A 72089-nucleotide genomic window follows, 5' to 3' on the forward strand; every position below is an offset into this window, starting at 1 on the left:
TTTTTAATTCATTTGCACATTTTTGAAAGAAGAAAAGAAAAAAATACAATGGAGAAAAATTAAAAATAAATAATAAAAAATAAATAAAACAACAACATAAAAGAAAATGTGCTGGAGAGGTCAGAAAGCGAGAGGGTTTATCGAGTGACCTCCCCTCTATGATGCACTTCAGACAGTAAAACAAGAAATGAAATGAAAAACACAAGATGATTAAATAATAGTTAAAATAGACATTAAAAAAATGATAACCGGAGCAGAATGTAGTATAAACCAAAACAAAGAGCATCTAGATATATAGGACTGTCTCGGAAAATTAGAATATTGTGATAAAGTTCTTTATTTTCTGTAATGCAATTAAAAAAACAAAAATGTCATACATTCTGGATTCATTACAAATCAACTGAAATATTGCAAGCCTTTTATTATTTTAATATTGCTGATTAAGTTTTATAGTTTAAGATTAAGATTCGCAGAATATTCTAATTTTTTGAGATAGGATATTTGAGTTTTTAGGTTTGGGGGTTGGCAAGGTTCTGATTGGATAGGGAGGCGGACGTCTTTACGTATTTACGTCTACCAGAAGAAAAGAAACTTACTGGATCTTATTTTTCAGCAGTGTGTAAAACGATAACTCTGATTTCTTGCTAAATCTATGAGTACAGTCGATCACACAACAGCTCTTTCCCATTTTAGATGTTTTCCAGTTGCTCAAACTGAAAGTTTACGCTGACACTCAAGTCTTTCTGACACTCAGTCTTTCTGACACTCAGTCTTTCTGACACTCAGTGAGCGTAACCTGCTGTGAAGTCGCATCTGTGACGTCATGGACATTCCCTCTATAATGCTCTTCTAGCAACAAAACATGAGAATACTATTAAACTGCATACAAACATTTCTTCAAAAACTAAACTCAACACACAAGACACAATTATAGTAGATTCAACAATGCAAGCTAAATCTCTGTAAAAAAGTATGCCTCCACCACAGAGAAACAAATACACTTATCTTTCTTGTCACCTGTCTGACGACCATGCAGTAGACTAGGAAACATGATAAATGCCTAAAAGTAAGTTTTTCCCTGTGATAATAGCCAAACATGTGGGAGCCATTACCTCATACCGACCCCTGCTTTCAGCTCACTCTACCCCACATGCTTTTCTTTCCTCTTCCATATCACCACCTTTATCTAATGCTGGGTTACTTTTCCACCAGGGCCCCCCTTTTTTTTTCACTAGATGACCACAATTTCCCCTTTACTGTCAAGCTCCTATTTAGTCTTGGAAAACAAAGATAATTCTGAGAATCTGGTGTTTTTGTGGATGCAGCGTTTGTTCCCAGACAACAGAGTTAACAAAGACCTCAACAGTAACTGGGAAAATATGTGATGGGTTTTGTAACTTGAAAAATAGTATTTTGAGGGTAAAATGGAGAAGGACAAAGAGTCAAAAAAGAAGAATGGAGTTGTGAAGGGGATGATAGCAGAGGAAAGGTTGGGACCTTGAAACCTTTGAAACGATGACCTTATTCACCCCACAGCCGCTGTGCTTGCAGGACATACAGGACTGGCTCAGAAAATTAGAATATTGTGATTTTCTGCAATTAAAAAAACAAAAATGTCATACATTCTGGATTCATTACAAATCAACTGAAATATTGCAAGCCTTTTATTGTTTTAATATTGCTGATTATGGCTTACAGTTTAAGATTAAGATTCCCAGAATATTCTATTTTTTTGAGATAGGATATTTGAGTTTTCTTAAACTGTAAACCATGATCAGCAATATTAAAATAATAAAATGCTTGCAATATTTCAGTTGATTTGTAATGAATCCAGAATGTATGACATTTTTGCATTACAGAAAATAAAGGACTTTATCACAATATTCTAATTTAGTGAGACAGTCCTGTACACAGCTCTGTCACAGGCCTGTATACTTATACTAACAACATTCATTTCCATTAAAAGTCCTCTTTTATTTTTAACCCTTTATAGGAACCTCAATAAAATACTTGATATTTCAACATTTGAAGGTTATTGGAAAGAATTATAGCACCTCTATTAACATTGTATTTTTTTTCCCTTCCTCTTTTCCTCCTTTTTTACCCTCCTTTACTCCTTTTTCTTCCTACCTCCCTTCCGTCATTCGTTCCTTTATTGCCTTCTTTGCTTTTCCTTCCTTCTTTCCTTATTTTATCCATTCCTTCCTTCTTCCCTTCCTTCTTTCTTTCCTTTTCTCCATTCCTTCCTCCCTCCCTTCTTTCCTTTTCTCCCTTCTTTCCTTTCTTTCTCCCTTCCTTCCATCTTTTCTGCCTTCCTTACTCCCTTTCCTACTTCCTTCCTTCTTTTCTCCTTTCTTCCTTACTTCCTTCTTTCCTTCATTCCTTGTTTTCTCCCTTCACCCTCCCTTGACCCAAAAACAGCACAAGGGTTAAGTAGGTTCTACACCGATGCCATGGCAACCACGCCCTTCAGTGTACACTTTCTGATATTCCTGTGAGACATCAGTAATTTATTAAGAACTGCCTCAGAAACATTCCACCAATCCTTCCGGGGGGCAAAGCACAACCAAAACTTTAATCTGCTTTCTTCCCTTCACTACATGGTGGCGCTATGAGCATGAGTAGCTGCAGTATGAGCAGATACATGTAGATCTGTGCAGAGTGGAGCAGATACAGGTAGATATGTGCAGTATGAGCAGATACAGGTAGATCTGTGCAGAGAGGAGCAGATACAGGTAGATCTGTGCAGAGAGGAGCAGATACAGGTAGATCTGTGCAGCAGGTACAGGTAGATCTGTGCAGAGAGGAGCAGATACAGGTAGATCTGTGCAGAGAGGAGCAGATACAGGTAGATCTGTGCAGAGAGGAGCAGATACAGGTAGATCTGTGCAGAGTGGAGCAGATACAGGTAGATCTGTGCAGAGAGGAGCAGGTACAGGTAGATCTGTGCAGTATGAGCAGATACAGGTAGATCTGTGCAGAGTGGAGCAGGTACAGGTAGATCTGTGCAGTATGAGCAGATACAGGTAGATCTGTGCAGTATGAGCAGATACAGGTAGATCTGTGCAGAGAGGAGCAGATACAGGTAGATCTGTGCAGAGAGGATCAGATACAGGTAGATCTGTGCAGAGTGGAGCAGATACAGGTAGATCTGTGCAGAGAGGAGCAGGTACAGGTAGATCTGTGCAGTATGAGCAGATACAGGTAGATCTGTGCAGTATGAGCAGATACAGGTAGATCTGTGCAGTATGAGCAGGTACAGGTAGATCTGTGCAGAGTGGAGCAGGTACAGGTAGATCTGTGCAGTATGAGCAGGTACAGGTAGATCTGTGCAGAGAGGAGCAGGTACAGGTAGATATGTGCAGTATGAGCAGATACAGGTAGATCTGTGCAGAGTGGAGCAGATACAGGTAGATCTGGGCAGAGCGGAGCAGATACAGGTAGATCTGTGCAGAGTGGAGCAGATACAGGTAGATCTGTGCAGTATGAGCAGATACAGGTAGATCTGTGCAGTATGAGCAGATACAGGTAGATCTGTGCAGAGTGGAGCAGATACAGGTAGATCTGTGCAGTATGAGCAGATACAGGTAGATCTGTGCAGAGTGGAGCAGATACAGGTAGATCTGTGCAGAGCGGAGCAGATACAGGTAGATCTGTGCAGTATGAGCAGATACAGGTAAATATGTGCAGAGTGGAGCAGATACAGGTAGATCTGTGCAGAGTGGAGCAGATACAGGTAGATCTGTGCAGAGTGGAGCAGATACAGGTAGATCTGTGCAGAGCGGAGCAGATACAGGTAGATCTGTGCAGAGCGGAGCAGATACAGGTAGATCTGTGCAGAGCGGAGCAGATACAGGTAGATCTGTGCAGAGTGGAGCAGATACAGGTAGATCTGTGCAGAGCGGAGCAGGTACAGGTAGATCTGTGCAGTATGAGCAGGTACAGGTAGATCTGTGCAGTATGAGCAGGTACAGGTAGATCTGTGCAGTATGAGCAGATACAGGTAGATCTGTGCAGAGCGGAGCAGGTACAGGTAGATCTGTGCAGTATGAGCAGGTACAGGTAGATCTGTGCAGAGCGGAGCAGATACAGGTAGATCTGTGTAGAGTGGAGCAGGTACAGGTAGATCTGTGCAGAGTGGAGCAGATACAGGTAGATCTGTGCAGAGCGGAGCAGATACAGGTAGATCTGTGCAGTATGAGCAGATACAGGTAGATCTGTGCAGAGCGGAGCAGATACAGGTAGATCTGTGCAGTATGAGCAGATACAGGTAGATCTGTGCAGAGCGGAGCAGATACAGGTAGATCTGTGCAGAGTGGAGCAGATACAGGTAGATCTGTGCAGAGAGGAGCAGATACAGGTAGATCTGTGCAGTATGAGCAGGTACAGGTAGATCTGTGCAGTATGAGCAGATACAGGTAGATCTGTGCAGAGAGGAGCAGATACAGGTAGATCTGTGCAGAGCGAAGCAGATACAGGTAGATCTGTGCAGTATGAGCAGATACAGGTAGATCTGTGCAGTATGAGCAGATACAGGTAGATCTGTGCAGAGTGAAGCAGATACAGGTAGATCTGTGCAGTATGAGCAGATACAGGTAGATCTGTGCAGAGTGGAGCAGATACAGGTAGATCTGTGCAGTATGAGCAGATACAGGTAGATCTGTGCAGTATGAGCAGATACAGGTAGATCTGTGCAGAGCGGAGCAGATACAGGTAGATCTGTTATGAGCAGATACAGGTAGATCTGTTATGAGCAGATACAGGTAGATCTGTTATGAGCAGAGTGGAGCAGATACAGGTAGATCTGTGCAGAGTGGAGCAGATACAGGTAGATCTGTTATGAGCAGAGTGGAGCAGGTACAGGTAGATCTGTGTAGAGTGGAGCAGATACAGGTAGATCTGTGTAGAGTGGAGCAGATACAGGTAGATCTGTGCAGTATGAGCAGGTACAGGTAGATCTGTGCAGAGTGGAGCAGATACAGGTAGATCTGTGCAGTATGAGCAGGTACAGGTAGATCTGTGCAGAGTGGAGCAGATACAGGTAGATCTGTGCAGTATGAGCAGGTACAGGTAGATCTGTGCAGTATGAGCAGGTACAGGTAGATCTGTGCAGTATGAGCAGGTACAGGTAGATCTGTGCAGTATGAGCAGGTACAGGTAGATCTGTGCAGAGTGGAGCAGGTACAGGTAGATCTGTTATGAGCAGAGTGGAGCAGGTACAGGTAGATCTGTGCAGAGCGGGACTCTTTTCATACACAGGAAATCTGAGCTCTCCCAGACAATGCATGCCACAGATCTGATCCTTTTTTGTTATTATTTCATTTATGTAAAGTATGTGACATTTAATAGTTGAAAACCGATCAACATAATATTCTTTTTCCATACATATGTTTATATGACACACAAAAACAAAATAGAATACAAATCAATCACCACCCCCTCCCTCCCTCCCTCCCTTCTCCCCTCGGACAAACCAAATTACATAATGCATAATTATTTTGTATAACATTTGCCTTGTGTCAATATACATACGCAGACATAGTACCTATATATTTACGCAAATATACCACATATAAATACACGTCAATACACCAAGCCGAAGAGGAGCACCTTATAAGGTCAAGTACAGTTTTAAAACATGTTTTGGAGCACCTCTGCGAATTGAGACCATGTATTAATGTTCTTCTCTCTTGCACCGTCGAGAGTTCCATATACACAATATCTAAGAAAGTGAGAGCCCATTGTTATTAAAGTATGAGGAGTTTTCCATCTCATAGCCACAATTTTCTTTGCTGCTGTTAATCCCGCAAGAAAGATGTGTTCTTGTGTGCATTTCAAATGCAACTGGGATATATCATTTAATAAAAATATGATAAAGGATATTTGAGTTTTCTTAAAGGAGCTTGAGGCTCCTTTTAAGAAATGAGACTCTCTAGCGCCACCCTTCGCCACGACGGCCGTCGGGGGTACTGCAGCCAACAGTGAAGCCGGCACAGGAGAACGGGGAGAACGCACATGCAGCGTCATGTGACGACACATCCACAGGACAGCGCGGGAAATTCGGGCCCGAATTGCAGCACATTTTGCAGCACACAGCCTGTTCAAGGCAACGGAGAGATACACTAGAGGGCTCATTCTTTTTGGTTTGGAACGCTTCATCTGACATTATTAGTAGAAAACTTAAAACGTATACGAATTTTTTTCATAAATCCTGCCTCAAGCTCCTTTAAGCTGTAAGTCATGATCAGCAATATTAAAATAATAAAAGGCTTGCAATATTTCAGTTGATTTGTAATGAATCCAGAATGTATGACATTTTTGTTTTTGTAATTGCATTACAGAAAATCACAATATTCTAATTTTCTGAGACAGTCCTGTATCTGCCCCTGCTTCTCTCCACTGCTTGTAAACAGCAAATCCTTGTATAAATGGTTTAAAATTCAACAATTCACTGAAAAAAAAAATCATGATCCATGCCAACATCGAATTCAAATCAAATCAAACATTTATATAGTGTGGCCGACACAATTACGGACCTGGACCTCGCACCCAGCAGGCTTTTCTGCTATAAGGGAGTGCTTTATGGAATTTGATTGTTAAAAAACAGGAAAAGTACAAACACAAAGAATCACATGACCACAGTTTTGTGACTTTTGTGAAAATGCAATGAAAGAAATACAAAGGCTATTAAGAAAAAAAGAAAAATGGACCAGATGTACACATTTGCCAGTAACTGGCTTTATATTGACATGTTTTATCACATTAAGTAAGCTCTCTTTTTCTCTCTCCATGTTCATAAACAGCAAGAAAAGGAGCGGCACCAGAACTGTCTGCTAGGGAATTAAAAGTTGTTATCAATAAGAAACTGTGTTTATTTAATTTAACAGAGGTTTATTGTGACCATTTTAAGTAAATGACATCACATTCACCCATCGAGTGGTGTAAACCCTGGACAGGTCATCACATTTACACGTTATTTGGACATTTAAAACACACGCTAAAAAATATAGTTTAGTTTCAAGACATAATTTACATAAAACAGCATGCAATAAAAAGAACATTATTGGCCCAATAAACATCAAACTAATCATCAACAACAGAAAGCATTGCTTATTTTCTTACATCATGACAATATCAAAATGTAAAAAGATTTGTGAGATTGTGTTGTATAGAAAAATTACCATTTGGAAAAAATCTGAATCCACACTTAGTAAAACTACTTACAAATAAATGCATTAAATAAAACTCTTTTCAGAGGGTATACAAGTTAAATGTGAAGCGTACTGATCGAGTAAGAAAGATTAATAAGATTTACATTTTTAGATTTCTCATTGGAGGACAGAACATTTATCAACTGTTCATATGGGGGTGGGGGGGCGGTAGAAATGGTGGAATAGCATTAAAAACTAAGCTGATCAGAAGCATCGTCTATTGTATCAAGCTGGTTTTACCTGAGCCAATAAACACGGCCCCTCCCGGATTATTGAACACTTGTGCCCTCCTGAGGACGTCCAGGGAACATCTGCCCTCCTGAGGAGGTCCAGGGAACATCTGCCCTCCTGAGGACGTCCAGGGAACATCTGCCCTCCTGAGGACGTCCAGGGAACATCTGCCCTCCTGAGGACGTCCAGGGAACATCCAGGGAACATCTGCCATTCATGCTTGTTATCTCCCGTCCCCCACTTCTCCAATCTCAGAGTCAACATCAGTAAATGTATAACTGGGGTGAGTCCAGTGGCCCAGACGGCTACGGGGTGGACCAGTGGCCTAGACGGCTACGGGAGGGACCAGCGCGGTAGCCGCCACGGCTGCAGCCGGAGGGGCTTCCTTGCCCTTGTAGCCCAGGGACAGGATGTGTTTCTGCAGGTGAGTGATCCACTGCTCCTGGACCGACAGCGGCCCGTGGAACACTTCCTCACAGAACCTGAGCAGAAAAACACACACGGGGGGGACAGTCTGAGAAATGGATGCAGCAACTTCTTAATTATCTCATTTGATAAAAAGGTGTTAAAACAAATAACTCCCAGCAACATCAACAACAGAAAAATCTCACACAGAACACACATATTTCCCATCATGAAAACAAACAGCCAGATTGAAGTTGCGTCGCACTGGCCGGAGAGCACGGGTCAGCCACCACTCTTGAGACGGATTGTTACCGCCTTTGGGTTTTCGTTATGAAAACATGTCAGTCAGTGCGTTTACATGGGGAGTTTAATTCCTCTTTTATTCAGAATTCAAATTAAAGGAGCCGTCTGTAAGAAATGTCCAAAACTGGTACTGCAGTCACTTTCAAAATATTGTTGAGCGGCGTGTACCCTCCCCCTCCTCCCCCGACCAGAGGTTGCCAGGTAGGCTGCAGAATGCAGCAGGAACATAGGCTGCCATGGCTGCGATAATTAGAGCCGAGCTGGCAACCCGGATGCAGAAACAATACTGACTTGGTGATTGGGAGATAAGTGGAGGGTGGAGCTTCAGAAACAATACTGACTTGGTGATTGGGAGATAGGTGGAGGGTGGAGCTTCAGAAACAATACTGACTTGGTGATTGGGAGATAAGTGGAGGGTGGAGCTTCAGAAACAATACTGACTTGGTGATTGGGAGATAGGTGGAGGGTGGAGCTTCAGAAACAATACTGACTTGGTGATTGGGAGATAGGTGGAGGGTGGAGCTTCAGGCCAAAACAAAAAATGACAACATAAACATCAGTTGAGGGCTGCAACTCCTCTTTTTAAACTGGAATATCCTGGCTTGAGTGCTGTTGTCAGTGACATAAGTATTTGAAATGAACATGATTTTTAAATGTCTGTTGACATATCGGGGTCATTTTATGATTCGTTTTATTATTGCTCTTACATACAGCTTCTTTAAATCCGATTTAAAATGAGTAAAAATGACCATGTAAACACCTAATTCTGAATGAAAATGGCCATTCTGAATTAAACTTAATTCCGAAGTAAGTGCTGGTTTATTCTGATTTTAAATCCGAATAGAATAATTCCCCAATCATGTAAACACTCTTTAAATTAATTCTGGTCTTTCTTTCTGCTCGTTCCCTCGCCCGTCTGTCTCCATGACGCTTATATTCCACGCTGGGCTGGTTTTTGAAACAAAGTTTCAAGATGCAGCACGCAGTAAACGCTGGTCAAGAGCAGAGACCATTTATTTAATAAATAGCTTGGAGGACCTGGAAATAATTAAAAGAACAGAAGGCAAGAAACATCAAAATTGTGAGCTTTTCAAAGTTGTAGCGGCTAAGTTAGTTTTTCTTCCGGTAGTTTAACTTCCGGTCCCCCCCCCTATCCAATCAGAACCTTCCCAACCCCCAGACCTGGAGAGGAATTGGAGAAAGACCATCAAACGTGTTTTCCATGTAAACCTCAATTCAGAATTACTATTTCCATGTAAACTCAAAGGAAAAAAGTTTAATTCTGGAATGATTTAATTCGGAATAATTAATTCAGAATTAAAAAACATCATGTAACCGTGGCCAATGTCCATTGATAATCCAAAACTATATTCATCCCCTTGGACCCATTTGTTTGACATTGAATCCGCTTAAAAAAAGCAAGTGCATAATCACAGACAAGATATTCCCCGTTTTCAAGGCTGGGAATGTAGCGGTCCAACATTCCTTTGGCAGAACGCCTCAACATCAGAACATGATGGTTCCCTGGTCCTTTGGAAGGATGCACACATGCTAGATATTCAGAGTTTAAATATGTGCTATTTTATAAAGCATATGAAGACCATCAAGAATTGTTGTGGCTCCACATTTAACATGTTTCATAGCTGTACACCAGTGACAAATACAGAAGGTGTGTGCACTGCAGGAAGCTTCTTTCTCCTCCAGGACTCATTGTAGAGCCTGAACGTAACCAAATTATACTGCTTTTTAAAAAAACAACCAGCTAGTTACACAGTAATTGATGGTTATATAAGTTTAGAATTATTTTATTAAGATTCTGCGCTTTCATTAAACATACAAAACAATTGTTAATACAATAACCTACATAAATGTCAGTAACAGCACATGTACATAGGTGATGGATGGATGGATGGATGGATGGATGGATGGATGGATGGGGTGTAACGATACACTAATCTCACGATACGGTACGATAAACGATACTGAGGTCACGGTAACGATACGATATTATAGCAGTATTTTTTTAACAACCTTGAATGAGGAACATATGACTGGAAAAAACTGTCTTTTATTTGAAAGACACAAAATACAAAACAATGCTGTGTGTTTGCCCTATTGTTACAGTTTGTAATGATTTATAACTGTTTAAGTTTTAAAGAGAAAGCCAGACCAACCATTTTACACAAACTGAAAAGTAAATGTCAGGTTTGCATTATGCATCTTTAGTTTCATACAAGTAAAAATATTTAGCCACAAACTGAATAGTTTCTCTCATGTATGAATTGACTTTTTTCTTTTCCAGAAATTTTACTTATAAATTAAATAAATAAAGTAAATAAATACATACAATTTTACATCATAAAACAGATTGATTCATGCTCACCTATTAAGTGTAAGAGGAGATTTATTTTTGTTAAGAAGGTTATTTTGGTAATTCAGGGTTCATTATTTTATAAATCTATTCTTTATATTGTGATGTAAATCAGGGACTATAATGACACTAGTCAGTTTATCTGTAGTGATTAGTCTGTTTTAGATTGGGCGGAGTGATACAGCACTAGGTGTTGTGTTGATGTTCTAAAATCCTACACTGTTGAGGGACATTAAAGTACACTGGAACTCAGCAGAAGTTTCCCCGTGTTTATCCTACTCACCACCCCAAAAAGGTTTAATTTAATAAGGTAAGGCTTAACTCTACACCAGCCTTACATCAGTAAAAGTTCAGAGCTCAAAACCCCCAAGAGTCCCGTGATCGGGACCAAAACGGGACTAGTTTCTTCTGAGCGGAGGAAGATTTTGGTCCGCGGGTCGAGGCGCGGTCGTTACTAGTCAACACAATATATTCATATTAATAACCCAATATCGCGATACACTTTGTCACCTCCACGACACGTATTGTGACGTTTTTGTATCGCAAAATTTCATGGCAGGATATATTGTTCCACCCCTGCAAGTGAAACTGCTACTACAAAACTGCTGCGCCAGGTGAATCCTGGCTATTCCAGGCCAGTTAGAGCAGTCCCAGCAGAGAGGCCCCACAGAGCGCTGCAGGGGCCCCAGAAGACACTCAGTACGTTTGGGAACACAGCAATTAACACACAGGAAGTCAACTCGGAGACGAGAACGGCACATTGGCTTGGAACAGAGAATCTGGTCAATTTTCAAAATAAAAGCATCCCGAGCAGCCCCATGCACATTTATGTTAACCAGTAAAGGCCGTGGGTATACTGGATCTAGAGGGTTTTAGCAGAGATATGGAACACATACAGGGAGAGGTTCAGTTCAGATTTGGAAAAAAATGCTGAAGTATTAAGACAATTGTATTTGTTGTTCAGTTTTAAATGCTTATGGTTTCTACAGAGGGAATGGGCATGACGTCACAGATGCAACTTCACAGCGGGTTACGCTCACTGAGTGACAGAAAGACTGAGTGTCAGAAAGACTGAGTGGCAGAAAGACTGAGAGTCAGCGTAAACTTTCAGTTTGAGCAACTAGAAAACATCTAAAATGGGAAAGAGCTGTTGTGCGATCGACTGTACTCATAGATTTAGCAAGAAATCTGAGTTATCGTTTTACAGACTGCTGAAAAATAAGCTTAAGAGAGACAAATGGATCGCTGCAATTCACAGAAACAACTGGATTCCAGACACCGAAACGTGGATTTGTGGTTCCCATTTTGTATCAGGTAATGTTGGATTTTTGGGTAGCTAACGTTAAACGGTCAAATCATGAAGTTCGGTGTCCTCATTACTTTAATTTCTACAACAAATCCTGCCTTGAAGTCGGACAAAGCGTCAAGACTTTTGTAAGCTTTCAAGCTTTGCTTGGTGTATTTCCCCGGCGTAGAAATTAAGTACATATAAATATCAGGAAACTGGATTGGTGGTCAAATATTAATGTCCATGGACCACTGGTTCTTGGTAACTGTACCAAATATTAATGTCCATGGACCACTGGTTCTTGGTAACTGTACCAAATATTAATGTCCATGGACCACTGGTTCTTGGGGTAACTGTACGGGTCACTGTCAAGTCCAACTGCCTTTAATTTAAGCTGATAATCAGCTGTTATTCCGTCTTCTCCACTAGTTGCAGATGTTTTTACCGCTCATACCCCTTTTACACCAAGCTGGTTCCAGGGCTGGTTCTGGGCTAGAGCCAGACTTAGCACCGACGGGCGGCGTACACCGTACCTTACGCCGTAGGCTCTGCGTCGATTTAACGCAGAACCATAAATCAGCTCCGGAGCCGGCAGTCAGCCAGAAATTCTGAAATTTTCAGAGCAAATTTCTTAACAGGCGTTATTTGGATAAACTGTATCCACACTTAACTCTTAAAGGTTACTTTACCTGAAAAAATATTAAAACTTAATAAAGTGCCATATTAACAGCGCTACAGCTGAAATTAAAACAGCTTTTGGCTCTCTGCTTCCTGATCAGGGTGGGGATGAAAACGAGGGGGAGTGGTGGTGACGTATACAGTAACGTGATGACGTGGCTCTCTGGCCAGCTGCTGGCCAGCACCAGCTTGTGTAAAAGCAAACGGTTCTTACTTAGAAGCAACCGCGAACCGGCTCTAGCACCAGCCCTGGAACCAGCTTGGTGTAAAAGGGGTACCAGTGAGAGTAAGGGGGGGTCCAGTGGGGAAGTGACATCAATGCAAACCCTGTATTGGTACCAAACAGAAACGGTGACTGTTGACGTACCTGCATTTGAGGGAATAGATTTTACCCACCAGTTTAACCAGTGGAGTTAGCGGGGGCTTCGGCAGCAGGGCGGGGATGCTGCCGGACCGTGAGGGCTGGTGGGAGACGGCGTCCCGACCTCCCTCTCCTGAAGACACTCCATGTTTGGGTGGATGAATCCCTGTAATTAGCCCCAAGATTATTACAGAAGCATATGGAAAATGTAGCCTTTTTTCTCTTCTTTTGAATGAATCTTTTATTTCGGCTTTTACACACATTTTTACAAAACAAGATGAAAAGGTAAAATAAACATTTCTTTAGCCGTAAAGGTGTAGCTGAAGCCGTAGCTTATGTGCCTACCCTTTTTATCTTATGATCAGCCTAAATATGAGACATTAGCATTACTCCGTGGAAACAAACAATGCATAAAGAAGACAAAAATAAGTAAGACAAAATATCAAATTGATACATTCTAGAATGTTTTTGATAATATACTTTATAATTATATTTTTTTATATTTATTTACAGTATTTTCTTTAAACATTTCCTTAAACTTGAAGATAGAACTACACATTTTTAGGTTGTTATCACAACTATTCCAAATTTCTCTAGCCTTAATTGATGTACATCTCTTTTTAATATTAGTTCTTGCTGTCGTCGTCTCAAACATGAGTTTCCTCAGGTCAGAGCGGGTTTCTTTTATTTGGAACAGGTCCTGAATGCAGTTTGGAAGCAGTTTCTGCTGCTTTAAAGGCTTTAAAGGCAAATAAAACAGTTTTCTGCTCTGCTATATCATGGAATTTTAGAGTATTATATTTGATAGAGATTATTTGTTGGTTTATAATAGTCGGATCTATGAATTATCCTTAACGCTCTTTTCAGTAATAGGAAAATAGGGTTTGTATTTGTTTTATAGGTGTTACCCCATATCTCCACACAATAAGTCATGTATGGGACAATGAGTGAGTTATACATCAAAAACTCTGCTCTTTGACAGAAAAAATAATTTGTTTTATAATATTATATTGCAAGGGTTTAGACATTTTTGATTTTACACTATTTATATGTGATTTCCAGCTAAGTTTATCATCAATTATTACCCCCAGGAACTTATTTTCATATAGTCTTTCTATTTCCATACCACTAATTTTAATTATTTGATTTCTTTTTTTCTAGTGCCAAAAATTATGAACTTAGAAATAGTTTTTCATAGTACATCCAGTTATGTTCCAGTCCCTGCCATCTCTCACCCCTGGCGGTTCTCACGCTGATGCTGCCGTGGTCCTTCCTGCTCACTTTCTGCTCGTGTTGCATCAGGACTGACTTGGGGTTGCTGGCGGGGACAGAGTCTGTGGACACAGATGGTGGTGCAGCACTTCTCTGAGACTGAAGGAAATTACAGAGAATTATGAAGATGTGCAAGTCAGAAAACTCATAGTCCACTTAGAGGGAAATTTAGACCATTTAGACCCCACCTTCTTGACATAAAGGTCTCCAAAACGATAACGTCTGGTTATTTCTGTCACTTTGCCCGGGTCTTTCCGGATCAGCTCACTGAGGAGCTCGATGGGGGAAGTGGCTCCGTCTGCCTTCCACTCGAAGATGCCCAGCTGCCGCAGGTGCGCCCGCGCATGACTGGCCAGCGCCTTACGGTTCTCAAAGTCGAATCCACAAACCTCACAGGTGGCGTCTGACACAAGCAATGACAGAGACGTCGTGGATTAGCACTTTAGAACATTTGTGAAGCCGTGTTTGTCTACTCTTATCATCATACTACGGTGGCCGAGGCCCGCCATTGCTGAAAATAAAAGTAACGCTGCAAACAGAAACAAACGCCGCTGCAAATTAAAGAAACGCTGCAAATAAAATAAACGCTTTGCAAATAAAATAAACGCTGCAAATAAAAAAAAAAAACACGACGCAAATAAAACAGCCACAATGGAAGTGAATTACCGGGTATGGCTGGGCGATATATCAAGATATTAATATATATCGATATATTTTCAAATGCGATATGGTACGAAACAATATCGTTTATATCGATTTTTTTTTTTTTTTATGATATAGCTTATTTTGTGACAAATTGACTTGAATGTTTTATTTGAGATTTGCACAACTGTCAACCTCAGTGGAAAAGTCTGCCTGTTACTGTCTACATTGTATTAATTGCAGTGTATTTTAATTTAATTGTTATGCAGGAAAAGGATATTTGTTTTATTTTATTCAAGAAGCATTTTTATTCTATATATGCAGGCAGTTTATTTTTATTTCATTTGTTTTATACATTTTGATATTGTGCAGACCTCTGTTAATAAAGGAACCTGTGTGACATTTGGCACGAGGCTTTGTATTAAAACTGACTGTTTTTTTAAGGGTTTGCCTCAGAAAAAAAATGAAGCTAACAGAGATGCTATGCTATAATGCTTTGGGGGAAACCCCAATTATGGCACAGAAAAAATATCGATATATATCGAGTATCGCCATTTAGCTAGAAAATATGGAGATATGACTTTTGGTCCATATCGCCCAGCCCTATTACCGGGGACTATTTTTGCTGATGCACCGGTGTTTTTTACGTGAGAGGAGAAGAAGACGACGAAGACGACGTAAGTGAAAAGGAAGAAATAAGAAGAGCGAGGAATAAGAAGAACAAAGAACGAGAAAATAAGTGAAAAGGTTAGTGTTAGTGTTACTTGTAACACTCTCACATAAAAACACCGGTGCATCGGCAAAAATAGTCCCCGGTAATTCACTTCCGTTGTGGCTTTTTTATTTGCATTGTTTTTTTATTTTATTTGCAGCGGGGTTTCTTTATATTTGCAGCGTTTCTTTTATTTGCAGCAATGGCGGGTCTCGGCCACCGTATCATAAGAAATAAAATAAATAAGAAATAAAGAAATAAAAATACCTCATGCCTCACGGTAAAAAGGAAAAAAAAAAAAAAAAAAAAAGAGAAAAAACCCCCTTTCAAAATATGTTTTTATGTCCATGTTCATAGCAGCAGTGTGGCTCTTGAGAGACCAGCATGACGTCTAGGGCTGAAACGATTCCTACAATAATTCGAGTAATTCAATTACAAAAAATGATGGAGGAATCTTCTCTGCCTCGAGGAATTGTTTAATTTTGCAGCTCAAAGCATCGTGTTTCTCCGGCTACGTTTAATGCGGCTCAACGCGCTGACGCCACACACGTAAAGGAAGGAGAAAGAGGAGGATATGTTTGGTTTTAACTAAAAGAAAAGGCAGAACATGTGAAAAGTGTGGGTCATTTCCAGCTGGACAGCAAGGCAACACTGTTGCTGTTTCACTGTGAGACAGAGCTGATACAACAGTCCGTCCTCAACGCTGCAGCTTCTCCACCAACACCCTGTTACTCCCAGAGGGAGGACCGGCACCCAGACACGGGAACACTAAGTTAATGTAGCACTAATTAATGAGATTAACGTTACGGTACCTTGATAACATAACGTTACCCTGTGGAGGGATAGGTTTCTGTTAATTATGACGACTGTCGATGCATTTAATCTGTAAAAACACAGAGCTGCAGAGTGATGAGGGTGAAAAATAAAAACATAATAAAGCTAACTGGGTCGTTGTCAGTTTTATCTATGTAGTCATTGATGGATAAAACATCCAGTAGCGCTGGAGCCTAATGTGCTCCAATACAGCAGAATCAGAATTTTATTTTGAACATCTCATCAAGACTTTAACTTAAAACTTAACTAGAACTTAAAATTTCCTCGACACAAATGAAAGTTCAATTGAAACACGTGGGAAAAACACCTTTTAAGTGATGTGTTATCAGGTGTAATGGCATTTTTAGGTTAGAAATAAGAACATTTCTTGGTAAGATCCTTAGTTTTTGAGTGAAGGCAGTGAATTTGTTCAACTGGTGTAAGTTTAGGGTTTTTAAATGCACAGCCATGAACCTACTGGATTATATCATTTAGTCTTAGTAATGTCAATTAACATCTAACATCTTATGTATATTTATAATTGCTCTTTAACCAAACAAAAATATGTTTTATCCGATTACTCGATGGAATTTTCAGTAGAATACTTGATTACTAAGATATTGGATAGCTGCAGCCCTAGTTGTGTCCAGTGTTTGTGGGTAAAAACAGGGGAAACTCAGCCATTGATTCCCCACCATAATTGTTCATACAGGAATCAGAAAGAAAAAAACACATCCCCTTTAAAACAGAGAAGTCTATACACTTTTATTATTAAATTATTATTTAATTCTTGAATGTGATGAGTTCTTTACAGATTTTGATGTTTGCTGTTATTTTCTGGGGGCACTGACTCATTGTAGAAGTTCACTGCTGTTCGTAATATAATACAGGACTGTCTCAGAAAATTAGAATATTGTGATAAAGTCCTTTATTTTCTGTAATGCAAAAATGTCATACATTCTGGATTCATTACAAATCAACTGAAATATTGCAAGCCTTTTATTATTTTAATATTGCTGATCATGATTTACAGCTTAAGAAAACTCAAATATCCTATCTCAAAAAATTAGAATATTCTGGGAATCTTAATCTTAAACTGTAAACCATGATCAGCAATATTAAAATAATAAAAGGCTTGCAATATTTCAGTTGATTTGTAATGAATCCAGAATGTATGACATTTTTGTTTTTTTTAAATTGCATTACAGAAAATAAAGAACTTTATCACAATATTCTAATTTTCTGACACAGTCCTGTATATTCCTTCACTGCAGCGTAAAAGATTTTGCAGCATTTTAAGTTTTCACTTGTGCTCTAGAAATAAAAAAATAATACAAAAGATGACTTAACATACCTACATGAGAGAGTCCAGTCTTGACAGACGGGGATTTTTCTTTCATTGAATAATCAACAGGTGAAGTGCAGGAGTTGGAAGAAGCTTCCCCGGATGGGAAGCTGTCCCGGGACCGTTTGGACCCTTGAGAGGTCCACGGGGTTTTGGCGGGTGCTGAAGATCCGCCGTGTGCCGACTCTTTCCTTTCTTCACCGTGCAGCATGACCTCTTTGAGAAGATCGATCGGAGATGTTCTGATGGACCAGGTGAGGCCGAGCTGCCGGAGATGGGCGCGGGCGTGGCAGGACAGGGCTTTACGGGTCTCAAACAGCTGGCCGCAGAAGTCACACAGAACCGTCGGGGGAGACTGGGTCTCTGTGGGGAACACGGGGAGCTGATGATGCTCACGCACCAACCAAGCAATGAATAAGCACAACATTTTATACCAAAACTTAAAGCAGCACAATGTGACTTTCAGCTTTTGTTGAGTTTGGCGGCTCCTTTGGACAAAAGCGGCAGTGCTTTACCAGAAAGAACTACATTTCCCATGAGCACCAGCGCGTGCTGTCGGAAAACTCCTGTCCCGTCACTGCATTTGTTTTGAGAGTGAGTGAACGGGACGGACTTTCAAAACTACTTTTCTGTTTTCAGCAGTCGTTTGCAGGATGGATAGTGAAGAGGTAATGTATCTATTTTTGGATAAACAATATAATATGACGATGTTGAAAATCACTAAGTTCAACTTGGTTTTATTAGTGAAGTCTCCCCCGCCCCCCCCGTCCTGTTTCAGTAGATAATGCGCCCCAAACTACAAACGTTTTTTAGAGGGACTTCGTCATAAATTAGTAGTCCAACATACTTACTGACAAAATAAAAAAATACTTTATAACCTGTGAATAACTGAATATTTTGCAGATCAGCCCTGCACAATTTTACAGTTCTCAGGAAAAATACTAGAACCCAAGACGAAACCCGTGTATGTGAAAACATTCTAACTTTGATTCTTATTGAACATAGAACTCTACATTTACATTTGTATCATAACAATTCTGTCTCTCTTGTCGGACATCCCTCCTCGTCTTTCATCTCACGCCCGCGAGTGAACGCCTGGACAATGTTTATTCTTGTCCGGGCATTTAGCTTGTTACTCTGCCGCTTTCTTTTTTTCACCTCCTCTGATAAAACTTTTATTTTCTTGGGTTTTTCCGCTGCTTCGGCCATGATACCAGCTTCTGCTGAACTCTCGCTCCACGCCCGCCCAGCTTTGGTCTGGACTACGAATGGGGAAGGAGGGGGAAGTGACGTATGCCGTAAAGCAGTCAAAGCCGTAAAAATGTGTAGTTTCTTTAGTGTGGCAGGGTTCCTACCATGCTCCTCAAAGTTACATAGTGCCAGTGAAGGCGATACAGACCCCTCAGACTAGGCCTGTGTTGAAAAAAATCAATTTTCCAATTCTAAATCGATTCTCATATTAATTCCTAAAAATCGATTCATATATCTAAAGATCTTTTTTTTTTTTTTTGTTTTTATTTATTTATTTATGTATTTTTTTTTTTCATCATTACATTGCAACTTTTGCAAAAAAAAATTTTATCCCCAAAAAAGGAATGTTTTATTGGACACGAGAATAACTGGTGCCATGTTTTTGCCTTTAAATATTTGTTTAAAGGTATGAAAACATTAAAGTGTTAGGTTGTAATTGCATAAATTGTCTATATTTCATTACTTTATATACTGTCTTGGAGTTACATTTGCAAAAAATGATAAAAACCAAATGCTCAAAAATTAAAAACCAAAATAGATCGAAAATGGAACAAATAAAAACGGAATGTGGGAAAAAATAAAACCGATTTCATCCGTCTCTGTTTCCTCCCTGGATCTGTTTGGTAATTCTGACCCACAATGTTTCTGAAAGCAGTTCTATCAGCATTCTGGGAGTTGATTGGTCCTTACAGCATCATTAGCTGCAATACTTGCTGTTGAATCTCAATATAATACTAGTAGTAATATGTTGCATACGTACACAGTCATATAATTCATGCAACAGCTCAAAAAACTGTTTTAATAACCCTAACCCAAATCAATAGCGGAATCTAATTGAATCAAATCTTGCTAATCGATTCTGAATCTTAAGAATCGGAATTGAATCGATTCTTGACATTTTAATCGATCCCCAGCCCTAATCACAATGACTCTGGAAATATTAGATTAAGGTGGAAAAGTTACATAGTGCTGCTTTAACATGACCTCCGTGTGAACGTTACCTGAGTTTTGGGGCTTTGCTGTCGTGGGTTTCTGGATGAGTGAGTTGCCGGTGGTGCTGGGAGCCTTTGGTTGAACAGATACCTCCGTTTCTACGGGCTCAGGTTTAGGTTTTCTAAGGAGTGGGTCCACTGCGAGCCGAAAGCCTTTCTTAGCCTTTGGCGGTCGGTGTGAGGGGCTCTGGGGGGACTGGGAGCCCTTCAGCTGGTTCGGGGAGAGGGATGAGGTCCAAGGCCGGCCTGGAACCGGAGATCCAGCTGGGACTGCAGAAGAGGCCGGTCCCAGAGACCGCGCCGCGGGGGAACCGGGAGCGCTGCTTGTTTTGGGGGGCTGTACGGCTTCTAACATCCCACTGCTGACCAGCTCCTGGACAGTTTCGATGGCAGAGCTTTTCCCCACCAACTCACTCATCCCAATGTGACGCAGGTGAGAGCGCGCGTGGCTGGCCAGACCTTTTCGGTTCTCAAATTCCTCCCCACACAAAACGCAAGTACAATCCTCGGGTGTTTTATTCCGCTTGTTAGCGGGAGATGCGGATGGTGAGGAGAAATCGGAGGGACGTTTGGAAGAAGAGCCCCTCGCAGAACTGTTGGCTCTGAGCTCCTCTTGTTGCTCCGAGCTAACGGGCTTGAAGTCTTCCTCTTCCATCATCTTATACAGAAATTCAATGGGGCTTCCCTTTATATCACTATCAGGGATTCCGATCTGGCGGAGATGGGCGCGGGCGTGGCTAGACAAACCTTTCCGGGTCTCGTACCAGCAGCCGCAAAGCTGGCAAACATGAACCTCATCACTGGTATCTGAAGCTGTGACATTCAAAAAAACACAGGGCAAAAGTTGGATTAGAGACCTTTAAATAATGTTTCATCAACTGTTAGATATTAGGGGTGGAACAATATATCGTGCCACCAAGTTTCGTGATACCAAAACATAGGGGTGTAACGATACACTAATCTCACGATACGGTACGATACACGATACTGAGGTCACGATAACAATACAATACGATATTATAGCAGTATTTTTTTAACAACGTTGAATGAGGAACATATGACTGGAAAAAATTGTCTTTTATTTGAAAGACACAAAATACAAAACAATACTGTGCGTTTGCCCTATTGTTACAGTTTGTAATGCTTTATAACTGTTTAAGTTTTAAAGAGAAAGCCAGGCCAAACATTTTCCACAAACTGAACTAAAAGTAAATGTCAGGTTTGCATTATGCATCTTCAGTTTCATACAAGTACAAATATTTTACCACAAACTGAATAGTTTCTCTCATGTATGATTTGACTTTTTTCTTTTCCAGAATTAAAATTAAATAAATAAAATTAAATAAATACATACAATTTTACATCATAAAAAGATTGATTCATGCTCACCTTATAAGTGTAAGGAGATTTATTTTTGTTAAGGTTATTTTGGTAATTCAGGGTTGATTATTTTATAAATATATTCTTTATATTCTGATGTAAATCAGGGACTATAATGACACTAGTCAGTTTATCTGTAGTGATTAGTCTGTTTTAGATTGGGCGGAGTGATACGCCACAGTACGGCACTAGGTGCTGTGTTGATGTTCTAAAATCCTACACTGTTGCTAAGAAAATAATTCCAATTTCAGCCATACCTAAGGTGATGGGGGCGTCTGTGTCCGACGGCGCCCACATTGGCTTGGTAACCGTTTGATTCTCTGAAAAAGACGAGCTGCTGCCTTCAGCTGGCCTGAGGGAGGAGGGAGATGACGGGACTGAACTTCCTTGATGATCCATCTTTCGTGGAGTTTTCAAGACTCTATGGTCCGTTGGGAGAGAAGCATTCGTCTCCTCTTCCATCGCGGGGGTCTTGTCTTTCTTTACAGGTGTAGACCCAGGCAGAGAGGATTGGGATTTGAGATCTTGCAGAGAGCCGTCCCTCTCCTGGATGAGCTGGTAGAGCAGCTCTATGGGAGCTCCGCTGTTCTCCGACGCCGTGACGCCGAGCTGGCGGAGGTGGAGACGGGCATGGCTGGAGAGCCCGCGGCGGGAATCAAAGTAGATCCCACACACCTCGCATATAACTGGTCCTGGCGTCGCTGTGGCAACGGTCAGAGTGGAGATTGTTATCACACTATGGTTGGGAAGGCTTCCATCAGTGTCTTATGGCAAGAAAAACAACAATTCTGGTGGTTGTTTAGCAGTGAGGAAAAAAAGATATTGATTAAAATACTGACATATCCTTCAACACTTGACGATCAATAAACAAATATACAGGCCATTTGGAATGTTCTCTCTGGGTAGAAATAATGATGTCCTATTAAACTTTAAAATGTAAAACTCATTATATACAGGACTGTCTCAGAAAATTAGAATATTGTGATAAAGTTCTTTATTTTCTGTAATGCAAGTAAAAAAACAAAAATGTCATACATTCTGGATTCATTACAAATCAACTGAAATATTGCAAGCCTTTTATTATTTTAATATTGCTGATTATGGTTTACACTTTAAGATTAAGATTCCCAGAATATTCTAATTTTTTTGAGATAGGATATTTGAGTTTTCTTAAGCTGTAAGCCATGATCAGCAATATTAAAATAATAAAAGGCTTGCAATATTTCAGTTGATTTGTAATGAATCCAGAATGTATGCCATTTTTGCATTACAGAAAATAAAAGGACTTTATCACAATATTCTAATTTTCTGAGACAGTCCTGTAGTCCTGTGAGAAATTAAGTGTATCCTGTTCACTTTGTTAGTCTCACACTCACTTTATTAAAAAAAGAAAAGAAAAAGGATCAAGTCCATCATGACTGAATGATCACTAGTGGCATTAAATACCATAGGTAGAAGGAAAATCTTACTTATAGTCTCCAAGATTATAACATTACTCTAACTATAATTACTTTAGAGATTAAAAAAAGAAAAAGTCTGGTAAGCTACCGGTATTTCAAATGTGTCTTACCTTGTGAATCCATGTGATGATGATGTTGCGTTATTTGCTCTGAGGGCAGAGATTACAAAGTTCGTGTTGACCCTGTGCACCTGAGTGAATAAAAGAAAACCAGAACCTCAGAAGAGCCAGACGTTGATTATGAGTATTTGAACCACTACCATGTCTAGTTGCAATAATCAAGGCGTCAATTTTAAAAGGAGACTGAAGCAGCTGTGGTTCAGAAGGAAGTTATGATCGGTCCTAGGTATACATTGTGATTATGTTGCAAATTGTAAGTATATTATAAATGGAATAGTAATATGGAGTGCAACCGCTGATTTGAAAGAGCTGCAACTATTAGCTATTGTTGAAAAGCTGCAGTTGAATGGATGTTGGGATGGTTCCTATGTAAAACCTTGTGGTTTTGTTGTTGCAACTATTTTTGTTCATAAGTGGATACAGATCTGGTGATAGTAGCAAATATTGTTACTTGAGATGTTGATGTTTTTGGTTGGTTATTTAATCTTTTATTTTGTTTTTGTTTTCACTTATTATTTTAGGGATTCTGGTGAATGTTTTCACCCTTTTTAATTTGTGATTATTGTAATCTTTTGTATGTCTTTGTGTGGACCCCAGGAAGAATAGTAATGGGGATCCTTATCAAATAAACAAATAAACCAGAAGCTACTCTGCCTCAGACCTCGCCCCTCAAATATCGCGAGACTGAACCACTACCAGGAGCTGCTCTGCCTCAGACCTCAAATATCGCGAGAACGAATCTCACCATTAAAAAGGAGCTTGTTGAGAAATATCTTCAGAAATGCGGGCTACCACTTGTACATGTGCTCCCCACCACGACTCATATATATTGAAAAATAATCGTAGTTTTACTTCAACGATTCTTATTAAACAAAGTATAATAGACGGCATAAGAATGCCAGACTTTCTGGGGTATCTGATAAATTCCAGCTAAGTGAAGCTGAGTCTGCAGCCTTTGTTTAGTTTGATTCTTACTTGATCGTTTTCCAGCTAAACAGCCACATGGCACAGCTTCTACTTCTGGCATGACGGCACATTTAGCACATTTATGAACGGCAGTGCGGCTTTTTCTCGTACCTTTCAGAGATGGTTTCTGCACATCACGTTAGCTCCGCTCACACGGCCGCAGCAGCAGCAGCTCCGGGGTTTCTTCTTCGGTGGTATCGGAGTGCTGCATCACCGCCCCCTGCTGGGGAGACCAGGGAACTGGATCCAATCTGGAACGTTATGCTTAAAGCAGCACTATGTAACTTTTCCACCTTAATCTAATATTTCATCATCATCATTGTGATGCTACATCAACTTCCAACAGGTTTAATGAACCTCTGTCATGGTCTGAGGGGTCTGTATCTCCTTCACTGGCGCTATGTAACTTTGAGGAGCATGGTAGGAACCCTGCCACACTAAAAAACTACACATTTTTACGGCTTTGACTGCTTTACGGCATACGTCACTTCCCCCTCCTTCCTGATTCGTAGTGGAGACCAAAGCTGGGCGGGGCGTGGAGCTCAGAGCTCAGCAGAAGCTGGTACCATGGCCGAAGCAGCGGAAAAACTCAAGAAAATAAAAGTTTTTAACGGAGGAGGCGAATAAAAGAAAGCGGGAGAGTAACAAGCTAAATGTCCGGACAAAAAAATAAAATAAATAAATAAATAGAAAAATGCCCGGACAAGAATAAACATTGGCCCGGCATTCACTTGCTGGCGTGAGCTGAAAGACGAGGAGGGATGTTAAATATAATTGAATAGAATTACAGCACTAGAGCAATGGTCTCCAATCCCCGGGCCGTGGCCCGATCCCGGGCCGTGGGTCATCTGGTACCGGGCCGCACAGAGAGAAAAAAATAATTTCTGTAGAATCCCCGACTGATGATGGATGACTCTCAAACTGATGCTTCACAATGTTTTTATTCCTTGGATGTAAATACACTGCAAACACACAGTAAGAGCTATAAAGGAATCAAATAAAATAGTTAGTCTTTCTACATTCATATAAGTTTCATTTAACTTAAATACAGACCGACGCAGCTGCTCGCTCGCTCGGCAATAAAGCTACCGCTAACCACAATACATGAGTAACCATGGCCACCAAACTCAATATGGACATAAATACGGCATAACATTTGCAAAGAAAACAAATCCTTATCAGCCAGGTGCTTTTTGTGCCAGTTAGGCACCACTTTATTCCGTTCCCGACACTCGTTTAGTCTTTCAGACAAACTTTCTACTGCTGTTAAACTTTTACCGTTAAAGTCCGAAGCGTCGGATGTTTACAATGTCTCGGTGAGACGCCTTCAAAATAAAAGCACTAAATATCACAAATAAAATAAGAGCCTGGCTTTAAATAATGTTAATGAAAAAACAAACATAAAAACACATTTATAGAAATACTCATATTAAAAGGTAATTTACAATTTCCATTTCCTTATTTTTTCGAAAATGATGTTTTATTATTATTATTATTATTATTATTATTATTATTGTTACTATAGAGAAAATACCAGTTTTTAGTGCCGATCTTGTCATTTTATTTAGTTTTTATCAGCTACACCTTTAGATTGGGCCCTGAAAATATTATAACATTAAACCGGTCCGCGGTTCAGAAACAGTTGGGGACCACTGCACTAGAGGAAAGAATGCAATGAAAAGAAAATGTATAGAACATTTCTAGTATTTTTCCTGAGAACTGTAAATTGTGCAGGGCTAATCTGCAAAATATAAGGAATGGGCATTCAGTTATTCACAGGTTATAAAGTATTTTTTTATTTTGTCAGTAAGTATGTTGGACTAGCGTATGAGTTTGTAGTTTGAGGCGCGTTATCAGGCTGAAACAGGACAGGGGGGCGGGGGAGACTTCACTAATAAAACCAAGTTGAACTTAGTGATTTTCAACATCATCATATTATATTGTTTAGCCAAAAATAGATACATTACCTCTTCACTATCCATCCTGCAAACGACCGCTGAAAACAGAAAAGTAGTTTTGAAAGTCCGTCTCGTCTTATTTCATTCACTATCAAAACAAATACAGCGACGGGGACAGGAGTTTTCCGGCAGTACGCGCTGGTGCATCATGGGAAACGTAGTGTTCTTTCTGGTAAAGCACTACCGCTTTTGTCCAAAGGAGCCGCCAAACTCAACAAAAGCTGAAAGTTACATTGTGCTGCTTTAAGGGCCAATCCCAATGTTCACCCTACTCACTACCACTAGCCCTCACCCACTACCACCAGGGTCCTTGTAATCTTCCCCAGGGATTGGGACAACACTTGCTACGTCACTGCGTGGTTTAAGTTCGAGTACGTAAGCGGTCCTGGGCATTTCACAGATTTTTGTGAGATCGGGTTGAAAACAATATTTTGAGTTAGTTTCTGCGTTTTGATTACATTTCTAGCGAGAAATATATATTTTACTTTTATAATATTCACTCAGTGAATGTACATAATCACTCGCTTTTTTCAGATCTCGCCAGAATAAAGGCTGATTTATGGTTCCGCGTCGTTGACGGTCAGTGGTTGCAGAATTGGCTACTTCAGTCAGTCACTGTGATACACAGTTTTTCTGTCTTTAGCATTGCCCGGGATGCGCCACGTGGAAGCTTCTGCTTGCATCCCCCCAGAAACGGCTCACGTCCAGAAGCAGCTTCTTGGATACCACTCCAGAACTGGGGACCACACCATCTGTCGCCAGGACCACGGAGTGGCAAAACCAGCCTGGGCAGCCAGACAACCCAATGGACAGAGAGAGGCATCATCCCAGATGAATGTCTTGCAACTGGCCATGACCAACCATGGGCTATCTGGAAAACCCTAAACCGTTTGCGGGTCGGCGAAGGAAGCTGCAAGGCATCCATGAAAAAAATGGAAATTAACATGCTCTGATGCATGCGTGTGTGGGGAACCACAAACAATGGACCACATCATGAGATGCATATCTGCCCCACAATGCACTGGAGATGACCTGGCCGAACCCAACGCTGCTGCACTCGCCTGCGCCACCCATTGGAAGGACATGATATAGAGGACGGCCAGACACGAAGAAGAAGAATGGTTCCGCGTTAAATCGACGCAGAGCCTACGGCGTAGGTTACGCGGCGACGCGCGCCGTATGGCGTGTGTCGGCAGTAGCCGACAAGCTAGGAGCCATCGGGCTGTAAGTAAAATGTATTTATAAAGCACATTTAAACAGAGATATTACTGACCAAAGTGCTATACTTATATACATCATAATATAAAAAAAAAAACATCCAGTGACAACCAATAAATCACAAATTTTACCTAAAAACACAGACACAAGAAATGACAGGATTAGGGGACCGGGAAAGCTAGTTAATAGAGGTGAGTTTTTAGTCTAGATTTAAAGGTGGAAATATTGGGGGCACATGGAATGTGTGAGGGTCACTGGTTCCACAGTTGGGGAGCAGCCACAGCAAAGGCCCTATCACCTTTCAGTTTGAGCCGTGACTGCGGCACATGTAGTTGTTGACTAGAGGACCTAACTGGAACTGGAGAAGGTCAGTGATATTAGCAGGGAACCTCTCCAGGCCAACCCAAAGCTGATTGCATCGGTCCGTCAGTGCATTTCATAAGTCATATCATCTTGAAACTAAGAGTGATTATGCTCTATTATACCACAGTCTGTGTGAATACTCCATTCTGATTGGCTGGCAGGTGGAGGTTAAAAGTGATAATCTACACCTAGAAAACAAGTTCGGTCAAATTGCCTGATAGCTTTAATATCATTGCGCTGGATCAACTGCCAGGTGGTAACCACGGCAACGGAGATTGAGAGAAGAAGAGCCGGTTACCGCAGGACGGTAAAGAGCAGAAATCCGTCAAATCTTAATACAGTATATATATATATATATATATCATATATATATATATATATATATATATATATATATATATATATATATATATATATATATATATATATATATATATATATATATATATATATATATATCATATATGTAGCTATAAAACGATTTCTGTGGACTTTGATTATTTGAAACAGATATATTTCCTGTTTGTTACTGTAGCATAGCTGAGCAGAGCTGAGTGGACTAGAATATCTCCCGTTGCTGAGTCGTATCTCAGGTCCGTCCTAGTTACTGCAGAATCAACACTGTGTCCATTAAGGAGCTTATGGGACGGTAGTGATTGTTCCAGGTATTAGTCAGACCCTCAGGTGTTACCAAGGAAACTGAGTTATGGATTGTTAAAAAACTTTGTAACTTACCAGGTTCCAACGGCTGCAGACAAGAGATTAAATAGTCTCAGCCGCTCAGCTGTGGCTTGTTATAAAACTAATGATTTACACTGAAAACACATTAAAGCATGAATAACTGATTTAATATTTATGTTTTCTGGTTTGTCGGGCATTATCCCTTACTTAGCCCTCATTCATGCCTCAGAAGTCAAGTTTTCCAAATGTGCTAAGTACCTATAGTGGGAACTAGCCATTGGATGGAGCTTACTTGCCCCCAGGCTGCAGTCTTGGCTTCCACCTTTCAGCCAAAGTCATGATTACGTCGGCAGCCTTCCCCCTCTAGGTTGATGGAGTTGGTTGCAGTGGTCTGGTAATACAGTTAACATTACAACAAGCCGTATCATCTTCCAAATAATAATCTCTTAGCTATTTATTCATAGCTCAGAAAATTATATAACCAACAAAATGCTTAGTGCGGAGAAGTTAAAGTTATGACAGTCAGTCATTAACTGCACAGGCTGAAATGCAACTGTCACTAACCAATACAGTAACATGCCCCTAGTTATTCATAAATGTATCGATTTACCTAATTTTACTTCATGACGTGTATGAAATATCCTTGTCTAAAGTTATCGTAGAAGAGAAACAATTATGGAGACCGAAACCACTTTTTGTCGCAGGTTGTTAACTCTGCTTATTTATTTATTTATTTTTTTTATGCTTATTTATACTGCAGAGTTGGACAGTTTAAAATTGGCGGTCAATGAAGATAGACTAACTGAAAAAAAAAAAACAATACAGAGAAAGAATGGGCAAATATCAGATGGGTTTACCGTGATAAGTTATTAACTAAAACAAGATGGCACTAGTTGGAGAAATATCAACTAATGGAAGATAATACAATATCTTCCTGTCTGCTTATCCCATCACGTTAACTTCACTGAGACATTCAACATATTTTCTTAAAGGAATATTCCAGAGTTAATAAATCAAAACTTGTTGGGTGGGTGGGGTCTGCCAGAGCCTATCCCAGCTCATTACAGGGTAGAGGCAGGGATACATATAGTACTGGAGTTGAGGGGGATGAGGGGGGATGGCATCCCCCCCTGAAATACAAACGGTCCAAATCAACCCCCCTGTAAAACTGCCATCCCTCCTTTCCATCCCTTATGTCATTTCATCAATGAATGTGGTTTTACTGCTATTTCAACATTTAGAGTCATCACCAGAAAAATAACTTATTTGACAATTTTCACCTGTTTCAAGTAAATTTTCACTTGAAATAAATAGAAAAATCTGCCAGTGGGACAAGATTTATCTTCTCATTACAAGCAAAAAAATCTTGTTCCACTGGCAGATTTTTCTACTTATTTCAAGTGAAAATTTACTTGAAACAGGTGAAAATTGTTGTTTTTTCCACTGATGAGTCTTGTTTTAAGTGTAATGAGATTTTTTTTTTACTAAAATGAGACATTTTAACTAGAAATTAGACAAATATTCTTGTTAAGATTTTGAGTTTTTGCAGTGATCCATTTTACTTATCCTGTGAAGGACAGAGTCATATTGATAAGTTCAGAAAACAGTTTTTATTGTTGTGTTTTGATGTATTTGATGTAAGCCCAGTGGATATTTAAAGCTTACAGAAGGCTGCATGTAACTGCTGCTATGTCATTCCTGCAGTATTTCTGCAGGTGTTTTGGTCAGTCCTATTATTTGTAAAATATTATATTATTTGTAATCAGCACAAATTATCTGTCCCCATATGATAAAATCCACCATCCCCCCTGATTATTTTTTACAACTCGAGTACTGAATACATATATATATACAGTATATACAAACAACCATGCACGCTCGCACTCACACCTACGGGCAATTTAGAATGAACAGCATGTATGCTTTTGTACTATGGGAGAAAGCCAGAGTACCCGGAGGAACCCATGAACCCATGAAACTCCATCTTGATATGAATATAAGTACTGATCCAGATCTACAGAAACAGAGGCCAGGAACTCTCCTCCTTCAGTTATACACTGTGTCCAACCTATCAACCTGGACTAAAGTCTTGGGGATCGGGTTGTAACACTGCAGTACGTCTGGGGAATTTGCTTTGCCATTGTTATGCTTAGGTTACTTAACCCTTATTCTCTTTTACGGTGTGGTGGGTAGTTGGAGTTTCAGTTTGTTCGTGTTTAACTTGTTTTTGAGTTTCATCTTTGATATGCCACTCTCATTAACACACACAAACACAAGATACTGTCAGTTGCTCTTTGTTTTCTGACAACTCTGTACATATGCTAATATAAAACACATCTTGTGATGTTGTCAAGGTCAAATGTATGTATATTTCAATTCAATTTTTAATTTATATAGTGTCTTTTACTACATATTACAACAGAAGTTATCTCTAGGATCTTTCCAGAGATCCAGAACATTATTACATAAACAATGGCAGGTAAAAACCCCCCTTTAGGAGGGAAGAAACCTGGACCAGGACCTGGATCATAAGGAGAAACCTGGACCAGGACCTGGATCATAAGGAGAAACCTGGACCAGGACCTGGATCATAAGGAGAAACCTGGACCAGGACCTGGATCATAAGGAGGTAGAAACCTGGACCAGGACCTGGATCATAAGGAGAAACCTGGACCAGGACCTGGATCATAAGGAGAAACCTGGACCAGGACCTGGATCATAAGGGGGTAGAAACCTGGACCAGGACCTGGATCATAAGGAGAAACCTGGACCAGGACCTGGATCATAAGGAGGTAGAAACCTGGACCAGGACCTGGATCATAAGGAGAAACCTGGACCAGGACCTGGATCATAAGGGGGTAGAAACCTGGACCAGGACCTGGATCATAAGGGGGGGGGGGGGGGGGGGGGGTACGCTATACATTTAATCCTTTGTCCTTGTGCAGTTGGCCCAGGTTCAACTCCTGATTTCATAGTTTCAGCAGATCCCAGCTGTCAGCATTAACACCTGTGTAAAGGCAGTTCATAACAGTTCCAGTTCATAACAGTTCCAGTTCATAACAGTTCCAGTTCATAACAGTTTACAGTTAAAAATTCATGTTTCTATTGTTATGCTGCTTTTATTTTGTTATATCCTTTCAACACGGAAGTGCTTTTATTTTGAAGAGAGGAAACTAAACTGATGAGAAAGGAATGTAAACAGTAACGGGTTAATAACGGTTCACGGTAAAACGGTAAAACAGATAAGAATACAAAGAAATAAACGGAAAAGGAAGGACAAAAGAGTTAGCTCCAGTCGAGAGGACAACAAGGTAGTTTATTTTATTTATTTGTCTGTCAGTTTGAGTCTAGTTTCTATTTACAATTTCTACAGGCAAGAATTATGCAGAAAATACAAGATAAAAAATTAAAATTGTACAAAAGAAATAAAAAAGTGAGAGGTGCAGCAGAGTGAGGCAGCATGAATATTAAAGAGGGGTGCTGGATGATTTATTTATATTTTGATGATTTATATATTGCACGTGTTTGGTTACTCGGAGACTGTTAATGTATTGTTTTCTTTTATTTTATGCAGCTCTTACGTTGGTCTTACGGTGGTTTATGGATCACAGAAACGCATAATAAACTACATGATGAGACCACCAGTCCAGACTGGTTTTGATTTCGACTGGGAAGCTACAACCTGTATATTCAAATTGCATTCAGGGTTTCTATTTATTTATTAACTTCTTCGCGATCTGACAGTACTGCATGTATGAATGAATCTGGTTATGATTAGGCTTGAAGAGTACTTTCAATAGAATCGATAGACCCAACGATGATGCAAGAAGTGGACTCTGGTATGTCAAACATGCTCGCGCTTTTACTTTGAAGGAGCTCTCCAGCTTCCGGTGGTGAGGCACTTCCCGCGCTCAGCTGTCCCTCATTTGACTCCTCTCCTCCTGCAGAAGTGCAGCTCCGCTACCGACTAAGACTCAAGTGAGTAAAACAAATACAAGTAAAACTACTTTGTTGCCGGTGATTCCTCGTGTCTGCACAATTGGACTAGTCGCAGTGGACTCTTAAACAATGTTCCTCAGATGAAGCTAAAGAGAAGCTAGCCGGGCGCCGTGCGTGCGTGCGCGCCCCCGCGCCGGTCCCGGCTCCTTTGTTCCCTGGGGTCTCCAGGCCCGGGTCTACGGGGGTGCATAAGCATCAGCATCGCACCCTCAGTTTGTGTGTCTTCATGCTCAGTTGAAAAGACGAAAAGAAAACTGACAAATGCACTTGCGTTAAGCCTGATTTATGGTCCCGCGTTAAATCTACGGCGTAGGTTACACGGCGACGCGCACCGTACGTTCGCGTCCCCGCGTATCCTACGCCGTAGGATGCGATGGTGCAACGCGGAACCATAAATCAGCCAGTGTAAGTCACTTTAATGCAATTACAAAAACACAAATGTCATACATTCTGGATTCATTACAAATCAACTGAAATATTGCAAGCCTTTTATTATTTTAGTATTGCTGATTATGGCTTACAGCTGCCTGGGCTCCCCAGTCAAAGTCTTGAGGCTGATTTATGGTTCCGCGTTACAACAACGCGCGTCGACTTAACGCAGAACCATAAATCAGGCTTTGGTTGTCTGCAGCAGTTTCTCCTTCTTTTGTCACGCATGTAAAACGTTGAACTTTAACCTGAGCTTTAACCAGGGATTCCTGCTGACCAAACCAGAGTCTTGACTAGGTTTGAAATATTTCTCACTGATAACTCGGCTGTGCATGAAACCTATGCATTGTGTCATTTGAGTGAGTAAATGAATGGATACATATCAAATAATCGGTGAGACACGACTGATTTTACAACTGAGTGATAGCTCCCATTATCAATAATACAAGTGAACGCAGGTCAAGGCAGTCAGGTTTATTTTATTTGGTAATAAATTAATAAAAATCCCAAGTCCTCTTAAGTAACATGCTGTATCCAAGCATCCCCTTATTGAGTAGTGCTGTTCAGGCTTATGTAAGCTTTCTAAAAGAGTATTGTTCCCTGCTGCTTGAACATGACTTGCATGTGACCCTCAATTAAAAAGCCTTTGAGCCTCTTTAAGTCTTAAAAAAAGCTGACTGTCACGTTAAACCTCTGAGTCCTTCTACTTTTGTTTCTTTTTTTTGTTTAAGTTTAAATTTATTTTTTCCCTCTTGTTCATGTTGCTTTAATAATTTATTGCTCCGGCTCCACCGTCTGAACCTCTGCTCTTAGTTACCGAAAAGATAGTAACCTGTAAATGTGTGTGTATATATACAGGACTGTCTCAGAAAATTAGAATATTGTGATAAAGTTCTTTATTTTCTGTAATGCAATTTAAAAAAAAAAAAAAAAAAAAAAAAAAAGTCAAACATTCTGGATTCATTACAAATCAACTGAAATATTGCAAGCCTTTTATTATTTTAATATTGCTGTAGCTGTAAGCCATGATCAGCAATATTAAAATAATAAAAGGCTGGCAATATTTCATTTGACCCCCCTCCCTTTATTTAAAATACTATAACTTTAATCGGCTCGTGGTGGGGCTGATCTCCGCAATTTGAAGCCTTGTATAATAATTGTAAAAATCTGGATTATTTTCTTGGAGGATCTCGTCATATCAGACAGTGAGGGTTCTCCACCGCGTCGGTAGTACGGCCTTTTCTCTGCTGTGCGTCCCGTCTCCATCACCAAGCGGCTTTTCCAATTCCAACTCAGCCTGGATCATTTCTCGTGTCCTCTGCTTTTCCCCACGTCCAAGTAATGATCTGACATGTTTGCTGCATTAACACCGCACGCCCCTCACTCCATCCTGTTCGCTGTTTGATTGCATCATCTAAACATGCCGTTATTAATTGTTCGGTTTTTTCCCACTTATTCCACCGAACACCGAAAGTGTGTTTTTTTTTTTTTTTTTTTTTTTTTTTTTTTTTTTTTTTTTTTTTTTTTTTTTTGCTATTTTCGGCCAAACAATTTCCGTTACCGAACATTTGGTGCATCACTAATATCTACTGTTTCTCCCTCAGTCATCCTCCACATAATCATGTCTTCTGGAAATGCTCAGATTGGGAAGCCTGCCCCAGACTTCACAGCCACGGCGGTAGTAGATGGACAATTCAAGGAGGTCAAACTGTCAGACTACAGAGGTAACAGGGTTGTTTATTTGTACCCTAGGTTTTTGTGGACTTTTTTTTTTTTTTGTTCTTTTGTTCTTTTGAGCAATGACAATTTTTCAACACCAATAAAAAAAAAAATTTGTATCTATTCAAGATTCACTTTATCTATCCTTACACAGCACCTGATGAATAATGACTAATTATTTCCTTCTGTGTTCTTCAGGGAAGTATGTTATATTCTTTTTCTATCCGTTGGACTTCACGTTTGTGTGCCCCACCGAGATCATCGCCTTCAGCGACCGGGCCGAAGAGTTCCGTCGCATTGGGTGCGAGGTGCTCGGCTGCTCCATAGACTCCCACTTCAGCCACCTGGCATGGTAGGAACGGCTACTAATAAGAGTTCGTCTATTCCAGTGACTGTCATGCTACTGAACCGTTTGAAATATACTGTAAAGTGTGTGTGTGTGTGTGTGTGTGTGTGTGTGTGTGTGTGTGTGTGTGTGTGTGTGTCAGTGTCAAAGGTTCAACGCAGCAGTGTTTGAACATGACTGTTGTTTTCCTCCGTTTCTTTGGGGTGATGTTTGAGTTCTGGTGGAATGGCCCATATCAATTCAGTTTAGTAGTGTTTAACATCTACAGGACTGTCTCAGAAAATTAGAATATTGTGATTTTCTGTAATGCAATTACAAAAATGTCATACATTCTGGATTCATTACAAATCAACTGAAATATTGCAAGCCTTTTATTATTTTAATATTGCTGATCATGGCTTACAGCTTAAGAAAACTCAAATATCCTATCTCAAAAAATTAGAATATTCTGGGAATCTTAATCTTAAACCATGATCAGCAATATTAAAATAATAAAAGGCTTGCAATATTTCAGTTGATTTGTAATTAATCCAGAATGTATGACATTTTTGTTTTTGTAATTGCATTACAGAAAATCACAATATTCTAATTTTCTGAGACATTCCTGTATATTATTAAGACCGGTGTGTGGGGAAAACGAGAAGCATTGATCTGCATAGATGAACCATCCCACTTCTGGCTCTTCATTCAGGATGCTAGAGTCAGATAATGGGGAATCACATTTCAATGGATGTGGCAGTGCTATTGCTGTAAACGCCATGCTATTTCTTAGAGGGATCTATGGCTAAACCAGTTCTAAACTGTTCATAGAACCAGCACCTGCTTGCAAAGGGGGCGGGGGGGGCTCTGTGGCCACTGACGGGACACCCATGACCGTTTATCTCCGGCCAGGGAGCTCTTCTGCACGCTGCTGATAACCACGGAAGTAACAGTCTTTGACTTAGTTTGCGCTCTCTGCAGAGAGTAAGATAATGTAGAAAGTTGATTATGTGTGAACTTAATTCAGAGTAATATTGCCTCAGGACTACATCCTGCTTTGAATGACGTCAGTCAATATGACAGTTTTAGAAGTTAAAAAAAGAAGACATTTCTGTTTTTTGATTGAGCTCTCTGTCTGCTGGTGGGAGTGTCTCACCTGTGGGCAGGAGAATGTGTTTTGGGGCGCTTACATACAGGACTGTCTCAGAAAATTAGAATATTGTGATAAAGTTCTTTATTTTCTGTAATGCAATTTAAAAAAACTAGAATGTCATACATTCTGGATTCATTACAAATCAACTGAAATATTGCAAGCCTTTTATTATTCTAATATTGCTGATCATGGTTTACAGTTTAAGATTCCCAGAATATTCTAATTTTTGAGATAGGATATTTGAGTTTTCTTAAGCTTTTAACAGGAACCCGCAAGCATGATCACATCACCCCCGTTCTGGCCTCCCTTCACTGGCTCCCTGTCTCTTTTAGAATTAATTTTAAAATACTATTGTTTGTTTTTAAGTCCCTAAATGGGTTGGCACCAAAATATATCTCAGACCTCCTACATGTTTACACTCCCTCAAGGTCTTTGAGGTTTCTATTCAGTCGCGTCTCGTTGTTCCGAGAACTAGGCAAAAAAACAGGGGCGACCGTGCTTTTTCAGCAGTAGCCCCTAAACTCTGGAACGAGCTTCCTCCCCACATCAAAATGGCCCCCACACTCGAAATTTTTAAATCTCGTCATAAAACTTATTTTTATTCTTTGGCTTTTAATCCAGTGTGAGAGTTGTGTGGTCTCTGTCCTGTCTTTTATGTTTATGAATCACTGGTTGTCTGTCTGCTGTGTTTTTATTTCGTGCTTATGTGCTCTTATCTATTTTACTCTGTTTTTATTTTTTACTATTTTATTATGTCTTGTTTTACTTATTGTGCAGCACTTTGGTAACCTTCTCGTTTTTAAAATGTGCTATATAAATAAAGTGGATTGGATTGGGTTACAGAAAATTGCAATGTTCAAATTTTCTGAGACAGTCCTGTACTGGCGTTCCGTAACATTTCCGTTAAAGTGGGCCGCCAGTTTGGCCTCTACATACGACCAGTATGTAAAGAAGAGAAAAATACTGCAACCGTGTGTCCTTCCATACGGGAAACCAGTTTCTGGAACCAAAGTGTGACTCCATGTTTGTGTGGAAGACGGAAGGGGTCAATCACGTTCATTGTGCTCATGTTGATAATAATTTTTTCAAATAACATAGCTGAGGAGAAGATGCTGTCAGCTTTCCTAATATAGTTACGGTCCTTGTAACAGTGTGTGAGCGTGCATGTGCAGTTGGCAGGCAAAGTCCTCGTCCCTCTGTGGGCACAGACACAACGGCTTACGGTTCCTCCACCACGCTGGTCCTTTGTTTTGTTTATTACATCCGTCTACAATCGACATCTGCTGGACATTGGTTTCAACATGAAGATCCACAAAAATGGCAAATTGTATCGCTCACTAGGGATGGGCGGTATGGACTAAAACATTTATCACGATAATTTCTGGCATTTATCCCGATAACTATAAAAAAAATACCAATTCAACTCCATCTTTTTAACTATAAATCTATCACCAGATTCAGTCTTTGGAGCCCCCAAAACACTGCTCTAAAATAATACTAAATACTACTAAACTACACCAATTAAATTGAATAAAAAACAATTAAATTAGTATACCCGTACTGCAAAACAAGTTTGAAATGTAAGAACAGATTCAACATTTATTCAAACTGTATGGCTTAAACAGTGGGATAACAGTGCAAACAGCAAAAGTACCATTGTCCTTCAAGTTTTCCTAGCTTATAAAATCACAAAGTAGAAAAAAATACAACCTGATAAAGAAACAGGACAAATAAATAAAAGCCACCCTTTGCACTCACTGTTTTTTTTGCAGACTCAGCATATAATAGAAGATTTTTGCTCCTCGTCACTTTTTTTAAATCCAAACCAGTTCCAGATAACGGAGCTGGAGCCTCGTTTAACAACGAGCTCCTCGCTCTCAGATCCGCCTTCCGCCATGTTTGTTACACAAAAACGTCAACGGGAATTTAACGTTTTTAAAGCGAGATGACAAATTCTTACCGTGGGGAATTTTTTTGACGGATTATCGTGAATGGTAAAATATCGCCCATTCCTATCGCTCACACCACATCCCAACTGAAATATGGAGACCACCGGGTCCGTGGAATGTTGTCTCCTCGACAGGAGGCGGAGAAGAGAGAGGAAACAAGAGGTTGCCGCTCAGGCCTGCTGATGCGATTCAGGAGACCCGCCCAAGCCTCCTCCTCCAAGCATGTTTGTCAGCAATGCAAGATCGCTGATCCACAAGATGGACGAGCTGGAACTACTCGCCAAGGGAAACCGCTCCGTACGAGACTGCTGTGTTTCTATTAGGGCTGAAACGATTCCTCGAATAATTCGATTACAAAAAATGATGGAGGAATCTCCTCTGCCTCAAGGAATCGTTTAATTTTGCAGCTCAAAGCATCGTATTTCACCCGGACTACGTTTAATGCGGCACAACGCGCTGATGCCACACACGTAAAGGAAGAAGAAAGAGGAGGATATGTTTGGTTTCTGTAACATGCCGTGCTCTGGCGTGTGTGTGTGTGTGTGTGTGTGTGTGTGTGTGTGTGTGTGTGTGTGTATATATATATATCTATGTATATATATTATATATCTATGTGCAATGGCCCAGATGGGAGACACATGTAGCTCAGTGCTTAACTTTTATTATATTAACTTTTAACTTAACTTTTATATTATTATTATTAACTTTTATTTTCAATCCACTCTATATTCTTCTGGTCTGTTCTCCTATATGTTCCCCCTCTAACCCGGTACATACATAGGTTTCTCTAATCATCTGTTCCCGCTACAGTTTTAACTAAAAGAAGAGGCAGAAAATGTCAGAAAAATAAAAAGGTAATAAAGCTAACTGGGTAGTTTTCAATTTTAGCTCTGTAGTCATTCATGGATAAAACAAGCAGCACTGGTGCCTAATGTGCTCCAATACAGCAGGGCTCATCATTTTATTTTGAACACTGCCAAAACTCAAAATCTTATACTTTAACTTAAAACTTAACTAGAACTTAAAATGTGCTTGACACAAATGAAAGTTCAATTGAAACACGTGGGAAAAACACCTAACCTTTTAAGTGATGTGTGTTATCAGGTGTAATGGCATTTTTAGGTTAGAAATAAGAAAATTTCTTGGTAAAATCCTTAGTTTTGAGTGAAGGCAGTGAATTTGTTCAACTGGTGTAAGTTCAGGGTTTTAAATGCACAGCCATGAACCTACTGGATTATATCATTTCGTTTTAGTAATATCAATTAACATCTTATGTATATTTATAATTGCTCTTTAACTAAACAAAAATATGTTTTATCCGATTAATCGATGGAATTTTCAGTAGAATACTGGATTACTAAAATATTGGATAGCTGCAGCTCTAGTTTCTATCATAACGGAGCCCTGGCTTCACCCATTGATCCCCAATGCAGCCGTACAGCTAGCAGGCTCCACCGTCCACTGCTGCGACCGCAACAAACACTCCGGTGAGAGCAAAGCTGATGGACTGTGCATTTATGTCAACAACAACTGGGCCGGCCACAAGGGCCCCGGGCCTTGATGTCAGCAAGCATCTAGCAGACATCTGCACAGACGGGTGGAAGCAGCAGCAGGATGACCAGAGATCAGCATGCAGCTCCTGAAGCTCCGGCCTGCAAACATACAATAAAGAGAAAAAAGGAGGGGGTGGGGGCAGCAGACCAGCGAAGACGGAAAAAGGCTATTTTAAAAACCTGATTAATATATGGTTCAAACGCCAAATCCTGATCAAAAACAACACCAAGGTTTCTCACAGTTGCACTGGAAGCCATCGCAACACCATCTAATCCCCAAGATGCTCTGGACCAAGAATGATAACCTCTGTTTTATCTGAATTTAGAAGCAAAATATTTCCCGACATCCAGTCCTTGATGTCCCTAAGACATGCCTGAAGTTTAACTAACGGTTCTGTTTCATCCGGCTTCATAGACAAGTAGAGCTGCGTATCATCAGCATAACAATGAAAGTGTATGCAGTGATTCTGGATTATACTTCCCAACGGCTGCATGTATAAACTGAACAAGATTGGCCCTAGCACTGAACCCTGCGGAACACCATAACAGACCCTTGACTGTTCTGAAGAAACCTCATGTACATGAACAAACTGGAACCTGTCAGATAGATCTGCAGGAGTTCTGGGGGGGCAGACGCGTAGATTTGCACAAACCTCTTTCTCTGCTTTGCAGTCTTTTTTTTTTTTTTTTTTTTCTCCCCAGCTGCTCCCCGATGCCGTCATTAGAAGTACTCTGCCAAATCCTGTCGGTGATGAAGGGATAGTCATATCAAGCCTTTCTTGATTTAGATAGATGGATATCAGGGTTTGTCCTGGCTCTAATCGAGGCAGAAGCGGCTCCATCCTGATCACACACCGTGCCTTCAACTGGCTCCAGCAAACACTTTTTACAAGCAAGATATTTTGGGAGTTCTAATATGATTAAAAATATCAATGTAGACTGTAGATTGTCCAGGAGTGAGCAGTTGTTTTATACATATTTAAAAAAAAAACTGGCACTTGTTAAAAGAAAATTGCCACAAAATGGCTTTTTTTTTTTTTCTCTCTCTTTTCTTTCTCTCTTAATGAACCTCCCCCTTCTGCTTCTAGGATCAACACACCCAGGAAGCAGGGAGGTCTGGGTAATATGAACATCCCCCTCGTTGCAGACCTCACTAAGTCCATATCCAGGGACTACGGGGTTCTGAAGGAGGACGACGGCATCGCCTACAGGTCAGGCCAGATAAAGAGTGGGGGGGGGTTTGGGTAAGAGAATCTTTTCTGCATGTTCTGTCTAACCATATCTGCTGATGTTGTGCCTGTCAGGGGTCTGTTTGTTGTTGATGACAAGGGCATACTGAGGCAGATCACCATCAACGACCTCCCTGTGGGTCGCTCTGTGGACGAGACCCTGCGCCTGGTCCAGGCCTTCCAGCACACCGACAAACACGGAGAGGGTGAGCAGTTTCCATTTTTCTGACTTGATTTCCATCTAGATACCTTTTTAATGTTTTTCTTCAGGAACTCATATTATTGAATTAAGTTTGTAGTGTCTGAGGTGCTCATCATTAAGGCTGTGGAAAATAGATGTTTTAGGACTTTGGCTGTTACTTCTGCTGTTACCAGGGGCCTCATTTATAAAAGTAAGATTCATACTAAAAGTGCACGTACACCCAAAAGCCGAAAATGGCGTGCACAAAAAAAAATCCGGATTTATAAAACCGTGTGCACGCACACTTGCACGCAATGTTCGCTTTATAAATCACAGTCCAGCTGGAAGGTTGCACAGGTGAATTTGCCTCATACCCTGCCCTCTACACGCCCACTTCATACCATAAATGGGCAAGTAAATAGTTCATGACTGTATTTGCATATAAATGAACCTGCTGATCAACAGTGTTTTATACTCAAAAATCATGGCAGGGAAGACCAGAAAGCAAAATTTTGTGGAGACTGAGATGGAGAGGTTTTCCTGGCCTCCACCTCAACAACATTATTTGGTGATCACAGTAGTGGCATCACTAACAAAAATAAAGCGAGTGAGTTGCCTGCCAGAATCTGATTTGTGGCCACGGGAGCGCGCACAGCAGCCCGTTGAGCGATAGCGCTGAAACGTCAGATTTTCAGATTATGAAGCTCAAGAATGAGATCAAATCATATTTAGGTAGAAACAACTTTTCATTAACTGTATTTGGCCTTCAATCAATTTTTGGCAGGTGAAAAGACCCATTTTCATGGGAGAAATCAGATTCTGGCAGGAAATCAGTTTTTGGCACGACTCCGGCCCGGCGTGTCCTGCACCGCGGACACGCCGGGCCGGTAGGATGATTGACAGATGAAAATACCCCGTCAGACCACGCTTCCACATAGACATCAACGTTTATCTATGTGGAAGCGTGATCTGAGGGTTTTTTTTCTTCCGCCGAAGCGTCGTACACATAGATCTATGTGAAGCACATTCTGACTTCCTGCTGTTAAATCGTCTATTTGCATGAAAAAGCCTTTGAAAAAAAAAAGAAACGGGGATGGTACGGTAGTATGTTCTGCCGAGGTAGGACATCTCGGCAGAACTCCGGCTTGGGTGTACATGGATCTATAAGTCTGATATGTGATGACATTAAAAGTATGACATGAATCTGGCTTCATTTCACCACCTCACCGCCTGCGTCACCAGTTCCCCATATCTTCAAAATGTTTGTGCGCAAGGATCAGGGTTGGCGTAGAGATACACACATTTTTCGGTTAGTTTTTTCTTTTTAATCCCAACCTTTGCGTAGAAGGTGGCGTGCGCATCTTTCAAGCCCTGTTTTGTGCGCAAGCAAGCTTTATAAATGAGGCCCCCGGTCACATAAATGTGATATTATATCAGTGGCTGGTGCTAAAGATTTTGTGGGTGTCGCGATTTGCCTTGGTGCTAAATGTCATTGATTACGTTTACATGCAATAAAAATTCAGGTTAAGGTCAGTATTCCAGTTACTGAAACATTGGGAATAATCTGTTTACATGCGTGAGCAAACAGGGTTCTCCCTGTATACAAGGTAATTAATCATTTGGGATATCTGGATCAAACCAGCGACGCACAGAGAACATCATGACGCAATTCCCGTCATTTCTGCTTCTTCTTCCGGTATCCAAATTCAAAACAAATGCTGCTTCGTGCAACTTTTCTCTCACCTTCTTGTAAATCTTCTATCCCGGTACTTTCTACCGTCTACAAATGCAGAAATGTTCATATCCTTCATTACATTTATGAAGTGATTAGTCTCCTCCTGGTCTTGGTTTCTCCGTGTTTATAAGAACTTCCTGGACTCAAAAGACCAGGATTCCTTGTGAACAGAACATGAGCAGAAAACAAATTCCTGTTCCGTTTGATGGGGATATTCCGTTAGCGTTTACATGACCCAATATTCAGGTTTTAAAAGGAGTAACCCAGGGGTCATATTCAGGTTTTAAAAAAACAGAATATGAGTAAATTCTGGTTATTCAAAGGGGTTATTGGTGTTTACATGGCCGTGCAAAACCGGGTTATTGCTAATATTTGGGTTTTAAAAGGGTTATTGATGCATGGAAACGGAGTCACTGTAGGAACATCTTAGCTGCTTTTAGGTTGGCAAGAAACGGAGAGCTTATTAACTAATTTGTTGAATTGTCATTTGAAATGTTGTAGTCAAAATTACCATTTATCTCAAAAGCAAGAGAGAACACACACACACTTATTTTTTTTTGTGCAGTTTTTAGATACTCTTTATACTCTAATTGGTTTATTCTCCTGGACATTTTCCATATGTACTTTGTCATGTGTTGAATGTTGATTAACTACCAGTGACATGTAAACCTCCTCCTCCTCCCTCAGTGTGCCCTGCTGGCTGGAAACCCGGCAGTGAGACCATCATCCCCGACGTGGAGAAGAGCAAAGCTTTCTTCTCTAAACAGTAAAGGGAAACTCCTGTCCACCGGACTTCCTGCCTGCACTTGCTTATAAACCACATAGTATCTCCTGACATTCAATCTAATCTAAAACAAAACTGTCAGCCTGTCTAGAAAGAATCTTCTGTTCCAAACGTGACATGTTCACCCTACAATCGGTGGGATAAGTCTAGTCTCAAGCACTGAAAGTACCTTTTGGTTGTTTTTTTTGTTTGTTTTTGTTTCCAAGTAAAGTATTGATATTTTCCCTTGCTGTTAATGATTTGCTACCATTGATATTAAACCAGCGGAAATGTTATGACTACTTTTCTTTTTCCTCCTCCTTTCCTCTGTGTGTGACCTGTAATCCTCGCTAGATGGCAGCAAACCTCAACGTTAGGTCCTCTTTGGATTTGAACTCCAGAAACACTTGAGCGTCAAAGCTGCTGGAATTATTTGTAATTTATCAGTGATTTTTATTTTTCTTCCAATGTGCTCTTCCTTTTGAAAGTGTCTGGGAGGCAGAAGTTCCACACAGACACTAAACTTGGCCCACTATGAAGTTCAGATCTCAAACCAGCAACCTCTTGGTTAATATTGGACTTTTGAGTTTGACTCAGACTCACTGTAATCTGCTGTTGCCAAACGGGCCTGATGTTCATGAGGAAAGACGGGGCTGCACGCCAGTGACTTGGGAAACATCTGTATCACCAGCTTTACTCTTGAATGGCCATAGTTACATGATGTTTTTTAATTTAGAATTAATTATTCCTAATTAAATAATTCCAAATTAAACTATTTTCCTTCGAGTTTACATGGAAATAGTAATTCCTAATTGAGGTTTACATGGAAAACACGTTTGATGGTCTTTCTCCAATTCCTCTCCAGGTCTGGGGGTTGGGAAGGTTCTGATTGGATAGGGGGGGGACCGGAAGTTAAACTACCGGAAGAAAAACTAACTTAGCCGCTACAACTTAGAAAAGCTCACAATTTTGATGTTTCCTGTTTCCATCTGTTCTTTTAATTATTTCCAGGTCCTCCAAGCTATTTATTAAATAAATGTCTCTGCTCTTGACCAGCGTTTACTGCGTGCTGCATCTTGAAACTTTGGCTGCGTCCAAAATCCCAAACTTCCCCCCTGAGTAGCAATAGTATGTACTATCCATACTCATTCTGGAGAAATGTATTAGTGTGGATTGATGGACACTAGCTAAACAGAAACTTCCCACAATGCAATGCAGAGGTGTTGGTTGCTAAGTGCAGTGCAGATACGTATGTCAAGTATAATATTATATAATATTCGTTATATAAAGTCATCTTGTTTGGGCCAGGATAAACGAGAAAGCGGTGCTGCTACTGCTGCTGTGACAGAGTTGTTACCATGGTAACAGCTCCCCGTGGCTCTGAGTAGTACGTCCGGATTAATGCAGACTACTGATATTTACTCAAAATTGTGCCAAACTAAAGTATACTTTTTGAGTATATACTGTTTAGTATGGCATTTCGGACGCACCGTTTGTTTCAAAAACCAGCCCAGCGTGGAATATAAGCATCGTGGCGACAGACGGGTGAGGAAACGAGCAGCGCAGAAAGACCGGAATAATTTCAAGAGGAATGAGTGTATACATGATCACGGAATTATTATATTCGGATTTAAAAATCAGAATAAACCAGCCACTTACTTCAGAATTCAGATTAATCCGGAATGGCCATTTTCATTCGGAATGAGGCGTTTACATGGTAATTTTTACTCATTTTAAATCGGATTTAATTTTTATTAATTAATTTTTTTAATTTTTAATTCTAATTAAAGAGGAATTAAACTTCCTATGTAAACGCACTCACTATCCTTAAATGTAGTGACTCGTGACTTCTTTTTAATCTTCCAGAGATGACCAGGGACGGTGGTTCAGACTGCACGGGCCTGCTTGTTCACACTTAAATGTGCTCAACTGAATACTGGAAATATTGCTCTCCCCCTTGTTCTGTTTATGAAAAGAGTCTATACACTGGTTCTTGTAAACCAAGTCTATTCACTGTGTTTATATGGAACGTTTCTTTCTTTCAACTATCTTTCCTGGCTTGTTTTGGGAAACTGAAAGCAGAATGGGGAAACTCCCTTCCCTCGCAGAAACCGCTCATTGACAAAGTTGTTGGTGCGGGGAGACGCAGCCCTGCTGCCGGGCAGCGTGGGAGGGAGTTCCCGGAACCCTGGGCCTGTGACGTCAGCGCCCCGCACCCAGCACCATATAAGGAGTGGCGCGTGTACGTCAGTCCGCCGGTGTTCTGCCGAAAAATGCTCCCTAATGGGTTTCTACCTCTAGAGCTACATTTTTACTGTTTTACTCCCTCAACCACTTCCTTTCCCCCCCCAAGTGATCCTTGTCGCTTGCCAGTCCGTCATTTTAAATAAGAATGTTCTTAATGACCTGTCTGGTTAAATAAAGGCGAATGACTGAATGAATATAAAATAAAGCGATATAATTGTTTTTTTTCCCTCTTTATCGTATAATGTTCATAAAGTGTACTGCAATTCATGTCACGGGTCGTGTATTTTGAAGGCTCAAATACTCAACATCCCATATTATCGATTTAGCGTGGCAAACGAACTATGAAAATCGACTGCGCATGCGCAGAATCACAAAGTAACATTTCTCGGCAGGGAGCAGAAATTGGCAGAACACCGGTGACGTTTCCAGCGTGAAGCAACAGGGACGGAGACGAACAAAAATGCTCCCTAATGGTTTTCTACCTCTGTAGAGCTACATTTTTACTCTGTTTTACTCCCTAAACCACTTCCTTTCCCCCCAAGTGGTCCTTCTCTCTTGCCAGTCCGTCATTGTAAATAAGAATGTGATCTTAATGACCTGCCTGGTTAAATAAAGGCGAATGACTGAATGAATATCAAATAAACCGATATAATTGTTTTTTACCGTATAATGTTCATAAAGTGTACTGCAATTCATGTCATGGGTAGTGTATTTTGAAGGATCAAATACTCAACATCCCATATTATCGATTTAGCGTGGCAATCAAACTTTGAACATCGACTGTGCGCATGCGCAGAACCACAAAAGTATCATTTCTCGGCAGGGAGCAGAAATGGTCAGAACACCGGTGACGTTTCCAGCGTGAAGCAACAGGGACGGAGACGAACACGAACACGCTCCTCGAGTTCAGAAGTTCATTTACTTAAATATATATACTGTACAAGTAAATAAAGACAAAGCTGATCAGGTCGAACCTGAACAACACACACAACTTTTTTTAAAAAAAAAAGGATCACATGGCAAAGAAAATGTAAACAGGCTGAAAAGACGACACTTTTTAAAAATGCCCTAAGTGTTTTAGTCTTGTGTGGTTTCCTGACTGTCAAGTTCCTGTAGCCAAAAGAAACCCGTCAGGTTCAGGACTGGTCCTGTCTCTCTCCAGTGCAGTTCTGCTCCAGTGTTTTTATTGTAAAAGTGCATATATATTATATTTCCGTCAGTAGGACTTGACTTTGGGCGCCAGCAGCAGCTGGCAGCCGCTGTTGACGTGCGTGAGCACCTTGCTCTTGAGCGTCGCCACCTGGCCCCGCAGCGCGTCCGCGGTGCCGGCCAGCCCCGCGTTGTCCGCCTTCAGCAGCTTCACCTTGTCCTCCAGCCGCGCGATGCGCTCCAGCTTGCGCCGCCGGCACTTGGACGCGGCCAGCCGGTTCCGCAGCCGCTTGCGCTCCGCCTTGACGCGCTCCTGGCTCTCCATGTCGATGGGGGACATGGGCGGGGAGCCGCCGTCGCTGCTCTGCATGTCGGGGACCGTCTGCGGCTCCTCCTTCAGCCCGGCGTAGCGGTGCGCCCCGGGGAGGGGGAGCTGCTGCTGCTGCTGGAAGTGGTGCGGGCCGTGGTGGGGGCCGTGGGGGCCCTGGGGCTGGTACTGGTGGTGGTGGGGGGGCAGGTAGCTGATGGTGCCGGACGGGTATCCGGGGTTATTGGAGCAGTTGCTCAGAGTGGCGTACTCCAGCTCCGGCTGGAACACGGAGGCCCCGCCGGGGCCCCCCCCGGGGCCGTGCAGGGCCACGTTCGGGGGCCCCATCTGGTTCATCTTGTGCAGGTCGTCCAGCGCCTTCACGAATCCGTCCGCGAAGCCCTCCTGCTCCTCCGTGATGCCGCGGCTGTAGAGGAAGGTGCCGGGGCCGGGGGTGGGGGTCACCAGCCCGCTGCTGCTGTGGATGATCAGCCGCTCCAGCTCCGGGGAGGCGAGCCTGAGGGAGCCCGGGGGGTCGGGGCCCTGCTGGGGGCCCTGGGGGCCGGGGGGGAACAGCTCTCTGGGAGGGGGCTTCACTGACGAGCTCCGATAGCAGTCGGAGAAGTTCAAGTTCATATTCTGCTTGAGCAGCTTGTAGTCCGGTATGGCTGCGCCTGGATGGCCATAAGCAGAGAGAAACGAGTCGTCATAAAAAGGTTGTTCCATTATTGTGGACATATTTCAAATCAAGACAGTCAAATCAGACAAGAGAGCGCACCGAGGCTTCAGTGTCCCGAATGAGTCAATCCCGGTTTACAGAGTCCCGGTGGATTATTATATGAAGAGCAAAGACAAAAACAGCCAAACTTCCCAAAACAGAGGAACTGTACTCTAGCAAGTCGTCAGTTTGTACCTTTAGTGTGAATCAGTGCGGGGTCCAGAGGTAAAGTCAGATGTTTTCATTCCCCGGGTGAGTAGTAGTTTCTTCTCTCCAGTTTCCTTATTACTGACAGGCGGCGGCGGCTCCGCGTCTTTATGCGGCTGCGCGGCCGCGGAGCTGATTGGCTGCGGCTCCGCTGGCCCCGCCCCCCGCAGCCTCGCTGGCCCCGCCCCCTTCTGTTGCCAGGACCACGGACTGTAAACAAGACCTGGGTCTGGGTCTGAGTCTGGGTCCGGGTCTGGACCTGGGTCTGGACCCGGACCCGGACCCGGACCCGGGTCTACTCAGGCGAGGAGGAGCCTACACACATCTGGCCCATTAACAGATTGAATGAATGAATGAATGAATGAATGAATGAATTTTTATTTCGAACATGTATATAAAATGAAAGTAAAAAAAAAAAAAAAAGATAAACATTTACATCTTCATATTCACATATGTTCGAAAAAAAGGAGTAGGAAGAAGTTTACATTTTTCCTAGTTCCTACCACTTTATAACTCTATGGATTTACATTATTGCTATTATTATATCTACACAGTATCCATATAAATATAATCTATATAAATACTCCGTAAACATGCCTATTATTACATAATTATCTCTATAAGTATATAGACAATATAAATATTACATAAATATTATATCAATATCTAGAAAATACAACTATTATATACATCTATATAAACTACATAAATATCCCTATAAATATATATATATGCTACATACCCAATAAATATATAACATATATTACATAATTTTAACTATCCCTCTCAACAGATAATATACATAAATATCTAAACATATCTTAAGCAAGTATAATATACCATTTTTCCCTATTTTATTTATTTATCACACTCTTCGTTTACCCATTTCCTCTTCCATATACCTGTTTATAAATAATTGTTTGTATCTCTTTTTAAACAGATTTATGTTATTACTTTGTTTCATTTCCTGCTCCAAACTGTTCCACAGAGTCTCCACAGTTCCATATGCACATGCTGCACATTGCTGTTCCTACTTTATGTTTTCTAAAATTTAGTTCTCCCCTTAGATTAGAGCCCCTTTCTCTCTCTGTGAACATTCCTCTGATATTTTTTGGTAGTAGATTATTCCTTGCTTTGAACATTCCTTTGAACATTCCTTAAATGGGACCTATTATGGAATTTAATGTATATTTTAAACAGGCCTTGAATGTTTTAAAAACAATCTAAAGCTGTTTTTTTCTACATAAATCAGAAATTCAGCCTGTGGGCCATGTCTCTAGTTTTACCGCTTCTAACCTCTTTTCTGTGAGTGATTCTGAGGGGGCGGGGCTATGATAATGAGGCTCTGCGCTGATTGGCTCCCTGAGTGACGTGTAGCAGGGGAGGGAACAAAGCCTCTCCAGCCAGAGCAGCGGCTCCGTACACAAAGCGTGTCCCATGCTAGGGAGCTACGGCGACAAAATAAATTCCATTGCTTTATTTTTTTTTGTATTGGACTGTCCTAACTGGCCGCGAGTTTAACGGTTTCAGTGTGGACAGAGAGCGTTTAACGGTTTCAGTGTGGACAGAGAGCGTTTAACGGTTTCAGTGTGGACAGAGAGAGTTTAACAGTTTCAGTGTGGACAGAGAGAGTTTAATGGGTTCAGTGTGGACAGAGAGAGTTTAACAGTTTCAGTGTGGACAGAGAGAGTTTAACAGTTTCAGTGTGGACAGAAAGAGTTTAACAGTTTCAGTGTGGACAGAGAGAGTTTAACAGTTTCAGTGTGGACAGAGAGAGTTTAACGGGTTCAGTGTGGACAGAGAGAGTTTAACAGTTTCAGTGTGGACAGAGAGAGTTTAACAGTTTCAGTGTGGACAGAGAGAGTTTAACAGTTTCAGTGTGGACAGAGAGAGTTTAACAGTTTCAGTGTGGACAGAGAGAGTTTAACAGTTTCAGTGTGGACAGAGAGAGTTTAACAGTTTCAGTGTGGACAGAGAGAGTTTAACAGTTTCAGTGTGGACAGAGAGAGTTTAACAGTTTCAGTGTGGACAGAGAGAGTTTAACAGTTTCAGTGTGGACAGAGAGAGTTTAACAGTTTCAGTGTGGACAGAGAGAGTTTAACGGGTTCAGTGTGGACAGAGAGAGTTTAACGGTTTCAGTGTGGACAGAGAGAGTTTAACAGTTTCAGTGTGGACAGAGAGAGTTTAACGGTGGTGACGTCACCATAGGCGCAGATTCTGAACGGCTCGTAGAAGTCACATGACACTGGGGGATTCAGCGGGCGGGGGGTACAGACCTTGCAGAAATTCATGTTATTTCATCTTTCCTGTGTTGGCAGGGTGAGGGGAGACCACTTTATAGATGTTAAAACAAGAAAAAACGTGTTTATCAAGTTCATAAAGATTAAATGAAATGGGGAAAATAGAAGATTAATTAAAAAACCGAAAGAGACAAAGACCCTATAAAGACAGTAAAGACCCCTTAGCCATCTTTCCTTGGGCAACTTCTGCTTTTCATCCATAACAAAGTCCCAGCAGAGTAAAGATATGTGCTGGACTGCTGAGTCATGAGACTGACAGACTGCTGAGTCATGTGTTACACACTGATAGGCTGCTCCATATTTGGGCGTCCTGGAGAAGCGGTTCCTGTGACAGGACCAGGAAGAGCCTTCCCCCCTTATGATCCAGGTCCTGGTCCAGGTTTCTCCTTATGATCCAGGTCCTGGTCCAGGTTTCTACCCCCTTATGATCCAGGTCCTGGTCCAGGTTTCTACCCCCTTATGATCCAGGTCCTGGTCCAGGTTTCTCCTTATGATCCAGGTCCTGGTCCAGGTTTCTACCCCCTTATGATCCAGGTCCTGGTCCAGGTTTCTACCCCCTTATGATCCAGGTCCTGGTCCAGGTTTCTCCTTATGATCCAGGTCCTGGTCCAGGTTTCTACCCCCTTATGATCCAGGTCCTGGTCCAGGTTTCTCCTTATGATCCAGGTCCTGGTCCAGGTTTCTACCCCCTTATGATCCAGGTCCTGGTCCAGGTTTCTACCCCCTTATGATCCAGGTCCTGGTCCAGGTTTCTCCTTATGATCCAGGTCCTGGTCCAGGTTTCTCCTTATGATCCAGGTCCTGGTCCAGGTTTCTCCTTATGATCCAGGTCCTGGTCCAGGTTTCTCCTTATGATCCAGGTCCTGGTCCAGGTTTCTACTCCCTTATGATCCAGGTCCTGGTCCAGGTTTCTCCTTATGATCCAGGTCCTGGTCCTGGTTTCTCCTTATGATCCAGGTCCTGGTCCAGGTTTCCCCTTATGATCCAGGTCCTGGTCCAGGTTTCTCCTTATGATCCAGGTCCTGGTCCAGGGTTTGTTTTTCTTGCCACTGTTTGGATTAAGGTTTTTTTCACACTAGGGAGTTTTTACCTTCCACACTGGCCACGGTTACATGATGTTTTTTAATTCTGAATTAATTATTCCAAAATAAATCATTCAGAATTAAACTATTTTCCTTTGAGTTTACATGGAAATAGTAATTCTGAATTGAGGTTTACATGGAAAACACGTTTGATGGTCTTTCTCCAATTCCTCTCCAGGTCTGGGGGTTGGGAAGGTTCTGATTGGATAGGGGGGGGACCGGAAGTTAAACTACTGGAAGAAAAACTAACTTAGCCGCTACAACTTTGAAAAGCTCACAATTTTGATGTTTCCTGTTTCCGACTGTTCTTTAATTATTTCCAGGTCCTCCAAGCTATTTATTAAATAAATGGTCTCTGCTCTTGACCAGCGTTTACTGCGTGCTGCCATCTTGAAACTTTAGCTGGGTCCCAAATGCCATACTAAACAGTATATAATAAAAAGTATACTTAAGTTCGGCACATTTTTGAGTAAATATCAGTAAGTGTGCATTAATTCGGACGTACTACTCGGAGCGCACAAGTCACTTCCTGCCGTTGGGAGGAAGTGACGTGTCACAGCAGCAGTAGCAGTTAAGTTTAATTCGGAATGGCCATTTCCATTCGGAATTAGGTGTTTACATGGTCATTTTTAATCATTTTAAATCAGATTTAATTTTAATTCCTGAAGTAAAGAGGAATTAAATTTCCTATGTAAACGCCCTGACTGTTTATGTAATAATTGCTCCTGAAAGATCCTAGAGACAATTTCTGTTGTAATAGACGCTGTATAAATAAAATTGAATATAATGGTAATGTGTTCAGAGCTGGATGAAGCTCGGGATGTAAAACTAAACTAAACTATGCACTGCTGCCATTACAACAGAACAGGAAGTTAGATATAAGGTAGTTATTGCCCTTCACTGAAACAACAAAAGCCCATGTCTATATTATTTTTTACACATGAGCTGTTTGTTTTCAAGTAAGCACATCACAAAATCTCTCAGGTATTTGAGATTCAAGACATGTCCCTTGAACTGAACACGCATTGGATTAAAAGACATTGTGGTTTTTGTGTATAGTAATGACCTGAATCAGCCCCCCCAGGGCTGCACACCCACACATGTTCCTCTTCAGCTGGCTCCTCTTACCCTCACACTCATCCTCAGGGAACATTTCAGCCCATGTGCATTCTCTTCTGATGACAAAACTAGTACAAAAAATGCTACAATGTTTGTATTTTTCTGCTTGTGTTAAACAAAGATTACAAACTAAACAGAACCCAATGTTTTTATTCCTGTATTCATTCTACTTGAAGGGGTTAGTTCTCAGTAAATGCATCAGCTCATTCACATCTGGCATACTGAGTTATTATTACACAATACTGTATGTGTGAGGGGAAACTGAAAAACATTTTCACATGTGTTGGTTGGTATTAAAACCTGTGTGTTTTACAGTAGTGTGCATTTGCAACAAACTGATCCCAGTAAGCAACATGCAACAGATAAGGAGCTCATAAATGACCTTTTGGACCCGTCTTATGGCTGTTGGAGGGAAACAATTTTATGGTTCCTTGTATTTAAAGGGGACCTATTATGGCATTTAATGTATATTTTAAACAGGCCTTGAATGTCTTAAAAACAATCTAAAGCTTGTTTTTTCTACATAAATCAGAAATTCAGCCTCTGGGCCATGTCTTTATTTTTACCGTTTCTAACCTCTTTTCTATGAGGGATTCTGAGGGGAGGGGAGGCTATGTTAATGAGGCTCTGTGCTGATTGGCTGCTTGAATGACGTGTAGCAGGGGAGGAAACAAAGCCTCTCCGGGGAGAAGAGCAGCGGCTCCGTACACAAAGCCTGTCCCATGCGAGCGAGTTTCGGCGAAAAAAATCAATTCCATGGCTTTATTTTTTTTGTATTGGACTGTCCTAACTGGCCGCGAGTTTAAAGGTTTCAGTGTGGACAGAGAGAGTTTAACAGTTTCAGTGTGGACAGAGAGAGTTTAACAGTTTCAGTGTGGACAGAGAGAGTTTAACAGTTTCAGTGTGGACAGAGAGAGTTTAACAGTTTCAGTGTGGACAGAGAGAGTTTAACAGTTTCAGTGTGGACAGAGAGAGTTTAACAGTTTCAGTGTGGACAGAGAGAGTTTAACAGTTTCAGTGTGGACAGAGAGAGTTTAACAGTTTCAGTGTGGACAGAGAGAGTTTAATGGTTTCAGTGTGGACACAGAGAGTTTAACAGTTTCAGTGTGGACAGAGAGAGTTTAACAGTTTCAGTGTGGACAGAGAGAGTTTAACGGTTTCAGTGTGGACAGAGAGAGTTTAACGGTTTCAGTGTGGACAGAGAGAGAGTTTAACGGTTTCAGTGTGGACAGAGAGAGTTTAACAGTTTCAGTGTGGACAGAGAGAGTTTAACAGTTTCAGTGTGGACAGAGAGAGTTTAACAGTTTCAGTGTGGACAGAGAGAGTTTAACAGTTTCAGTGTGGACAGAGAGAGTTTAACAGTTTCAGTGTGGACAGAGAGAGTTTAACAGTTTCAGTGTGGACAGAGAGAGTTTAACAGTTTCAGTGTGGACAGAGAGAGTTTAACAGTTTCAGTGTGGACAGAGAGAGTTTAACAGTTTCAGTGTGGACAGAGAGAGTTTAACAGTTTCAGTGTGGACAGAGAGAGTTTAATGGTTTCAGTGTGGACAGAGAGAGTTTAACAGTTTCAGTGTGGACAGAGAGAGTTTAACGGTTTCAGTGTGGACAGAGAGAGTTTAACGGTTTCAGTGTGGACAGAGAGCGTCCGATGTCACGCAGCTCGACGTGATAGTCGGACGCTCTCATGCAGTTACACGGTGTAAACGGATCTTAAGCCTGAATTACGGCTCTGCGTTAAATCGACACGTACCCTACGCCGTAGGCTCTGTGTTGGTGTAACGCAGAACCATAAATCAGCCTTTAGTTCCCTGAAGAGGGATCCGGGTCACCTCGTCTTCACACTAACTCACACAGGAAGATTTAATTGAATTCTAAACAGTTACACCACAGTTATTTACTCAGATTCCTCATCATTTCTTATATTACAAGACAAATGAATCATGTTAACTGTAAATACATCACAACACGGAATGTTCACAAATGGCAACTTTATTGTTAAAAAAATAAAAGAACATAAGTTGTATATAAATAACATGTATGCACTATTGCTGGCTCAAGGAAGGACCGTGCGTCTTCTGAAGGTGTCGTTGAACAGATTCAGGTGCTTGGAAGATCTGAAACCATAAACAGAAGAAAATGTATTACTAATAGAGCTCCAGTGTTACCTAACACTCCGTTACGGAACACTGGAGCCAACGGGGTTCCTCACCGGTCCGGTCCGGTGAGCAGCCCCGGTGCTCCGGAGCTAAATACTTAGCCCATGCAAAGATCATACTTGTAGACAAATATAAATAACATAAAAAAATAACGTCACTTACCGCTGACTCGTGTGCAGTTGCCGGGTCCGTGCTGTGGGAACTGATCCTTTTATGAGGGTAAGTGTCGATGCAAAACCTCATTTTTACTATCGCTCGCTGTGGAAACAGCCACCGCTTTGGAACAATGACGGACGCTCCAGCGGGCGGAGTTAGTTGTGGGCGTAGTTTCAGCAGCGGAGGAGACCTATGGAAATTGCTCCTGTCGTTACGTAAGGACAGGAGCAGATTCTGAACGGCTCGCATGATACTGGACGGATCATCCGGGCGGCTGTACAGACACTGCAGAATTTGGTTGCTCTCTTCCTTCTCTGAGTTGGCAGGCTGAGGGGAGACCACTTTATATATGTTAAAGCAAGAAAAAACCTGGTTTATAATAGGTCCCCTTTAAAGCTTGAAAAATGTCTGTGTTTGCCGTAAAGAGAGAAATCATGGATGGTATTTATATACACTCTTAAAGATGCTGAAATACTACAATTTGTATTTGCTAGTACGGGGGAAACAAACACCAGCTCTCACGTCTCTCATAAAGCAGTTTAACAGCAGGTCGCTGCCTCTCAGATTCAGAACTTCCAGAAAAGCAGACAGCGTCACGCCGTGGTGAGATCACCCTGATGACATCATAGTAGCATCATGGAGATTACTCTGCAGGCGTACAAACGCCTCCTGAGACACACACATTTGGTTGCAGGAATGTCTCAGTGATATTCATGTGTGATTGTCGTTGTGATGCTTGAATATCCACTCTATTGCTAACTGGTCGGCTTTAGTTGTCCTATAGCTTTAGTTGTAGTTTTACTGGTTAGTGATTGTTGTTCTTTCCCTGTAGTGGTGAAACCTATGAAAACGCTGTGAAAGACTTAGTCACTACTCTTCAGAGGTGGTAGTAACGAGTTACATTTACTCCGTTACATTTACTTGAATAAGTTTTGGAAAATTTTGTACTTTTAGGAGTAGTTTTGGATCACTTTACTTTGTACTTTTAGTTGAGTAGATTTGTGAAGAAGAAACTGTTCCTCTTACTCCGCTACATTAGGCTACGTTGAGCTGTTACTTTTCTTTTATCCCTTTTATCCGCGTACGCATCAATCTCATGACATCACTGAGTGATTCTTTGGGAAAAATGTTAGTTTTTTCATGTTTTGTCACATTTACACAGACTCAAACACACACAGAGTTTCTATGAGTTCATGGGCTTGTTCTAGTTCTGCCTGGTTAAAGGAGCATGAGGCTCCTTTTAAGAAATGAGACTCTCTAGCGCCACCCTTCACCACGACGGCCGTTGGGGGTACTGCAGCCAACAGTGAATCCGGCATGGGAGAACGGGGAGAACGCGCATGCAGCGTCATGTGACGTCACATCCGCAGGACAGAGCGGGAAATTCGGGACCGAATTGCAGCACACAGCCTGTTCAAGGCAACGGAGAGATTTCACTAGAGGGCTCATTCTTTTGGGTTTGGAACGCTTCATCTGACATTATTACTAGAAAACTTAAAACGTATACACATTTTTTTCATAAATCCTGCCTCAAGCTCCTTTAAAAAAGAAAAGTACAAAGGCTTGACATTTTGTGCTACTTGTGCTTAATTTATTTTTTTATTCTTTTATTTTATTTATATTATTATTTATTAAAGTACTTGAATTTACTTTAAGATTATTTTAATTTAAGCTATTTTTTATTCATTTTAATTAATTTTATTATTTTATTGATTTAATTTGCCTGAAGATGATTATTTTATACTTTTGTCTGTTTGAATGGTTGTGTTAAAAAAATAAATCAGACGTTACTCAACAGTTACTCAGTACTTGAGTAGTTTTTTCACCAAGTACTTTTTTACTTTTACTCAAGTAATTATTGGGATGACTACATTTTACTTCTACTTGAGTCATATTATTCTGAAGTAACAGTACTTTTACTTGAGTACAATTTTTGGCTACTCTACCCACCTCTGGTACTCTTGCTAGAATGTATGAATTTGGGATTGTTTATTTTCCTTTATCTCCTTTATCTGATGCAACAGCACTCACGTCTTGCATCCTTCATCTGTTGACGAGAGTCAAAGGCTGGTGGTCAGCTCGGAGCGAGCTCCTCCCGCTGAAACTGTGGTCCGATGTGCTGGTCAGGTGGTTTATCAGCGAGGACAAACATCTGGGGAAACAGAAAAGCAGAAGTTGTTTCAGGGAAACGGGCCGAGGTATCAGTCACTGGTCAGTTCCAGTTTCATAATGACCTCATCAGCTTCTCAAAGGTCACTGAAGTCACTTCTGCTGACGAGCAGGAGGAATTCTTCCTTTTATTTTATACAGGACTGTCTCAGAAAATTAGAATATTGTGATAAAGTTATTTATTTTCTGTAATGCAATTAAAAAAACAAAAATGTCATACATTCTGGATTCATTACAAATCAACTGAAATATTGCAAGCCTTTTATTATTTTAATATTGCTGATTATGGCTTACAGTTTAAGATTAAGATTCCCAGAATATTCTAATTTTTTGAGATAGGATATTTGAGTTTCAAATATCCTATCTCAATCAGCAAATTTGCTGATCTCTGATCAGCAAATATTAAAATAATAAAGGGCTTGTAATATTTCAGTTGATTTGTAATGAATCCAGAATGTATAACTTTTTTGTTTTTGTAATTGCATTACAGAAAATCACAATATTCTAATTTTCTGAGACAGTCTTGTATATTATTTGTTGGCTGTTTTTTTTTCCTGGTCTGATAATAAGAATGTGTACCTTTTACCTTTTATAAGGTTTAATGGGGGGGGTTAAAGTTTTTCATGCATCATACAAGCAATTTTGTCATTTCCTGTGAACGAGAGTATGAGTAACATCAGCAGATACTGTAAGTTGATGAAGAAAAAAAGCAACAGAAGAAAGCTAAAAACATGAATCTGAAGACAAGCTGCAGTCAGCCCGTCTGTCATTGCCATTACACACCTATGTATATAGAAATGTAAATACAGGCGAAATGTAAAATTTGTGAAGTCGTTCTTGATGTTAGGATTATTGGAGCTCAGTCAAAATGGAGAGAATGAATACAGGACTGTCTCAGAAAATTAGAATATTGTGATAAAGTTCTTTATTTTCTGTAATGCAATTACTTACAGTTTAAGATTAAGATTTCCAGAATATTCAAATTTTTGGACATAGGATATTTGAGTTTTCTTAAACTGTAAACCATAATCAGCAATATTAAAATAATAAAAGGCTTGCAATATTTTAGTTGATTTGTAATGAATCCAGAATGTATGACATCTTTGTTTTTGTAATTGCATTACAGAAAATCACAATATTCTAATTTCCTGAGACAGTCCTGTATATAGAAATGTAAATAGAGGGGAAATGTAAAATTTGTGAAGTCGTTCTTGATGTTAGAATATCAGGAGAATTGGAGCTCAGTCAAAATGGAGAGAATGAATATTGTCTAAAAAAGAAATCAGGTTGTGTTTTGTTTGACCATCTGACACGGTCATTCCTGTCCTTCTGTCATTTTTCTCGTTGACTCCAAACACAAAACTTTTTCTGAGAAAAGGACAAAAACCGAGGAATGCCTCAAAGCTGCTGATGTTCATTTGGCCTTCGTCACAACTTTAATTCCCTCCTTTCCATGGAAGGCACTAAAACACTTGCTGGCTTCATGAAATGAACCAGAAGTAACGTCACGCCTGCGTATTTGGCAAGGTCTTCGTGCTGCAAGCTCGATGACCTGGAAGCAGCCTGTAGGTGGAGAGTGAGTCAGGTAGCCGTGTTTTTCCAGGGCAAATAAAGATGGCTGTCCCCTGAAGGAGCTGACAGCTCACCACCTCACATGAAGTCAAAAGACTGTTAGTCCTTCAAGATTGCATTGTTTTAATAAATGCCAATGAGTATCTTTTTCTCCCAGTCCAGTGTTCTTTGACCCAAACCCTTGCATGCACCAACAGTCCTTTTTCTCAGCTTCCAGCCCTTCATCATTAGTTTACTGCCTGTGGGAAATTGAACAGCCTTGTGCATATAATCATTTTAATGATGGCATGCTTAATCAGTATGTTCTTCATCTGTAGCTGGCAGATAGTGCCAAGGAGCCTCGTAGCAACGAGAGACCTTTAGCACAAGACGTGATGACTGCTGAGGCCAAATGAGTGTGGCAGGAAAAGACAGAGGGATGGGGCCGTCCCCCCCGGCTGATGTCCTGCATATGGAGCTGTCCTCTCCACTTCCCCTCCATCTACACCAGGGTTTAACTCCCTGTCACTCTGCCAGTCTGGGGAGGAAAAAAGCAAACAGCAGGAAGTGGGGCAATTAAATATGACTTGATTTAACACGTTCATTTGATTTATTAATTGAGCTGGCTCATTGTTATTAACAGTTGTACCGTATTAAAGGGGACCTATTATGGCATTTAATGTATATTTTAAACAGGCCTTGAATGTCTTAAAAACAATCTAAAGCTTGTTTTTTCTACATAAATCAGAAATTCAGCCTCTGGGCCATGTCTCTAGTTTTACCACTTCTAACCTCATTATCTATCAGGGATTCTGAGGGGGCGGGGCTATGATAATGAGGCTCTGTGCTGATTGGCTGCTCGTACACAAAGCGTGTCCCATGCGAGAAGCTTCTGCGACAAAATCAATTCCATTGCTTTATTTTTTTGTATTGGACTGTCCTAACTGGCTACGAGTTTAACAGTTTCAGTGTGGACAGAGAGAGTTTAACAGTTTCAGTGTGGACAGAGAGAGTTTAAAGGTTTCAGTGTGGACAGAGAGAGTTTAACAGTTTCAGTGTGGACAGAGAGAGTTTAACAGTTTCAGTGTGGACAGAAAGAGTTTAACAGTTTCAGTGTGGACAGAGAGAGTTTAATGGTTTCAGTGTGGACAGAGAGAGTTTAACAGTTTCAGTGTGGACAGAGAGAGTTTAACAGTTTCAGTGTGGACAGAGAGAGTTTAACAGTTTCAGTGTGGACAGAGAGAGTTTAACAGTTTCAGTGTGGACAGAGAGAGTTTAACAGTTTCAGTGTGGACAGAAAGAGTTTAACAGTTTCAGTGTGGACAGAGAGAGTTTAATGGTTTCAGTGTGGACAGAGAGAGTTTAACGGTTTCAGTGTGGACAGAGAGAGTTTAACGGTTTCAGTGTGGACAGAGAGAGTTTAACGGTTTCAGTGTGGACAGAGAGAGTTTAACAGTTTCAGTGTGGACAGAGAGCGTCCGATGTCACGCAGCTCGACGTGATAGTCGGACGCTCTTATGCAGTTACACGCTGTAAACGGATCTTAAAGCCTGATTTACGGTTCTGCGTTAAATCAACACGTACCCTACGCCGTAGGCTCTGCGTTGGTGTAACGTGGAACCATAAATCAGCCTTTAGTTCCCTCGTCTTCACACAGGAAGATTTAATTGAATTCTAAACAGATACACCACAGTTATTTACTCCGATTCCTCATCATTTCATTTCTTATCTTACAAGACAAATTAATCATGTTAACGGTAAAGAAATCACAACACTGAATTTTCACAAATGGCAACTTTATTGTTAAAAAAATAAGAACATAAGTTGTATATAAATAACATTTATGCACTATTGCTGGCTCAAGGAAGGACCGTGCGTCTTCTGAAGGTGTCGTTGAAGCTTCAGGTGCTTGGAAGATCTGAAACCATAAACAGAAAAAAAATGTATTACTAGTAGAGCTCCAGTGTTCCCTAACACTCCGTCAGGGAACACTGGAGCACCGGAACTGCTCACCGGTCCGGTCCGGTGTGTGGCCCCGGTGCTCCGGAGCTAAGCTAAATACTTAGCCCATGCAAAGATCATACTTGTAGACAAATATAAATAACATAAAAAAAATAACGTCACTTACCGCTGACTCGTGTGCAGTTGCCCGGTCCGTACTGTGGGCACTGATCCTTTTATGAGGGTAAATGTCGATGCAAAACCTAATTTTTACTATCGCTCGTTGTTCAGCAGTCACCGCTTCTGACCAATGGCTGAAGCTCCAGCCGGCTGAGAGAGTTGTGGGCGTGGTTTCATCAGCGGAGGAGAGCTATGGAAATCTGCTCCCGTCGTTACGTAAGGACGGGAGCAGATTCTGAACGGCTCGTAGATCCACATCACACTGGAAGATTCAGCCGGGCGGGTTGTACAGAAACTGCATAAATTCATGGGATTTCATCTTTCCTGTGTTGGCAGGCTGAGGGGAGACCACTTTATATATGTTAAAGCAAGAAAAAACTTGTTTTTCATAGTAGGTCCCCTTTAACAGTTGTACCATATTAACAATTGTACTATATTAACAGTTGTACCAGATTAACAATTGTACTATATTAACAGTTGTACCAGATTACCAGTTGTACCATATTAACAGTTGTACATATTAACAGTTGCACATATTAACAGGACACTGAGAGACTTGATCATGAACTCAGTTGGATTGTGGGAGACAAATCTACCAAGGAGATGTTTTGTCCCCGTTGGGTTCTGCACAGATCTACACCCTCCCCGCCACACCATCAAAGCTAAACCTGGCTCTCATCCAGTGCTTTAGAAAAACCTTCTGCAAATCCTTCCTTTATTCCATCAAGCTGTGTGCCAAGAAGGAGTGAGACATCTCTCCCTGATCCACCTCACCAGGTTACGCAGCAGCAGTATACGGGCTGGATCAATGTGCTGAATACTATCAAAGAGGAACGATGATCACAACTGAGGGGAGGATTTAACCTCAAGTCCAACAACATGAGACTGTAAAGCGTAAGGAGGGAGGCCAAGAATTAGTAAGCGTTAAAGCTGTGATCCAAGATGAAAGAACAAACATCCAGAAATACAACCAGAAAATTAGAAATTTTAGAACATTTAAGAACATAAACTATATTGCCCATCCTCTTGGAATGTGTGGAATTAGTCTTACAAGTTCCACTAACACGTCCCTTTATTTTCTTTTTTTTCATGGCATAACCTCCATAAAACAGATAAGCATTAAGGATCTTCCAATGTGTTTGTGTGGAGCTGAGAGCTACAGATGTCTCACCAGCCTCTGACTGGGACTGTGTTTGAGTCTTACTGAGTCTGAAAATTAAAAATGTGGGGAAAAAGAGAAAAGTTGCATCTGGACAACATGAGTATATTACTTTTTTTTTTATCACCCCTCAATATTCCACCATTTTTTCACGTGACGTTTTTTCTGTACATCTATTTGTCGATGCAAAACCAGAAGAAAAATGTCAACACTTTCTGTTAAAGTGTTGAGATGTCTCCAAGTTCCTGCTTCACTCAGTAAGAAACCATAAACAAAAGGGTTACATAACCATACATGTCTTTATATAAATTATTGGCATTTTTAATGATGCTGTGAATACTAACTTTTCATAACCATGTATTGATAAAATAGAATTCAGTTTCGTTGTTTCAGAAGTCTGCTGGTTTGTTCACACGTCTACCTGCCATGTTCCTTTTAGAGAGGCTTGCTCCTGTCAGCCTTTCCGTCCACACCATACCGCTTCAGTCTTTTCCAAATTGTGTTCTTACGAATTTTAGCAAAAGAAGCCTGTAGGATCTGAGATATTCCACTTTCATCATTTTTATTTATTTATTTTTTTACGATATGTCATTGCGTGGGCCGACCTCTCGGTGAACCTGATGGAACTTCCTGCCCTGGGATCAACAACTATCCGCCTGAACACTTGTAAACTCTCCTTCTTGCTGTACTCAAATGGAATATCATGGTTTGGAAATGGCCCTAAAATCGTTGACACGTTGACAACAACAACACATGCTTTCTAAAGTAATTGCTGATGCCTGTCTTATTGTACGGAAGAGTATTAGGGCCATGCAGGAGAAAACATATTTGAGGGTGGAAGAATTTTTTTTTATTGTGCACTTCGAGAAAAAAGTCGAAATATCAAGAAAAAAGTCCAAATTTTGTGAATGCCTGGCTTCGGCCTCCGCTCCCCCTCTTGCCCCCCCTACACGATTCATACGCACATAGGCGAAAGGCGGGGGGTCCGGGTCGTGGGGGGCACTGTCCCGCGGGGCCTGGCACTCCCCGCCTCACGGTTTTAACAGCAAAATAGACACTGCACATTCAACACTTAATAAATACATTTGACAAGGACACGTAGTTCGGGAGGGGGGGGGGTCTGTGTCAATCGATACTTGGCCCTCCCTCCTCCCTGTTTTTATGGCATTAATCACATGCACTCAAAACCAGGGGTGGGAGGGGGTCCCACATCACCCGCGTTCCCTCACCGGCCTGGGCCTGGGACGGGTGGGTCGGGTTACCCGGGCCTGGCGGGGCCCGCCGTGCAGCCTGGGGTGCCTTCTGGCGGTGCTGGATCCCCCCGGGGAGGGGGAAACGGTGCGTGATTGTATGTCTGTGTCGGTGAGAATGCGGTATGGAAGGGTCCTGCCATGGAGGATTTGAGCCTCCATTGGCAGGACATCAAAAACTTAATAATTTATCAATATTATATTATACAAAGATGGTTATTATTATTATTAGTATTAGTATTATTATTAGTATTATTATTATTATTATTATGTATAGTATATTATATTATTATTAGTATAGGTATCGGATAGGTGAATGGATGAATGAATGGGATGCCTGGGTCTGGGGCCCTCCGTTGTCGGGCCTGCGCGGGTGTCGCCTTGTTGGGGGGTTCCCTCTCTCCGGGCCCGTCTCCGGTCCCCCCCGCTGCCTCTACGGCGGGGCGCCCCTCTGGTCTTGGAGGGCCACTTTCGTGGGGGACGGGTGCGCCTGCCCGCGTCGGCGGCCGGGGCGGCTCTGTCTCTCCGGGCAGGCTGGCCCCCTGCCGGGTGGGGGTCGTTGGCCTGAAGGGTGAGGGCCTCCTGGCCGCGTGTCCGGCCCGGACCGGGTGGACGGGGATTGCCTGGGTCGCGGTCCGCCGCCGCGGGATCCCTGGCTGCTTCTTTCCGCGCCGTGGGGGCCCCGCCCGCCTGGGTTCCGGGCTCTTCCTTGTCGGCCTCTGGTCTCGCGGGTGGCGGGGTTGCTCCCCCCCCTCCCCCACTATAGATACACTTCAGGTGGAGCTTTGTTTGGTTTATTTCACACACACACACACACACACACACACACACACACACACACACACACACACACACACACACACACACACACACACACACACACACACACACACACACACACACACACACACACACATATAGTCATTTAGTCACATGCATACACACACACACACACACACACACACACACACACACACACACACACACACACACACACACACACACACACACACACATGCATGATTATATACATACACACACACACACATAGAGATACACACCGGCTTGTTCACCTGCATGCTGGCTCTCTAGTTTTTGGGTTTAGGTAGCGGTAGTGATAGCTTAGCTCATACTGCGATCAGATCTCAAGATTTAGGTCGATTGCTGTTCGTGTTTTGGATGGCTCCGTGCCGGTTTCGTGCTTTGTTTGTGGTTTTTTTTTTGTTGCAGATTTCCAGTGCTTGACGTGTGTCTCCGTGTGTTCCTGCTTCCTGGATTGGCAGTGGATGTCGTCACCACCCCCCCCCCACCCCCCCCCCCCCCCCCCCAAAAAAAAAAAAAAACAAAAAAACACTGGGTTTGTATGTGTATATTTATGTATGTGTACGCATATGTGTGCGTATATATATGTATATATTACATATAGTAATAATGCACATATATACACTTTTGGTTTCTACCGTCATGGTATCAATCAATAATATGTGTGCAGACAAGGTAAAAAAAAAAAAAAAAAAAAAAAATAAATAAATAAATACATTTGTGAATAAAGTCGAAATGCCGAGAAAAAAGTTGAAATGTCAAGATTAATGTTGAAATACAATTTCAAGAATAAAGTCGAAACTTCATGAATAAAGTCGAAATTTTGCCTTTTTTCTCAACATTTTGACTTTTTTCTCGAAATTGTACTTCAACATTAATCTCGACATTTCAACTTTTTTCTCGGCATTTCGACTTTATTCACAAAATTTTGACTTTTTTCTCAACATTTCGACTTTTTTCTCAAAGTGCATAATGAAAAAAAAAATCTTCCTCCTCTAAAATATTATTTTTATTTTTCTCCTGCACGGCCCTAATACTCTTCCGTACTTACTGACATTGATTTGTTCAACTTATTTTTTTTTATAGAAAAATCTGATGATCAGTTACAGCTAATTGGCAGCACAATCGTAATTATCAAGGAAGCAATAAGTGCTTTTACATTTTTGGCTTAGTTATTTATTAAAACATGTTGACACTTAGGTTGTGCGATCTATGGTGTGTATTTGTTGATCTGAGTGTGAAAGCAGATCATTTTAAGACCTGGTGAGGAACAGAAGTCGTGAGATGTAAAAAATCTAATAACTCAAAGAAATCCTACTTTCTTAATGGACTGTATGTGGTGGCTGCTTAAACATAACAGTACAAGTGAAAAAGAAGTTTTCTGCAAACATGCGGAAAGAAGATGCATCATACAGTTTGAGTGAAACTGTGAGGGGAGAAGTGATTTGTTGTTTGTGTCGGTAATCATGCTGTGACACAAATGATTAATGCGATTTAAGTGTTATCACAGCGTCTAATAAGGCAACATGGAGCTTTATTGGCCTCGCTGCGCCTGTCTTTCATTTCACTCGGCCAAAAACCGATGACACAATGATTCTGAACCTGAGGCGTTCTAATCCGGTGAATCAGGGTGGAGAGGTGTTATGTGTGCCGAACGTTTGATTCCTCTGTCTGACATTGGCCAAGAGTTCCTCTTTATGTGAAAATAGGAGAAGTGAATGTGAGGTGGCAAGAGGCCAGGGTGTGGAGGATGTGGGTACACCACATTTTCATTTCCTCAGTAAGCAGCACTGATGTGCCAGCAGTGGCTTCAGTGTAGCAACAGCAGCAAAGTTCAGGTCAAGGATCATACGACAGCCAACATGGGACGTTTAATTCCTCTTTAATTCAGAATTAAAGTTAAATCCGATTTAAAATGAGTAAAAATTACCATGTAAACACCTAATTCTGAATGAAAATGGCCATTCTGAATTAAACTTAATTCCGAAGTAAGTGGCTGGTTTATTCTGATTTTAAATCCGAATATAATAACTCCGTGATCATGTAAACACTCATTCCTCTTTAAATTAATTCCGGTCTTTCTTTCTGCTCGTTCCCTCGCCCGTCTGTCTCCATGACGCTTATATTCCACGCTGGGCTTGTTTTTGAAACAAACGGTGCATCCGAAATGCCATACTAAACAGTATATACTCAAAAAGCATACTTTAGTTTGGCACACTTTTGAGTAAATATCAGTAGTATTAATGCATTAATTAGGATGTACTACTCAGCTGTTACCATGGTAACAACTCCTGTCACAGCAGCAGTAGCAGCAGTTACCATGGTAACAGCAGCAGTAGCAGCACCGCTCCACTCTTTCCCGTTTATCCTGGCCCAAACAAGATGACTTTATATAATTTTATTATATAACGAATATTATATAATATTATACTTCTGACATATACGTATCTGCGCAGCACTTAGCAACCAAACACCGCTGCATTGCATTGTGGGAAGTTCCTGCTCAGCTAGTGTCCATCAATCCACACTAATACATTTCTCCAGAATGAGTATGGATATCACATACTATTGTGTACATACTATTGTTTCGGACGCACTAAAACATCTCACGTACTGTTTTTGCTACTCTTCTCTTCCTGAATGGTTTATCCGACTTTTCCGGTCACAGTGAATCAAAGAGATAAGGACAACTATTGTGCAAAAAACCAAAACAAAAAAAAATCACACATAAACGAAGAAAAGAGCCCTGAAAGTTCACTACTGCTTCAAACCGGAAACTGGAAATGCGTTGCTTCCAAGCAAACCAATCACAGCCCTCTCGGTCTGCGTTTGGTCTGCGTCGCCTCGACGCTTAGTTACAATTTTCGGGAGGTGCACGTCACTGACGGCATCAGTGACGGCGTCAGTGACGGTGTGTGGTCTGCGTCGACACGTACCACATGCCGTAGGCACGGCATCGTTTTAACGCAGAACCATAACTCAAGCTTTACTGTCACGTGATATACCTAGGGTCATCTTTACATTCCTTTATTTTTTTTGTCCTGCTGATGGAGGCCCAAAGTTTGGTGCATCTTCCATCGCAGGACCCTTACATACCCACACTCACTGACAAAGAAATGGACACTCTTTCTCTCACGTCTCCCATCTCCCTCCGGAGGCCCGGCAGGGCCCCCCCCTGGCAGCACGGCGGGCCCAGGCCCGGACCCAGCCACCGCGGCCCCCCCGCCCCTGACTGACGCGGGAAACACGGGTGGAGTAAGCCTCGCTCCTGCCCCTGGTGATGAGTGTGTGGGTGTGTGACTAATGCGGTTAAAGCAGCGAGAGGGAGGTCAGGGTGTCCCCCCCCCAACCCTAAAGCCCCAGATATACTTGCAGTTTGAGCTTGCGTTCACGTCCGTTCGGGTGCACCTACAACTGCAACGTCGCTCGCGTAGTACGCAAGGAGAGCGCGTCGTACTGGCGGTGACCGTTAGGGGGCAGTAAGCAGAACAACAGTTGGAAAAGTGATTAAAGGGGACCTATTATGAAAAACATGTTTTTTCTTGCTTTAACATATATAAAGTGGTCTCCCCTCAGCCTGCCAACTCAGAGAAGGAGGAAAGCAACTAAATTCTGCAGTGTCTGTACAGCCGCCCGGATGATCCGTCCAGTGTGATGTGGCTTCTACGAGCCAATAAGATTCTGCTCCTGTCGTTACGGAACGAAAATGTGATTTACATAGTTTGGCCTCCGATGCGTGAAACCACGCCCACAACTAACTCCACCGGCTGGAGCTTCCTCCATTTTTTCGTAGCGGTTTATCGCATCATTCAGGCAGCCAATCAGCACAGAGCCTCATTATCATAGCCCCGCCCACTCAGAATCCAGCATAGATAATGAGGTTAGAGACTGGGAAGATAAAGACATGGTTTAGAGGTTGAATTTCTAATTTATTTAGCAAAAACAATCAAAAGCTTGTTTTTAAGACATTCAAGGCCTGTTTAAAATAGGTATTAGATGCTGTAATAGGTCCCCTTTAAATATTTCGTAGCAGCGTTAGTAGTAGCAGATTAGAACAACGAACAAGTTAACATGACACCATTGAATGATGTAGGAGATTATTACATGCTTTGGTTGCGATCTTGGCAAAGGAAACGCCGCCAGCTGATACCAGACCGGGACCAGCTGATACCAGACCGGGACCAGCTGGTACCAGACTGGGACCAGCTGGTACCAGACCGGGACTAGCTGATACCAGACCAGCCGGTATCAGACCGGGACCAGCTGGTATCAGACCAGCCGGTATCAGACCGGGACCAGCTGGTACCAGACCGGGACCAGCAGACCTGGAACTGGATCATAAGGGGGGACCCTCCGGTGGAGGGCCAGACTGGGGGTCGGGGACGTCAACAGCACACAGCAGACATCCACGCAGGCAGGTGGAAGCAGCAGCGGGATGACCGGGGGCGGTGGGGGACGGGGGGTGTACCGCAGGCCAGCACGCAGCTCCCGAAGCAAACATGCACAAAAGAGAAAAAAGGGGGCCAGCACAAGAAACTACAGGAATGATGAACAAAAATGATAGCTATGAGATACCTATAATAAATAAAAATGGAAATGGAGAAGAGAGGAAGGGAAGAGGAGAGGAGAAGAAGGGTGAGAGGCACCGCCCAGTGGATCATGTCGGTCCCCCCTGCAGCATAAGCCTATAGCAGCATATCTACCACGAAGCTATATTTGAGACTAACTATTATAGTCTTGTTCTATAGCTGCGACTATGACTACTGACTCTAACACACTAGAGTTTACACTAACTATAGATTTACCAACACCAGCTAGAGGTTTACTAAATACTAACTATAGGCTTTACTAAACGGAAAGGTTTTAAGTTTAGTTTTAAAGGTGGAGGTGGTGTCAGCCTCCTTAACCCAGATTGGAAGTTGGTTCCATAGTAATGGTGCCTGATAGCAGAATGCCCACCCCGCCAAATCTACACCCGAGTACCCCCCACCGGGGGAGGCCCACCCCCGGCCCGGCCCCCCCCCGCGCCCACACAGCGGACCCCGAAGCACACAGAAGCCCCAGAGCCCTCGCAGACGCCGGGGCACGTGCCCCCCACCCAACGACGACAGCCCAAGGCAGCCACCCCCCAACCAGGCAGGGCGAATTTGGGTTACATTTTGTAACTTTCTTTCTTTGCATCTCAGCCACATCCCTGAATCACATTTATAAATCATGATATAAAAGGAAAATAATCTTGACTGTATAAAAACGACAAAATGGCAAAAGAAAGCTCATTCACATGAGGACGATTGTTACATTAATCATAGTAGCTGGTAAATGACTTGACTTGTTTACTCTAGAGATGTCAAATGAGAAACTGTGGTATTGGTTTGAGGTGAAGGCCTCACATCAGCCTACACAATTTCCCAGCAGGTAATTTGAATGAGAAACGGTAGCTATGTTTATCGTTCAGTGAAGAGACAGTGTTTATATTGTATGAATCAGTTACTGGTACAGATAAAAGATCAAGTAAAAATATAGAGCAGGAATACCTAAAGAACGTACTAAAGAAAGCAGATTTCCAGGAACTTTTCTTCTCATTAATATAATGCTGCACAATAAGGTACCAAAGTACTATGTTAATATTCTCCACTAAAATAGACGAAAACGCAGGAAAAACAATAAAAATACACAATTAAAAATGAGTTAAATAGATTATGGTTGTTTTTTAAACTGGATATGATTCTACTTTACTCTTTAAAGCCCCCGCTCCGCGATATTTGCAAGACCAGATAGTGCAGGGGTCACCAATCCTGGTCCTCGAGGGCCGGTGTCCTGCATGTTTTAGATGTTTCCCTGCTTTAACACACCTGATTCTAATTCATCATCGTCATCAGCTTGTCATCCAGGGCTGCACAATTCTGTTGATGACACAGTCACTTGTATTATGGTGCACTGAAGCAGGGAAACATCTAAAACCTGCAGGGACACCGGCCCTCGAGGACCAGGGTTGGTGACCCCTGAGATAGTGCCTTGTGTTCCTGGCAGAGCTCTCCGTTCTCGGAGTGCAGGTTTACTCGTAGTTCCTAGAGTATCTAAATGTAGATTTGGAGAGCGGTGTTCTGCTATCAGGCACCATTACTATGGAACCAACTTCCAATCTGGGTTAAGGAGGCTGACACCACCTCCACCTTTAAAACTAAACTTAAAACCTTTCTGTTTAGTAAAGCCTATAGTTAGTGTTTAGTAAACCTCTAGCTGGTGTTGGTAAATCTCTAGTTAGTGTTAGTAAACCTCTAGTTAGTGTTTAGTAAACTTCTAGTTAGTGTTAGTAAACCTCTAGTTAGTGTTAGTAAATCTGTAGTTAGTGTAAACTCTAGTGTGTTAGAGTCATTAGTCATAGCTGCAGCTATAGAACAAGACTATAATAGTTAGTCTCAAACATAGCTTCATGGTAGATATGCTGCTATAGGCTTATGCTGCAGGGGGAAACCGACATGATCCACTGGGTGGTGAACATCACCCCTCCTTCTCTTTCCTTTATCTCATAGCCATCATTGTTCTCCATCGTTCTTGTAGTTTGTTGTGCTGGTCTCAGGGTAAAAAACCAGATCACCCTCCATGTTGCACCTACAGTAATGATTCAATGTTTTGTGCGCTTAAGTATGTCAAACAGTTGTTTTTTTTGTCTGCAGTTGTGTGTGCCGCATCGTCCACATTATGGGAAATGTTTACCACTATGACGCTGAGTAGATACAGGGAAAAGACATGGTTTCTAATTGTGTGATTACTGGCGAGATCAATGGTGCAAGTCTGGCTGAAACTGTGTAGGCTCAAAATGCACATTCTGATGCTCTCACTGCCGCTGATGATCATTGAGACTCAGCACTTCTACGCTTTATTGCTTCCTGGAAATATAGCAGAGAAATACGCAGAGAAGTGGATGCCATATTTCGGCTGCCTTCATTATTATGATGGCCAGAGTCGTGTGTTAGCAGTGTACACGTAAACCAGAGCTGAATTATGGTAAGATTTCCATGTTTTAATATTGGACACAAGAGTTCCCTCATTAAGGCACTAAGTTCATTACACTGTACTCAGAAGTGCATTTTGATAACATCAGTACATGGAAAGCTGCTGGCACTGATGTCCCCTGGTTCTTGTTTTCTAAGAGATGTAGTACTCTTGAAAAACACATTAGTGAAATGATGTTAATATTGTAATAATGTAATTACTGTTTATTGATTTCTATGTATTATTGCTAGTCATCTAAATATCTATGAATCTCAAAAGTAAATATCTTGCAGTGAGAAGTTATTATACATAGTATCTTCATATCCTCATTCGTCATTCAAGGCATTTCGAAATTGGATATGACTTTTCACTTTGCCTCATTATTTACTACTTCACAGCAATGATGAGATGACACTAGCAAGTGAAGCCTACTCTTATTTTATTTACCAGAAGTGGTTAACTGGAACTTTCCTGTCAGAGCATAGTTGGTCTCTGTTCTCATACTAGAAAAGCCAACCTAGTTGGTGCAAAGGTGTTGACGGTGATTGTTTTTTATACGTGTGCACAGTGAACTCCTCCTCTTTACGCAGTAAGCATGCGATGCAATAGTGCCAAACTGTATTTCAGTATCAAATCATGAAGTGAGATGTTTCAGCGCTAGAATGACCCAGTATTAAAGCCTGTTCCATCACGTACTGTATCTGCTATGCACCATATTAAAGGGATTGTGACATGAAAAACACATTTTTCTTGATTTTTTGTGTTTTGTTGGGTGTCTTGACATCAATTACACCCAAAAAACAACGAACTTTTAACATTCAGTGTATTGTGTGCTTTCTGGGATTTTCCGCATAACTGTGCAAAAACGGCGCACCTGGTTTGGTGGCGGATCGTTACGTAACGATCCGCTAAATCACCGCCCCCTCCACCCAGCTCCCTGTCTCCTCTCCTCTCCAGCGCGCCATAAAGGCTGATTTATGGTTCCGCGTTACACCGACGCAGAGCCTACGGCGTAGGGTTACGCGGCGACGCGCACCGTACGCTGAACCCTACGGCTTAGGCTCTGCGTCGATTTAACGCGGAACCATAAATGAGGCTTAACAAGGAGCTGTTTAGAGCCTCTTTTGTTCTAATCACCAGAGGAAAACTGCTAAGAAGACCCGCGGCCACTGACTGGACTTAAGATAAGGGTACACTGCTGCTTGCATGCCTTTATTTTTATGATTGTTTGCTCTGGTTCTCCCTGCTGCTTTTCCGTGCATGCTTCGCCTGTCGCTCCGACGCCGCTGTGAGCGTATAGCTGGAGGAGGAGGAGGTTGGGAGGAGGAGCGGAGCAATGATTGACAGGAAAGGGGGGAAAGGAAGCATTTTTCACGGCGCAAAAAAACACTGTAATAAAAAGCCAGGAAAAGAGTACTAGTTAGGGCCCGAGCACCTTCAGTGCGAAGGCCCTATTGTATTTGCAGGAATTCTTTGTATTATTAGGGCCCGAGCACCTTCAGTGCGAAGGCCCTATTGTATCTGT

General features: G+C 41.6%; 3 protein-coding genes across 5 annotated transcripts; 1 reads left to right on the plus strand and 2 right to left on the minus strand.

Annotated features, from left to right (window-relative positions):
• Window positions 1–6870: 6870 nt before the first annotated feature.
• LOC133447259 (protein Wiz-like) lies at window positions 6871–23994 on the minus strand. 3 transcript variants are annotated; one of them, XM_061725868.1, is made up of 9 exons: window positions 23912–23994; window positions 22826–22905; window positions 21513–21956; window positions 19885–20688; window positions 17642–17995; window positions 14309–14523; window positions 14084–14219; window positions 12855–13014; window positions 6871–7924 (listed from the first exon to the last, which is right to left on the minus strand). In XM_061725868.1, exons 2-9 carry the CDS (start codon window positions 22836–22838, stop codon window positions 7768–7770), a joined length of 2283 nt encoding a protein of 760 aa, XP_061581852.1. In that variant the 5' UTR covers window positions 22839–22905; window positions 23912–23994; the 3' UTR covers window positions 6871–7767. The 3 variants fall into 3 exon arrangements, 2 of the variants coding, with proteins under 2 accessions (XP_061581852.1, XP_061581861.1); XM_061725877.1 differs by having other exon boundaries at window positions 7785–7924; window positions 12884–13014; XR_009782896.1 differs by lacking the exon at window positions 6871–7924 and having other exon boundaries at window positions 12884–13014; window positions 14084–14182.
• Window positions 23995–31893: 7899 nt separating this feature from the next.
• prdx2 (peroxiredoxin 2) lies at window positions 31894–43351 on the plus strand. The gene is made up of 6 exons (XM_061725895.1): window positions 31894–31998; window positions 34053–34172; window positions 34366–34519; window positions 40236–40358; window positions 40452–40582; window positions 42980–43351. The coding sequence occupies exons 2-6, from the start codon at window positions 34070–34072 to the stop codon at window positions 43060–43062; spliced, it is 594 nt and encodes a 197-aa protein (XP_061581879.1). The 5' UTR covers window positions 31894–31998; window positions 34053–34069; the 3' UTR covers window positions 43063–43351.
• Window positions 43352–46202: 2851 nt separating this feature from the next.
• Window positions 46203–47664, minus strand: LOC133447279 (transcription factor JunB-like). The gene has a single exon (XM_061725906.1). It carries the CDS (start codon window positions 47494–47496, stop codon window positions 46519–46521), a length of 978 nt encoding a protein of 325 aa, XP_061581890.1. The 5' UTR covers window positions 47497–47664; the 3' UTR covers window positions 46203–46518.
• Between the last annotated feature and the right edge of the window lie 24425 nt (window positions 47665–72089).

This window comes from Cololabis saira, chromosome 1 (genome assembly GCF_033807715.1).
Source record: "Cololabis saira isolate AMF1-May2022 chromosome 1, fColSai1.1, whole genome shotgun sequence".
Taxonomy (NCBI): domain Eukaryota; kingdom Metazoa; phylum Chordata; class Actinopteri; order Beloniformes; family Belonidae; genus Cololabis; species Cololabis saira.

Bases quoted from the DNA above. Each gene is read 5' to 3' on its own strand.
- LOC133447259 (XM_061725868.1), bottom strand. The intron at 14,524-17,641 runs GTATGTTAAGTC...TGCTTGTGTCAG, and splicing joins GACTGGACTCTCTCATGTAG to ACGCCACCTGTGAGGTTTGT. The intron at 7,925-12,854 runs GTACGTCAACAG...TTTTCTGCTCAG, and splicing joins ATCTATTCCCTCAAATGCAG to GTTCTGTGAGGAAGTGTTCC.
- prdx2 (XM_061725895.1), top strand. From the start codon at position 34,070: ATGTCTTCTGGAAATGCTCAGATTGGGAAGCCTGCCCCAGACTTCACA. The intron at 34,173-34,365 runs GTAACAGGGTTG...TGTGTTCTTCAG, and splicing joins CAAACTGTCAGACTACAGAG to GGAAGTATGTTATATTCTTT. The intron at 40,359-40,451 runs GTCAGGCCAGAT...TGTGCCTGTCAG, and splicing joins GACGACGGCATCGCCTACAG to GGGTCTGTTTGTTGTTGATG.
- LOC133447279 (XM_061725906.1), bottom strand. From the start codon at position 47,496: ATGTCCACAATAATGGAACAACCTTTTTATGACGACTCGTTTCTCTCT.